Raw genomic sequence first — 69,071 nt, 5'->3', positions numbered from 1 at the left:
TGGGAGCCGTGCCTACTGTCTAACCTCTCCTCCTGGATGGCTTGTCTCCCCTCTGCACATTCCCGCTCCTCTCTCTTCAAAACCTCTCCCCTAGAGAGCTGTCAGCTCCCAGAACGGTGGCCTCTATGCAGATGAGAAGGCAGTCGCTGGCGTTGCCGGAGCAGTGGACAGAGCCTCCGGAGGTTGACAGCATCGCCCTGGAGCTGCCACTCACCCCCGGAACAATTGGGAACATGTCATTTCTTCTTTGTGGGCCTCCGTTTTCTAACCTGTAAAATGATAGACGCGAAATGAGAGGTCCCTCCCAGCTTGAACCTACCATGATTCATTCCACAAACCTGTAATTGAGGGCTTGCTGTTGGACAGGTACCGGGCTAGGTGCTGGGGCAACAAGATGAGTGGGGCCTGTCCCTGTCCCTACAGAAGTCACCTTCTAGAAGACAGGCAGACGGAGAGGCATGGGATGCAACACAGAGGGCTATGGGCTGCAGTTGAAAGAATCAGCGTGTTGTAGCAAACTTGTTAAGAAAAGCGACAGTCTCCTGGCCTCTCGGCCTTCCCTTCCCACTCCCCAGGCATGGCCGCTCTGAATTTTCTAGAGGATTCCTTTGAGTCATCATATCTGTAGAAAAGAGACGTGCATGGCTACTTCTGGGTTTTTCAGTGTTAAGTACCAGTTAAGTTCTTCTCACTCTATAAGGTGTAGATTAAATTCTCTTTCAGCTGCTTTTCCCCAGTGGGAGAGCAGTGCGGAAGCAGGGGCGGCGGGGAGGGACACAGAATCCGAAGCAGGCTCCAGGCTCTGAGCTGTCAGCACGGAGCCCGACACGGGGCTCGAACCCACGAACTGTGAGATCATGACCTGAGCCGAAGTTGGATGCTTAACCAACTGAGCCACCCAGGCGCCCCAGGTTTGCTTAGTTTTCTTTATACATGTGAGTGATTCACCGCTCCCCCAAATCTTTCCCAGTAGCATAGATTTTATCACAATATACTTAAATTTCAGGCATCCTGTGCATTTTATCTTCTTGAAGAAATCTCTGCCTGAGAGAGACCTTTGACTCTTCCTGGCAGACCCGGCTGTCCTCTGCTCCTGGGATGGGTCCCTAACTGCTCTCTGCTGCTGAACTTCTGTTCCTTTTCCTTGCTTTTGGTGGAACACACCCTCTCCCCTCCCGGTAAACCGGGAGTTGCTGTCACCGGTAAACCGGAGTTGCTGCTTTTGGAAAATTTGCATGTCTTGACACATTTTTATCCTACACTTAATTAATAGTCTGGCAGGGTATGGAATTTTAGGTTGGAAATAATTTTCTCTTAGAACTTCAAAGGCAACAGATGCTCCATTGGCTTCTACTGCTGAACAACCAATGCCATTTTGAGTCCTGGTCCTTTAACGTGGCTCGGTTTTCTCTCTAAAAGTTTGTAAGATCTTCCCTTTGTCTCCTGCGTTCTGACATTCCACGGCCATGTGCTTTGGTGAGGGCACATTTTTACGCACTGTTGGGCCTATTCAGCTTGAAACTCACGCCATTCAATCCTGGGAAATGCTCTTCACTTACCTGTTCAGGGATTTTCTCTCCTCTGCTTTCTCAGTTTCTCTCTTTCCAGATTTCCTTTTGGTTAGACGATGGTCCATCTGAACCGGTCTTCTAATTTCATCCTCTTCTCTGTTTTCCTTTGTTGTTTTGTTTGTTGTAGTTTGGAGAGGATATCTTTAACTTCCAGCTTTCCCGTTTGTTTCCATTTCTGTTATATATATATAATTTCTTCCTTCCTTCCTTCCTTCCTTCCTTCCTTCCTTCCTTCCTTCCTTCGTCTTTCTTTCTTTCTTTCTTTCTTTCTTTCTTTCTTTCTTTCTTTCTAGAGATAGCATGAGTGGGGTTGGGGGCAGAGAGAGAGGGGGACAGAGGATCCGAAGCAGGCTCCACGATGACAGCAGCAAGACCAAGGTGGGGCTTGAACTCATGAAACTTGAGATCACGACCTGAGCTGAAGTCAGTCACTCAACCGACTGAGCCACCCAGGTGCCCCTCTGTTATATTTTAATTTCTAAGACCTCATTTTGTTCTCTGAACATTTACTTTTATAGCATTTTTTTAAAAAAAGATTTCATGGGTGTATTATATTTCTCTTAGAATAAATGACTTTAAAATTTTTTCCTTCTCTCTGCATAGCAGAGTCCTCCAAGTTGCTTTTGTCTGTTTTTTTTTTAAATGTATATTTATTTATTTTTGCGAGAGAGAGTGCTTGAGTGCACAAGCAGGGGAGGGACAGAGAGAGAGGGGAAGAGAATTCCAGGCAGGCTCTACACTCTCAGTGCAGAGCCCAACGCAGGGCTCGATCTCACAAATCATGAAATCATGACCTGAGCCAAAATCAAGAGTCTGACACTTAACCGCCTGAGCCACCCACGCACCCCTGTCTGCTTGTTTTGATCTCCCCCACTCCCCCCGTCTCTTTTTCCTATTAGATGCTTTCCTCGTAGGTCTATTGATCCTTGGATTTCTACTGAAGAATGGGACTCTCAAAGCTCTGTGCAGGGGGTGGGGCTCTCCTGCCCTGTTCTTTAGAAATCTTGATGTCAGAGTCTTATACTTAATCCAGCTGTGGTGTCCCTGCCTCAACTACATCAGTGTTCCCGAGTGCAAAGACCCCCCTGCCCCCCAACACATACAACCTCCCCACCATCAACATCTGGGCGCGTCTCAGCTCTCCTGGCTGCTGGTTCAGGACTCAGATTCCTGTGCCACCCTCTCCCCAACCTCCAAAAGTTGTTGCTGTCCTCTTCTGCTTGTTCTATTTGTTTCTACAAGTCCACACCTTAAAAAAAAAAAAAAAAAAAAAAAAAAAAAAAAAAAAAAAGGGCCCCCTACTAGAGTTTAGCCGGGCTTCGGGCTGACTTGAAGGGAAATGCACGAGCCCAATCTACCACCTTTCATTACAAGTTGCTCCCACTGGATTTTCCGTTGTTATGTCAAAGCCAGCGTAACCGGGACCCATCCGCCACCTTCCGCCCCGGATAAACTCCTCTTCCGTCTCTCCTGATTTCCGCCGGTGCCTCTGCTACCCTCTCTCGCCTGAGGGGGACCCCGCAGGGCCGCTTTCACACCTTTGTCTCTGGCTTCCAGCTTGAGGAGCATCCCACCTTCTTCCTACTTCCTTTCTGGCGGAAGAAGCCAGCCACCCCCCAGATCGGCCGTCTCACACCCAGGCCTGAAGGAACAAAACAAAACAAAACAAAACAAAACAAAACAAAACAAAACAACCTGCCATGCCTTGTCACTCTCTGCCCCAACAGATTTTGTCTAGAGCCGAAAGTCCATGCTTCTGAGTTGCGCAGGCAAGTTTCTGCAATATGACTCCAGTCTGCCTCTCTGGGCTTAATACTCCGGCCACTTCTGCTGGGCGTGGTCACTCGGAACACACTGGCCCCGCTTTGACTCTGTTCACTTGGTCTGTGCACCTCTCAAGACCCAGCTTAAACCCTGCCGCCAACACACCGCTCCCCAAGGAAGCGCGCCCACCCTTTCTGGGTCCCCAGACTCAAAACGGAATGTTGTGTTTGCTTACATGTCTGTCTCTCTCGGGGGTTCTTGCAGAGGGGAGGGAATGGGTCTCGTCTTCCAGGGCCCGGCTTGGTGCCTTGTGTGCAATAAGTTCTCAGTAAGCATTGACTGAATGATTTTTATAACTGGACTTCATTAGTTATCCATTCCTGTCTATGCTGCCGGCTTCACGGTCACTGTGTATTTTTAAAATATTTTGTGTTTTATAGTTTTTTTTAAGTGTATTTATTTATTTTGAGAAAGAGAGAAAAAGCAACTTGGGGAGGGCCAGCGAGGGAGAGAAAGAGAGAGAGAGAGAGAGAGAGAGAGAGAGAGAGAGAATACCAAGCACGCTCTGCACCATCAGCACGGAGCCTGACGTGAGGCTCGAACCCACAGACTGTGAGATCATGGCCTGAGCTGAAGTCGGACGCTCGAACGACGGAGCCACCCAGGCGCCCCGCCACCATATTAATAATAATTTTATTAATTTCGATTTTTAGTAATTGAACTCCTTGAAAGTCTCCTAAGAAGGACCGTCTCCATATCAAGGATTGCTGACAGCAAGGGGGAGAAGAGTATGTTCTTTCACACGTTGCCTTATCTCGATTTATTATTTTACTTCTTGATCTATCGGTGTTCTGTCAGCCTCCTGAGGGCAGGGCCTGTGCCTGGCTATTCAGCACCCAGCACTGGGCATAGAGGCACTCAGTAAAGATTTGTAGACTGACTGCGTGTGCTCCGGGTACGGGAAGAGAGAAGTGGGCCAGTTTGGGGTGAGTCTCTGGTATGGAGGCAAAATCAGGTAAGCCCCGCCAGCCCTGGGTCTGGCCCGGGGGTGGTAACGGCCTGTGGGAGAGGACGTCTGGGAACAGCCAGTCACAGCCACGCGTTCTTTGGGAAGCGGGGAGCAAGCGGAGGATGAGGAAGGTGTTAGATGGTGACAGAGAGAAAGGGGGGTGAGTGCCATTTGGGTGAGGGTGGCGAGTGCAATGGCGGGAGGGCTGAAGTAGGTGGGGAGGCCTCCCTCCCATGGCTGCCTGGCCCCAGCCCTCCCTCCCACCGGCCTTCCTCCAGTTCCTCAGGACCTCACACCTTATAGTGTGCATGGGGGAGCCACCCAGTCTGCGTGTCCTCAGTCCGGACCCAGACCTCAGCTCCAGGATGGGATGGGATGGGATTCCCACCCCCACTCCTTCCCCGGGCCGGATGTGAGCGCCATGATGGTTTCCAGACTCCCGTCTTCCTGAGCATCTGGGCCTGAGTTCTGGGAGAGCTAATGAAGATGGACAGTGAGCATCGGCTAGTCTGATGGAGGAGGGAAGGTGCACCCTCACACATACTCATAGGAATATCCAGCTTGATCCTCTCCTGCCCTCTCCCCCACTTAAAAATACAAAACAATTGAGGCGCCTGGGTGGCTCAGTTGGTTAAGCATCTGACTTCAGCTCAGGTCATGATCTCGCGGCTTGTGAGTTTGAGCCCCGCGTCGGGCTCTGTGCTGACAGCTCGGAGCCTTGAGCCTGCTTCCGATTCCGTGTCTCCCTCCCTCTCTGTTCTTCCCCTGCTCGCACTCTGTCTCTCTCTCTCTCTCTCAAAAATAAATAAACATTTTTAAAAATTTTTGAAAATACAAAACAATACAGGGACCCCTGGATGGCTCAGTTGCCTGAGAGTCCAACTCTCGATTTCGGCTCGGGTCATAATCTCACAGCTTGTGAGATCAAGCCCTGTGTCGGGTTCTGCACTCATAGCACAGAGCCTCCTTGGGATTCTCTCTCTCTCAACCTCTCCTCTCTGCACCCCCCAAATAAAAATAAAAAACATTAAAAGATATATAACAATACACGAGATCATTACAGTTGAGAAAATCAATAAGAAAACCTTTTCCTGGCATTCCATGCTGTGTCCCCCTCCCCTCCGCCTCTGGGCGTCCCCTCTCTCCCCTGGCCACCAAACTCATCGAAAGAGAGACCTCACCTCTGCCTTCATCTCACTCCACACACTGACTACTTAGCTCATCCCTGTCCTTGGAAACTGCTGTCCGAGGGGGCCAGAGGCTTCCCGTTGCCAAGTCCATGGTGGTGGTGGGAGGGGATCTCCCAGGCCTTGTAGCCCATGAGTCCCATCATTGCCTCGGGACTGCCCTCCCTCCTGCCTCTTCTTCCTCCTCGGCCCCGACCATCTCTGCCTTCTTTCACAGCCGTGTCTCTTGCCCTAGCACCTCCAGCTCTAGAATGAATTATCAGTATACTCGAAGCCCCCTGAGTGCCCCTTCCCATCGCATTCCCCACCTTCCCCAGAGAGGCAGTGACCTGAACTTGTTATCCATCTGTCCTACAAATTACTTAAATGTTCGCTACATGCACATACACCCTTACATGACATATGGCATTATTATGCCTGTTTTCAAACACTATGTAAATGGCAATACTCTCTCCATATCTTTCTTCCCCTTCCTTTTTTCCCTCTCAAATGTACCCCATGGATACAGGCAGGTCTTACACATTCCCTTTCTCTGCGGTTTAATATTCCACGTGAGAATGTGCCACACTTGGAATAGACCTTTAGGACATACCCAGCTGAGGCCATTCTGGACCTTTCTTTCAGGCAGCAACCCAGTCCCGTCTTCTGTTCCGCTGTTGTTCAAAAAGCCTCCTGCTGGCATTCTCCAGAGCACCCTCCCTATTTGGGACTTTGCCGCCTGCCGTCTGCCACCTGCCAAGACGGGTGGCCACCCGGTTGGCCCCCGAGCCCCAACATTTCGCCCAGCCTATCCTCCCCACACCTACTTTCTCTCCAAACGGGACACGGATCCATCACTACTTTGCTCTAAGCTCCTCCTGGGCACGCTGCCCCACGCCCCTGGCTTGGACCCCCAGCTTGGCCTGTGGGACCCCCTCACCGCCTGGCTCTCCCACCTTTCCAGTGTCATCTTCCAGTACCGCAGCCCCTGGGGTTTTCCAGCCTTTCCCCGAACATCCGAACCGGTCCCACCCCTGCCTTGACTCACGTATTGGCCTGCATGGCAAGCTCTCCCGTTGTCTTTCCTTCCAGGCTCCTTGTAAGCCTAATCTTCTCCAAGAGCCCTTTCCTGAACGCCCTTCGAAGACCAAGCACGTAGTGCTGGAACCACTTGGAAGCCTAGCCCGCTATGTGTTTATTTAAATACGAGACTGTCCCCCTCTGATGGGAGCTCCTCAGTGACGCGGGCCACCCCTTGAAGCTTCTTCGGCAACCTCAGCAGCGTCAGCACTTGCGGGATACGAACAGGTGCAAGCTTGGTGCGCGTGCTTCGTATCCGCTGTTCCTCTTAATCCTCTCCTTAACCTTCTGCGAGGTCAGGGCTCCTCACCACGTTAGAGATAAGGAAATCCGGCTGCAATTCACCTGCCTGCGGCCTCGCCCACTGCCGCAGGATGTGGATGTGCCTCGGCAATGATGGTGGCGGGCTGGGCTGCTGGCGGCCCCCTGGACTCCCTGCCCCTGCCTCTCCTGCCCCCATTGAACCCTTTGTCTCCTGCCACGAGAACCTTCCCCGAGCTCCAGCAAAGCTCCGCCGCAGACCTAAAACGTCGCTCCTCTCCCCTACATTTTGTCTCCCTACATCCCAGCCTCTCTGCCAGGGCCTCCTCCAGGAGCACTCTGGTCCCCCTCACCCCCATGGTGATTGGCATCCCAGACTACATTTTATTAACAGCTATTATGTGTTGTGGGCCTAATATGTGCCACTTTTCCTACACAGGAACAGCAAGCCAGAGATGATTATCCGGCTTCAGTCTTACAGATGAGGAAACGGAAGCCCGGCGAGGTCACGAAGTTTCCCAAAGCCACAGAGCCAGCAAGTAGCGGACGCAGGATTTAGACCCTCGTTGGGCTGACCCCCGCAGGACCTGAGTTTTCTTCCTCGGAGCACCGGGCGCTCAGCCCATCTCCGTCAGGTTCTCAGCCAGAGAACCAGCTCTCTGAGAGCAGAGACCCCTCCTGGAGTTCTCTGGTGTCCACCCACCCTTACCCACCCCACACGCTTGGCCCGTCCTAAAGCCCAGGCAGTGGCCTGAGGTAGACAGTCCGAGCTCCCGGTTCAAGAGCGGGAGGGGCACTGACCCCTAGTGCGGCTACAGGCCTTCTAGTCCGGGCCGGAAGCTCCGGAGTGCCCATCCCACCTCTGCACTACCCGCCCCCACCCCCAACGGCCCCCACCCCCTGGCCCCGGCCCCTCCTGGCTAGGACACAGGGCCTTTCAGCCCTGGCTGCCGCCATGACCACCTTCTCGGGAGGGGCTGTTTTTCTAAACTTTTGATCCCAGGAGGGAGGCAGACTGCAGGTGTGGAGAGGTCCTGGGCCTGTGTGATGGGACGTCTCTGTGACTACCGTGTGGTATGTGTCCCTGCCCTGGGTGTCCACGGGCTTAATTGCAGGCTTTCGGGGTGGAAGGGACCTCTCGGTGTAAACATAGCTCGAGTAGCGAGGGGCACGTGTGTGTGCCCGTGTGCGTCTGCACACGTGCTCAGGTGTATGCTTGTGTGTGGTCGTCGTGAATCCCCCACCTCAGACAAGGGCCTCTTTGTGTTCCCTGCTCAGACTCTCTGCTCCTTCAGAAGGCCCCCGGTTGCTTATTTTTATAGGGCGTTCCAGTCCTTCTCTCTCCCGTTCCCTCTGTCCCACAGTGGCTATTCCAACAAGCCCCAACTTACCTCATTCTGCCGAGAGAAGAACGGCAGCTGAGGGGCTCTTACCTCAGTTTCCCCCTTGGGAGTCTCTAAGAAGGTGGCGGGGGGGGGCGGGGGGGAGAAGGCAAAGCAAATAGTGTCACTAAAACGCTGAGACTAAGCCACCGAGCCTCCCACCACAGTATTCCTCATTCTCAATGCTTTGTCTGTTAATCTCTTTGATTCCTGGGTCTCAATGTCCTCATCTGTAAAATGGGGGTAATCATGGCATGTAACTCAGAGGTGTTGCGGGGGGATTACAGGAAACATAAAGTGTCTAGAATTGTGTCTGGCACACGAAAGCCCATTAAATGTTAGCAATTACCATTAAACATCTTTATTGAGCCTGTCTGCCCGGTATACTAGTCTTTAGAGACGACTTCCTTCTAGATCACTCAGTATTTCTCTTGCCTTCTCCCATTTCTGTTCAGGAGACTGCGTAGGTCACCAAGTTGGAGAGGTCCGCGAAGTCCCCGCTCAACGGACGGAACCCTTTTCTGCCCTGGGCCAGAGGGGTGAAGGGTTGTTGTTCTCACCCTAGACAGAGCCTGTCCTCCCCACCTCCTCAGACCCGCAAGTTTGCCCAAAGGAGGTGCCCAAGGTCGGCTTTGGCTAAAGCGCCCTCTGCTGGCCGCTGGCAAAAGACCTTGAGCAGGGGTGGACACTTCATGGTAGAGGCAGGGAAGAGCTTTCTGAATGCGAGGGGGACTTCTGTCCGGTGCAGAGCCCAGAGCCCTACCTTCTCATCTCCAAAATATCTGGCTTGGGGTAGCCCTTTTTTGTTTGTTTGTTTGTTTGTTTGTTTGCCAGACTGAGAACGGGCTCAGCAGATAGCCTCCCCTCTCCCCACCAGGGCAGAAATGCTAAGACCAGGATAAGCTGCCAGCCAGCTCTGACCACCTGTCCCCATCTCCCCGAACAGGAGGAAGGAGATACAAGACCACACACACAGGGCATCCTGACAGCAAAGCACAATGAAGGGCTGAGGGGGTTGGTTCTTCTTTTGAAGAAGGTAATGGGAGAGGGCCCCACGTGGAACCTGGGAGACTAGAGAGAAAATGGGTTATTGGGTTGTAAGCCCAGTGCACTCAGAAGGTGGTGGCCCACAGCTGTCTCCTGTTGCTCATATTGTAAGCCCCTCTCCTCCTCAAAGCCCGAGATAGATCCTCCCTCCATGTCCAAGTGCACTGGCCAGACATCTGCTGTACCTCTGGGGGGGGGGGGGGGGGGGGGGGGGGGGGGAATTAAAAACAAAAACAAAAACCAAAACTCTAGTTGAAGCAGAAGAACACAAGTTAGACTGCGGGAAGGACTGTCCTGAGAGCGAGGCTGGGTGTAGTCTTGTCGCTTTAGTCTCTGGGGCTAGTTTGGAGGACAGAGACCTTGGTCTCCCAGGGTGGACTAAGGGAGCTGGGAGCTTGGCGCAGACACCCCGGGATTCTCTGGGGCTTTGTAGGGGGTTGGTGGGTCCCCGAGGGGAAGTGGCCACAGTGAAATTGTAGGGGATTGTTTTATTACATTGCAGGGGATGCTGCTGTCCCCAGACTACACACGCAGCCACTTCTCCTGGGCTGGCAGCCTCCACAGAAGGCAGGGAGGGCCACACGACCGCACATCGCACTGCTGCTTCTTGATACGGTGCTGGTGGGCGAGTCTGTGGGTGGAGGGTTCGGGGGCGGGGGAGTGTGGATTCAGACTCCAGGCTGAGCTCCCCTGGCCTGACCCGCCCAGGCCATCTTGAGATGCCGGGAGGAGGTACTGGGAATTCACCCCAGGCTCTATGCAAGTGTCCAGGGGATTAGGGCAGGGGGAGGAGGTGGCCTGGACAGCAGTGAGAGAGAGAAAACAGGGGGAGAAAGAGGCAGAAGGTGACAGACAGTGGTCGAAAGCACTAGGAAAGGACAAGACAGTCCTGAGACAGAGAAGTCAGTGAAGACTCCCATTTCCAGATCCTGTATCCTTTCCCGCTCCACTTGCTCCCCCACCCCCAGCTTCGTTTTTGGAAAGTTCTAGCAGTTTGGTGGCAAGGGCAACAGATTCCAACAGGGTTGCTTTCTCCACACCTACTTCTCTACCTCCCGCCTTCCCCCCCCCCACCCAGGTACACACATTCTGGGGGCTCCTGCCCCAGGACAGAGGTCTGGGGGCCTTGCCCTCAAGAAGGAAGTGTTTGGAAGGTGCTCGAGGTGCTGGAAGAAGGGAACTGGTAGAGGACCCTGGTGGGTGCTGGGCACTGAGAAGGCCAGAGGGGGTCCCCCGTTGGGGAAGGACCAGGAAGTGCTGTGGGATGGAAGGCCGAGGGAGGTGTCAGGACACACGTTCAGGTTCACAGCTTCGATTTCCTTCCCTCCCTCCTCTAACCATCGAGGGCACCCCTACCTGTGGGTCAGGCTAACCCCCTTTCCTAGCAGAGCCAACCAGCACTACGACACGGACAGGGCACACAGCGGCAGGCCTGCACCCACTAACAGCCACCCCCCACCATGCATGTGCACACCCAGGCCCCTATCCAGGCCCCCACGGGGGCCGAGTGATGGGCCCAGAAGGGCACCTGGGCCTGCAAGGACAGGTCTCCAGGGGTGGTGGTCCTGCAGTAAGGATCGTCTCCATCCCCGGAAGAAATCTCCCTGCGGAACCTACCCTTGAAGGAAGGGGTGGGGGCGGGCAGGAAGGAACAGTGACTTTGGGAGAAAAAATGATGGAGAGACCTGGTTTGAAAGAAAATACCAGAGAACACCACCAGGGTGACAGTGGAAGAGGCAGGTGGGAGCTGCTGACAGGTTCCCCGCCCCCCCCCGCATCCCCCCCACCCCCATGTCCTGGTCTGCTCATGCACTTCCAGAAAGCACCCCTAAGGAGCCCCCGCTGTCCACAGGGCCTCCTTCTCCCGGCCCCTCAGAGCAATCTTTCCACTTCAGTGCCTTTCCCCCCTCACCCTGGTGACACACGCAGGGCCCGGTGAATAGAGGACGTTTAATATTTCTGTGCTGGTCAAACAGAACACAGGTGGGGAGTACATAGGGGAGGGGGCGGAGGGCCCCCTGCCTCTCAGGAGGGGTGGCTTGTGAAGGGGTGTATGTGGGGGGTTCTTGGGAAATAGTCCAAGGAGGTCTTCTCAGCAAAGGGGCCTGGCCTGGGGTATCACGAGCATCCAACACACCCAGTCCATGGCCTAAGTTGGGGTCCCCCATAGGGGGTCTGTGGAGTCTCACTTCTTTTCCAGCTCCTTTGCTGGAATCCACACTCCCAGTGTGATGGGGGACTTGGTCCTAGCGAGGGGTCTGGAGAGCCCCCAGGGAGCAGCCCAGGGTTGGGACTGGGGCTCAAGGCCCACTGCCCGAGGAGAGGAGAGCCCCTCGGGATGCTGAGGGCAGCACACCTCCTTCCCTCTGCCCTCGGACCTTCCTCCTGTCTGGCCAAGAGCAGAAGTGGGGGTGAGCAGGGCCCCCAGCCTCTACTGAGTCCCAGGGTCCTCAGGGTGGGGTGGAGGAAGGGTGGAGAGAGGGTCTGGGCCACCAACAGACACTGTAAACTTTGGTTTAAAACAATAACTTAAGTGGAGGGAGGGCTTCCAGCCTGGGGCTAGGGGCGGGGAGCAAGGAGGGTGGGGGTGGGGGTGGGAGGCCACAAAGGAAAAAGCCAACAAAAAGTTTTGGTTTTTGCTTCCGGCATAAGAAAGGTCTTTGGTCATCGGTTTAACTGGGGGTGGGGAGGGGGGCTGAGGAGGGGTGAGGGAGGACTACCATGAGGGGACCTGTAGGCTGGGGGTGACCTGTTGGGTCACGGCAGTCACCTGCCCCTCAAGCCTGGTCTCGGCCTGGCCTCTCCCGTGACAGAGGCAGGATGCTTCCTGGGTGGCACTGGCAGCTTCAGCCTCGAGGGCCTCGCGGCTCCCCCTCCATCGGCCCACCCGGCACAGACCTCTGCGAGGAAGCCAGCACTGGGCCTCTTCCTCTGCTCCCTGGTGTGTGTGGGGCAGCCGAGGGGCACCCAGTGAATGGGGTGGAGGCCCAGTTCGGCCTGGGTTCCTGTTCGGGAGCGAGGCAGCCTTGCTCTCACAGACCCCGCAGGGCAGCAACACCCCAGCTGTGGCTCTTGAGTGGGCACAGCTCAGGGGGCCCGTTTCTTCTGGGGATGGTCTGGAACGTCAGCTCCCCCCTGGGCCCAGGCCGGGGCAGGGGAAGGAGGTGGGGGCTGGGGAGATTTCTTCACAGTACGGAAAAGAAGGTGAAAGGGGGCACAAATTAGGAAAAGTGGGGGGGGGGGCTCTGGCCAGAAAACACTGCCAGAGCCAGGTGCGAGGGGCCCTGGGTTTGAGAGGGGTGGCTTAGCCCCGCCTGCGGGTCTCCATGGCGCTGAGGGGCCCTGTAGGGGAGAGCTGGTGGGGGAGGAGGGCCCTGCTGCTGGTGGTTGGGGGGAGGCTGTATTCAGATGTAGGGGAGGGTCTGAGGAAGGGTCTGGGCCCTCCGATTCCTCTGCCGGTCCCAGACCAGGGGTTCGGTGTCCCCTCGGGGGCAGGACCGTCGCTGCCCCCGAGCGTCTGTCAGTCAGGTCACGTTGGGAGTTGCTGGCCCAGCCTCCCCCACCCCCCCATCTGAGTCCTGGAAGTGCCTTGAGGTTTGGGTGGGGCTGAGGAGTGGGGGTAGGTGGGGCCTGGGTTCCGGAGGGAGGGGTCTCACCCCTGCCCTGCCTGCCCCTACAGGCCCTTAGGACAGTTCCTCTCCTGGCAGCTCCTCCTCCAGGTCCCTGTCTTCTGGAGGCCCCGCGGTGCTGGGGTTGGGGGGGCCCAGGGCGGGGCCTGGCCGCCGGTCTTCCTCTGCCTCGGCCGGCTCCTCTTTCACCTGCACCTGGTGGCTGTGACAGAAGGGATCGTGTGGGCACCCGGCGGGGGGGGGGGGGGGGCTGTTCCCCGGCCTCCACAAACACCCAGAATTTGGGGGTGCAGTGGGGTGCCCGCAGCTCACTCCCCTAGGACCGCATCATCCCTGAGCCACTGGGGCCTGACGTCTTAGGTCTGATCTCCCCCCAGAGCTCTCCTCCCAGGAAGGGGGATGTTGGGCTGGGCAGAGGTCACCTCTGATTGGGGAGAAGACAAAGAACAGGGGGAGAGGAGGAAGGAGAGGAGGAAGAAAGCAGGAAGGAGGGAAATAAAAAGGAAGCGGAGAGAGGAGAATGAGAAGGGAGAGGGGAGGAGAGGCACCATGGGAAGGGAGAAAGAGAAGTCACTCGTCTGGGAAGACAGGTGTGTGTGGGGGGGGTGTAAGAAGATAAAGACCCCACCTGCAGTGGTGTATGAGGGGCCCCGGGGGTGGGGGATCCGTGCTGTGTGCTCACCTGTACTGGGGTGGGGAGAGGCGAGGGGGGCTGCTGCTACCATTGCTGGGCAGCGGCTCCACGGAGGCGCCCACGTCGTCGTGGCTGAGTGGAAGGAGGCTGCTGGCGGAGCCCGGGTTCAGCATGCCGGGGCTGTTGAGGAGGGGGAAGCTGCTCTCGGCCAGGGCGGCCTGGAGGGCACAGGGTTGGCCCCGTCAGCCAGCCCTATCCAGGCAGGTGCTGTCCCTTCCGGGTCCCTAGAAAGCCTCCAGGGCGTCCTGTGCTGGCAGATCTATCTTGGCAAGTCCCTAGCCCAGGCTCGGCCTTTCCCACACATCACCCCTCCCCTCCCAAGGCCAGACTGTGACCCTGACCCACTGCCTCACAACATTCCCGGGAACCTGGGAACGTGGGCCTGACCTATCCCTTCCCAGGAGGCAGAGGGCCCCGAGCCTGACGAGCCAGAGAAGGGGACACGGCTGATTATGCCGACCTCCCTCCCTGCTTTGGTGCCCCGAGTTGGGGTGGGGCAGAGGGCTGGGGTTTGGGCCCCTCAGAGTGGTCTTCCCCCTCCCAAGCCAGATGGGAGCTCTGCAGGGGAGAGTGGACGAAGGGCAGTGTGTGTGGGCAGGACAGCAAGGGGGCAAGAGGGAAAAGGGCTCCCGTCAGGGCGCACTCACCTGGTAGCTGGCGTTAAGTGCTCCGTAACTGAGGCCAGAGATCATGTTCTTCACCAGGGTGGGGCTCCTGGAAGACAGAGAAGGCAGTGCTCCGTTGGTTCCTTCAGGCCTTGACCCTGACTAGGTCCTGCCTTGTGCTCGGCGATATTCCATTCCTGATGCTAGGAGGCTACGGCACGGTCAGCAGCGTCTGCCGAGCCCTGGGTGGGCTCCATCGCCCTCAACCCTCATGCTGACCCAGCATGGCGCATCACGTGCTGACAGCCCCGGGCCCGGGGCTCTGGAACCTGGGCAGTGTCTCAGAGCCGGCAAGTGGGAACGGAGGTCCCTCCCGATGCCTGTCTTCACATCATGCCACCCCAGCAGTTCTTCTCTGCTGTCTCCATTTCCCAGTGCTTGGCGGACCCAAGCTAGAGCCCTGACCTCCCCAGTCTGTAATATCCACGCTATCTTGCCATACGGAATCGTGGGACATCTAATAACCCAGGGGCTTGGCTTGGCCTGTCCCCAGGCGCTCCACGCCAAAGGCTTGTCTGCCCAGGAAGGGGTTCAGGAGTTGGGTCAGGAAAAACCATGGCTCAGGGCTGTCCCTCTTCCATAGCAATTAATCCCCTACCCCTCATTTACAGAGCATCTAAGGGAGGTTAAGGAACTGACCCAAGCTCACCCAGCCAGTGAGACGCAGAGGTGCATCTGAATCCAGGTCTTCTGACCAAGTGGGTAAAGAGACGTAAAGATAATCCCCCCATGTTTGGAGGGGGGCACTCAGAAGGGGATGGCTCTCCTTCCCTTTTCCAGGCCCCAACCCTGCCCAGCCCCCACAGCTGAGTGGGGTGGAGAGGCTCTTTTCCCAGGAGAAAGATCTTCGAGGGCAAAAGGCATTCACACAAATAGATACCCACCTACTTGCCTCACTTCTCTCCCCCTCCCAACAGGCCTCTGGCCCAAGAAGCACGGGCAAAGGGTGGCCCGCGTGAGGGACATCTGGGGTGGGAAGGCCACTGGGTGTTGGAAGGGAAGCCAAGGGGAGGTTTCGACCCGCCCCCAGGTCCCTCAGTTTCCAATGAAAATGCTGCATGCTAGAGCGAACGCAAAAGGTGGGAGTTCCGAGACCCAGCTCTGCTGTGAATCTGCAGTACGGCGTGACCTTCCCCCAGCCCCTTGCCGTCTCTGGGTCTCCTCTCCCTATAAAACACAGAGGTAGGGCCTGGGGTCCTCAGAGGTCAGCTCATCCTGTGATGAGATAGGGGAGTACGACTCTGAGGCTGGCAGCCCCCTCACCAATGGCCACCTAGCTGGCATCTGCCCATGTCCCAGCTCCAGCCATGGCTACTTTGGGTCTCTGTCTCTGGTGCCAGGTCCCCCTAGGCTCCTTCCCCTCAGCCAGAAATAGGGACAGAATAAGACATACATATCCTCTTTCTGATCACCTGTCACTTCCAGATTCTAGGCTCCCCACCCCCAAAGTGGGAAGGACCGGGTTCACATGGGTGTCCTGGAGAAAAATGGGGGGGTGACCCGGTCCACGCCCCAGGCAGATGCCTCTGCTCGGGGCTGGGCCAACATACCCCGTCATCTTTGGCGGCCTCCGTTTCTGATACTCGCGCTCATCCACGGTCCACACGGCGCCCTTGACGTTCTCCACGCGCACGAAGCACTTGTGCAGGCTGAGGTTGTGCCGCACAGCATTCTGGGGGTGCGGAGACAGGGCGGGTGCTCAGAGGCCCCTTCCCCACTCAGGCAAGCACACACAGCAAAGTCCCTGTCCCACCATGTCCCACCTCCCCTGGCCCAAGGACAAGCAGGCTGCCTCAGGGAGGAGTCCCAGCCAGGGGCGAAGGCAGGCCTCTCTCCCGCCCTTGACCCAGGGACTGCCAGGGTCCTCAGAGCCCACAACCCATTTTACGATCTGCTCCCTTCTCCCTGCCATCTTTTGGAAAACCCTGTCTACCAACTAAATGCTATCTAGGTAGTAATAACTTGTGTTCCCGGCAGCATTGATCAGACACACGTAGCTGTTACTTGGGGCTCCTGATCACCAGGAGATCACACTCGGGCCCCGGCACATCAGTGACCTGTTATCTCAGGTGCATGCAGAATTTCCACTAGGCTTTAGAAGTTCTGGACATAAATCAGGAACCCTCGCTGCAACCTTCCTCAATCTCTAGGAGTGTGGGAACCATGACTTTGAGAACAGACAGCTTATTAAGAGCATGAGGTAAACAGCAGGCCTAATGCATACTTGTTGAAATACACGGGGAGAAAGGAGAGCACGGGTTTAGTAGCTGGGAGGCAGGAAGAGGAGAGAGAAAAGAGGAAAAGTCACCTTGTCGCTCCCACCTCCTCCTGGCAGGGTAACTTCAGGAATTGAGGCCATCTGAATTGTAGGACACTTGGGTGAGGGCGGGGGTGCTTGGCCCAATTTCCCCCGGGGGTGGGGGCTAGACGAGGGCCCTAGCCCACCCACTCCCCCCATGGCCCTCAGTCCCGTCTCTGTGCTCTCCTCCCTCGGCTTCGCTCCCCCACCCCTAGCCATCCCTGTCCCTGTTACCTGTCCTCCCTCTGCTTCCCCCGCCTTGTCCCCATCCTTGTCTCCTCTTTACATTTCTAAACGGGGAAGAAAGCCGGCAGGGCGGGCAGCCCGTGCCCCTGGAGATCCCCTCTCCCTCTCTCCCTTCCAACTCTTGCCACTTGCAACTGGCCCGATTTCATTACCAATTTTAATTTGCCTCTAATTAAATCCTGTGTATTTTTCCGACTCGCTTGCTAATCCACGAGGGAGGCGGGCGGCTGGAGTGGAATCTCTTGGAGCGATAATTACAAAGGGCCTAATCACGCCGGGGCTCCTGCCTCGGAATAAATTTGCCCGCATTACGGGGCTCCGATCCTCCGCTTTGCAAATGAGAATGACCCCAATTTCCGAGGATGGCCTCACCGGGGCTTTTTTCCCTCATTTCGAAGCCTGATTCGTGATGAGAGACTAATTCGTTACGCTGAAACATTAACGGCAATTTAAGGGGTCTGGCGGGGGGCTGCGTAAACAAAAGGACGGGCCCACAACACGGGCCCTGAGAGGGGATGGACACAGGGGGCGGGCTGGTGAGGACCATTGGCTTGGCAGATGGCAGCTCTGTCCCCGGATGAACGGCAGCTGGCCTGGCCCACGCTGGTGCCCGACCCTTCTGCCCTGGTCTGAAGTGGACAGCAACTCAGGGTGTGGGCCAGAAAGGGTGAAGAGGGAGGAGGGGACGAGATACAGTTGAGAAGAGGCGGGGCCTCAAGGGGCAGACGAATGGGTGGAAAGTGGAAGGGGAACAGTTGGGTGTAGACAGGGTATGTTTCCTGAGGAACAGGGATGAAGCCTGGCTGCAAAAATCCTGAGGGTGAAAGTGGACCTCGAGCAGGGACAGATTCTACTGTGCCACAGGTAGGGAGGGCACAGGTAGTGCCCTAAGTGGCAGAAACAGCAGCAGGGCACTAACTAGGAAGGTCAACTGCTCCCCCAGCTCCTGGTGTCACACTGGGACCTACACTAGGTGAGGGGGGTGGAGGTGAAGACCTGGGAGTGAGAGACACACGGCTGGGATGACCCTGGCTGGGTGACGACTGAAGGTGGCATGGGAGGCCAAAGGCACTGGGCTAAAAGGGAGGGGCTTCAAGACGGTCATTGAGGGGTTTCAGGAAGTCCCCCAAACCAGCTCCTTCTGATCTCAAGAAAGGACAATGGGGTGATACAGTTAAGAGAACAGGAAAGGAGGGTAGGTGGCTGAGTGACACTCTGCCCCCAGAAGGAGGTTGTCTTATGAAGTGAGGCTCTATAGTCTCACCCCCAAAGACAGAAGATTAATCTGCATCATTAACATAAACGTTAGATAAAAACTGTAGTGATCCTTTATGTTTGCATAGAACTCTTATCATTTATAAGACCAGGCATCCAAACTGGCCTAGAGGTTGGAGACCGGGCTAGGTGGTCCCCACAAGGCCCTGCTGGCTCAGGGAGAGGGCAGGACTGTGGTTGGCAGGAAATGACATCATTCACAGCCAATCAGAGCAGCTGTCCCAGCCCAACAGCCTCTTTCTTTCCCAAGCTTTGGAATTGGGCACAGGGATACGGAAGGTCACAGAGCAGTGTCTCCTGCTGCAGTTAGCACATTTCGGGGCAGAGGAGACCGGGCCTTGTGCAGACCCCACCCAATCCGGCACTGGTGGGGAGGGGGCCTCAATGACACTTGTTGAAACCTAGAGGGGTGGTGGGGAGGTAGCCTGTTTTGCTGCACTTTCCAAGCTGGCCAGCAGGGGGACTCAAGAGCCAGGGATCCAATTAAGGTTCTGAGACCCAGGGACTCTTTCCCAGGTGTCTAACTTTCCCTGCAGGGTGCCAACAATCCCTTCTCCTCTCCCCTCCCCCTTCCCAGTTTAGATATCACCTCCCCACTCTGCTGCACAGACCCTCATACTCTCACCCATCTCTCTCTCTCTCTCTCTCTCTCACACACACACACACACACACACACACACACACACACACACACACACATCCCCTCCTGGCTATGGAAAAACAAATAGCTGAGTGCCCCAGTCCACATCTCAGTGTCCCATTTTTCTAGGGTCCCTCCCTTCCCTGCCTCTGGTCCCCTGAGAACACTCTATGGCTGAAGGTGTTGAAATGACTAATTGGATCGAGACAATTATCTTCCTGCTGCCATGGCAGAGCTGGGGAGAGGGTGTGAGAGCCTGTGTTTGTGCCCCAGCACAGTCTACGGGTCTTGCTTGGTCCATCCACGTGTCCGGGTCTGCACACTGCCCACCCCACCCTACGCTTCAGAACATGTACCTTTAGCCAAGGTACCCAGACCCTTAGGGTCTCTTGAGGGTGTAACCTGGCTCTTCCTAACAGGCTTGGGCATTATGGACTCCTGGAGGCCCTACTTCATGGGGCTGGAGTCTCTGGGGCCTGTCGGGGAGCACTCCAGAGAAAGGAAACTTTCTTCCCAGAAGGAAGGCAGCACAAGGCTGGAAAGGAGGGAGTATTGAGAAGCAGTTTGAGAACATACTATATAGCCCATGCTGAAGTGGGGGTGGAGGGGCCCATGGTGCAGCCTGGGCCCTGCTGGGGCCATTTCTGTAGAACTGCCCCTCCGAGGGGACTAAATGTTATGCACCCTTGGTCTCAAAGGGAGGTGGACATGTCCAAGGGTGACTGGGGCCCTTGGGAAGGAGGAAGGAGCATGCCTCACCTTCCAGGTGGCAGTGTTTCTCCGGAAATAGGCGAACATCCTGGTGAACCAGTTATAGATCTCATTCAGGGTCAGCTGCCTGTCGGGGGTTTCCAGAATGGCCTATGGGCAAGAGAGAAGCAAAGAGACCCTTAGTCTGGGCCTCGAGGGGTCACAGGCCTGTGTTCTCTCCCTTTTGCCTGGCCCAACTCTCACCCTGAGGAGAGAGGACACCCACTACAGAAGCCTGTGGGACAAGAGAACTGGTGGGTGCCTTTCGGTCCCCTGATGGGAGCAGGCTGGTTACAGCCCAGCCAGGGGCCAAAGAAAACACGAGCCTCAAGGGCTACGCACTTGTGCAAGCAGCACATGACTTCCTTCTGGAGGGAAACTGGTTTCAAGCACCCCTGCCCTGGAGTGGGAACGAAGCAGCGTTCTCAAGAAAGAGATGTCCTCGGGGTGGGGGCCATTTGGAATTTATCCTAATTTTGGCAGAGGGCACCCAAAGCATGAGATGGGGTATGTATGCAGCACATATGAGAATAAGCGTGAGGATGTGTGTGCCTGCGTGTGGAGATCAGAGCAAGCGGACGTACGTGTAAACGTCCGTTAAGCATTAAGGACATAAGGGGGGGAACACAGGGGTGTGTGTGTGTAAGAGGGTTGGGGGGGAGGGGGAGAGGGGGCAGGCAGACAAAGGGCAAGCCTATGAGAAAATAATCTCCTAGAAGTGTATGTACATGGGAGTGAGAGAACGATTGACAGTGGGTATGAGCAACAAAAAATGCGTGTGCCCCCAGAGACATGTCTGCACCAGCAGGTGCTGAGGCAAAGCCTGTGCCAGAGGCCGTATGGCTGGGAAGGAAAACCCACGTGCCAGGACAGGACAGGTGTGGGAGGGGAAGTCTCTCCTCTGGCCCTAGGACCCTCCTGGAGGCTGGGGCACTGAGGGTGTGTGTGTGTGTGTGTGTGTGTGTGTGTGTGTGTGTGCAGCCTGTGTGCCCTTCCCACCCCCTGTACCATCCACACTCACCTGGCGGATGAGGGAGGCGTAGGTGAAGGGGGGCCTGACGTCGGCGTTCTTGTAGAACTCGTGATTCTGGGCCAGCTCTGGGGGAGACAGGCAGAGGGTGAGGTAGCCAGCTGGGGAGTCCGGCTTGCGGGGGAAAATGACCCTCCCGGCAGTCCTTACCTGAGGAGATGGGGGAGCAGAACTTGTCGCTGCTCCTCCGCCGGGCAGGGCCCCCGCTGTGCAGGGAGGCAGAGCTGAGGCCGGGGGGCCGTAGGGGGGTGACAGGGGCAGCGGCCGAGGTGGGGGGGTGCACGAGACCATCTGGGAAGGAGTCTGCTGCAGACACGGTCACCTTGGAGAATGAGGAGGAGCCAGGGACCAGGTTCAGCTGTGAGCAATGGGGCGGGTGCTGAGACCAGCGCCAAGGGTGGGGGTCCCGGGAGGGCCGCAGGGAGGGGTGAGTCACTCACCGGCTGGCTGAAGGGCTTGGGCTCAGAGGGCCGCATGTGCAGGTGCGCCATCATGGCCTGCAGCCTCTCACTCTCCTTGGCGAGCTGTGAAGAGGCGGGAGGTGGGCAGGGGCTGAGCCCCAGGGGCCTCCAGTCCTCTTCCCCCTCCACCAGACACCCATGAAAACCCATATTCCCACCACCCCTCTCCTCCACACCTCAGGGGTCCCCTACTGCTGGAAAGCCTCAGCTCCGCCCTGCCCCTTCACACCCTCAAGGCCAGGGCCTGGGGCCGCCACCCACTGCATAAAGCCGCCCCCCTTCTCCCCCACACTGTGTGTCCCAGGCTAAAGCTCAGCAAGCTGCTACAAGTCAGGGGCCTCCTTCCTCATGGCACAGGCCTTTTCTCCCCATCGAAGGCAGAGGCTGTGGTTGAACAACACCCAAGTTCAGTGGCACTTGTGTGTGAGAGGGTCCTCGCGCAATGAATGGAGACGTGGGAATGGATGAATGATTCATTCACCCCCATTCATAAATTCAATAGATCTTTCACAACTGCCCTCTCATGGCAGGGCGCTCTGCTAGGTGCCGGAGGGAAATGGGTTTATGCTGACTGGCTGCCTGACGGACTGCCCTGAACGGGCTTCAGAGTGCACGCTCGGGAGACAGACTGCCTAGGTTCTAATCCCCACTTGGCCACCCACTGGGTGAGTGACCAGAGGCAAGTTTCTTCACCTCTCTGGGCCTTAATTTTCCGTATCCGTAGAGTGGGGATGGTAACAGTACCTGCCACATGAGGTTGTTTAGAAGATTCCTCAAGTTATACAAGTAAAGTATTTAAACCAGCACAAAGGGCGTGCTCAACGTGTTAGCTGTTAATGTTTTTATCGTTTTTATAAGGATGGAACTCTTCTGGCCACCAACCCCCCCCCGCCCCCCACCCTGGATTTGCTCAGAATCAGACTGCGATCACCTCATGACCTTGGCTATCAGGAACTAGAAAGCAGAAGATGACCCTTCCACGAGACCCTCTAAGCCCCTCCTGGAATGTCAGTGCTGTAGGTGGGGCAGGGCCCGGAGGTCCCCAGGTCCCTGCAGCGCACACCTGGATCTCCAGCTGTTGTACCACCTGCATCTGCACCCGGCACTGGGCTGTGCTCCGGTCATCCAGGGCGTGCTCTGTGTTGAGGTGTCTTGGGGGAGGGGGAGGGGGCAGAGAAGGGAAAGTTGGGCCTGGCTTTCCAGCTGCTACTACCCCCGCCTGCCAACCACCCCCCCAGCCCCGCCCCACCATCCCATGCTCTAATCCCACCCACGGCCTGGAAAGTAGACAAACCGAGGGATACAACGGGAAAGAGGTGGGAAAGAAAAAAACACCAAACAAAACAAAACAAAAAACGGGGCAATGGGGCAACGAAGGAAGCCGCCTTCTCGTCAGCCTCCTTTGATGTCTTTGCTAAAATCGCAGCTACAGAGAGATCTAATTGCAAATGAACTAATTAAGTAAACCTCTGACGAAGCGTGAAAACAATTTGTTTGACCCTGATGCTGCAAGGGTCTGGGAGACAGCGGAGTTAATCAGTCAGTGACAGAGCCTGGCACGGCTGTGGCAGCTGGCCGCCTGCTGCCAGCCGCCTGTCCGCCTCCCTCCCTGCCTGTCCACCGGCCTTCCGGCCTGTCACCAGGCCATCAGTCTCCGGGGCTGAGTCTGTGGGGAAGCTGGGGAGGGTGGCGGGGGGCGTCCTCTCCTGCTCCTCACACCCCCACCCTGCTGAGCTCTTGACAGCCTGGGGATGGGGTACACAGAGGCTGCAGGCCCTGCGACATATTGGAGGGGGGAGTGATCAGGGAGCTGGTGGGGGCAGGGAAGGAGCTAGGTACCCCAGGCGTGAGGACAGCAGGACAGCTGGCGGCTGGAGGCCCAAAAAGGGGCAAGCTAGGTGGCCGGCTGGGGAGTCAGGGGCCCCACGGAAAGGCTGCTGGGGGTGACACCTACTTGATAAACTGGCCGAGGTCTTCACACAGGGTCTCGCAGCCTGGCCACTTACACTCTCCGTGTCCGTAGAGGGGGTGGGAGCCTGGCGTCTCCTCATGAGAGGAGCTAGGAGAGCAGGACGGAGGCAGTGGTCAGGGACCCTAAAGACTCCAACAGCCCTGGCTCCCCACCCCCGGCCGTTGATGTTTCTGTCCCTACTATGGGTTTCCCAGAAGCCGGGAATAATTTCGTGTGCCCTGGGAGAGGGGTGAACATCCAGAACCCAGCTCCACCTCCCCCCCAATCCCTGGGGCTCCAGGGGCACCCCGGGGGCAGGGGCAGGTGTGCAGCACCCTCTCCCAACCTGGGCCCCGCACCTGTCTCTCCGAGGTGTGAGCACAGTGGGCTGTCCGTTGGGCAGGGTGTGGTGGGAGAGAGGGGGTGAAACTTTGGGGGGGGCGGCAAACGAGGTAGCGGTGGTGGCCGAGCCAGTGAGGTCCAGCCCCTCCTGCTTGACGCTGTCCTCGGCGGGCTGCCCGGGGGCACCCTCGCCCTTCCACAGCTGGGGCAAGTCCGTCGGGCACACGGCTGCTGCGGGAGAGAGAAAGGCGGGAGGTTGGCAGGGCCCCCGGAGAATCCACGGGGCTTCCCACCTCACCCCAGGGGAGCGGGGGTGGGCCAGGTCAGGCGGGGGGGGGGGGGCGCGCACTCACCTTGCGGGAGGGTCTGGAGGGGCCCTGAGGCTTGGCTGGGCTGCAGGCTGACCAGCCCCTGTCTCTGCAGGTTGAGCAAGTGCTGCTGCTGCAACTGTTGCATTTGCAGGAGCTGCTGCTGGAAGGCCAGCTGCTTGTTCCCCAGTGCCTGGTGGGGGGCCCGAGGGGGCGTGCAGAGAGGGGTGCCATCGGCCGAGGGCGAGCCGTCTGGCCCCCACCCTGCAGCCACCCCCTCCCAGGGCCTGTCAGCCCCCGGAGCTGTGGGAGCGGCGTCCGCGGCTGCCGCCTCTCTGCTCCCGGCCCAGCTTCCATAGGGCTGCATGCCTCCTCGCAGTAAACACACGCACGCACGCACGCACGCACGCGCGCAAACACACACAGCGGACCCAGACACGCAGCACGACGCCCTCCCTGCTCCCGCCCCCCTCCTTCCGCTGCCTCAGCTCCCCGCACCGCAGCTGTGCTCGCCTGGAAAGGGGGGGGGGCTCTCATCACAATGATCGATGAGCCTGTCAGACTCCGGGGGCCACTCCCGCCTGGCGGGCACCCTTCCCACATGCCCGGGTGCCCCCCTTCTGCGCTGAGGAGGGGGCCTACCCCCTCCAGCTCCTCTCCTCTCCTGCTTCTTAGATACAAGGAATCAAAGAGTCTGACGAGACTTTCAAAGATCGGCATCAGCTGGTCATTGGGACCCAGGCCCAGGGAAGAGCCACATCGCTACTGCTCAGTGGCACGCTTGCTCGCTGTACGGGAGCTCGGCTCTCTCCCTCTCTCTCTCTGCCCGCCCCCCGTCCCCCCCCCCCTCAGTTCTTCACACAGGCACTGACAAGTCGGGCCGTCAGCAAGTCTTTTCTGAGTCCCAGGAGCCAAGCAAGTCCTGGGTGCTTGGGAGGCAGGGATGGCTCTGCCTGCCTGCCTGCCCTGGGGGTGGGGTGGGGGGCTGGCTATTCAATAAACCCAGCCTAGAGATAATGCAGAGAATGCAACAATTACAAGACTGTTGAGGGGGAGGCTGCTGGGCTTTGGGAAATGACTAGGCATCACCAGGGCAGCCTTCTGGGAAGAGGCAGCTCAGGACTTGGCTGTGGTTTGGCCAGCTGAAGGGGAGGCTCATGTCTAGGGCATGGAGGGAGAGCCAAGGGGCCTGGTATGGAAGCTCAGGAGACGCGGTGGCCCAGATGAGGCGAGGGGATGCAGGCTAGGGAGTTCTCTGGAGGGGAAGGGCAGGATATGACAAGTGGCCGAGGCTGGGGCAGGGCTGGGGGGGGGGGTGCAAGTGGGTAGGAAAGGGGCCAACAACAAAGCAACTGGTCATGAGCAAGGACTGTCGGACGCTCATGCACACATCTACACGCCTGTGTGCGAGGAACACAGCAGGGCTTAGCCTTCTGCTCTCATTAATCCAACAACACAAGGGCACAGCCAGCCCTGCCCAAGCCCCTTACCTCTTTGGGTTGCTGCTTCCCAGCCTGCTGTTGGGTGAGGAGCTGTAAGTGGAGCTGCTCTTGCTGCTTCTTGTAATATTCCTGCAGCTGGGTGGAGGGTTGGGGTGGGAGCGGGGGGAGGGGAGAAGGGGGTGGCAGGGGTGGGAGTGGGTTACCGCGGGTAGGGGACTGATGACCCTACAGCAACCCCAGCCTGCTGTTAACTGGGCTCCTGGAGCAGAAGGAGGGAGTCTCACCGGGGCGGTGACACAGACACCCCCCCGCAGGGAGATGTCTGCTCTCCCTAGTGGGCTCTGAGGGTCCCCAGCGGGGCCTGGATGGAGAGGCGGTGGAGAAGGGAGAGGGGGCTTCACCCCACAGCTGTGAGCCCTCCCTGCCTCTTGGTGGGTCTCCTGAACAGGTCACAACAAGGTGCCAGGAGGTTCCAGTACTCTGCCCTTCCCTGGGGTTCTGGATATAGAGGTGGCGTCCGTACGAGGAGGAGTCTGGGGGTGCTGCTGTGGGACAGGCCTGACCTCTGACCTGTCCCCAGCGGCCCTGGAGGAATGCAGACCAGTCCAGCCTGAGCAGTCTCTCTGGTTCCTGCCACTGCTTTGGCCAGCAGTGATGTTGGCAGTAAACAGGGTGGGAGATGGGAAGCCAGCACCTACCCTGCCCCCCACTCCTCTCTTAGACTTCCCAGCTGCCCCGGGGCCAGACTCACCTGCTGGAGCATGAGCGCTTGTTGCTGCTGGAGCAAGGCCTGCAGCTGTGGGGGTGACAGGATCTGCTGCATCTGTTGGGGGGTAAGCATCTGCGGCGACATCATGGCCACCGACACGGGCACCTGTGGGATTTGGCCCCATTAGCCTGCTCACCTCGATCCCACCCACAGTATGGCGGCATGGACTGGAGTGAGACTGCCTGGGTTCGAAACCTGGCTCTGCCACCTGCCAGCTGTGTGTCTTGCGACAAGTGACTTACCTCCCTGTTCTCTGTTTTCTGGTGGCTGAACAGGAAGGAGCGGTCAGTAGAACCTATAATGCTTCTTCCCCGGGGGACAGGCCACACCGGGCCCTTCCCAGTTCTTGCTCAGTCTAATCTGACAGCACTGTCTACAAGCTGGGCCTGGCCAGGAGGGCAGTCTGCAGCTATGGGAAGAACTCAGAAAGTGGCCCGCATGGCATGGGGACTCTGGCTCTGATCCCATACACGTCACAGACTCTCACATACCTGTCTAGACGGCACACACAGATGTAGTTAAGTCAAGGGGGGGTGGGGGGCTCGGGTGGAAAGAACACCAGGCAGGGAGTTTGGAGGCACGCTGCTGCTGCTAGCCCTGGAATGAATTTGTGTGACCTCTAGGCAAGTCACTTGCCGTCTCTGGGGCGTCAGTTTCCTCAAACGTGAAACAGGGATTGAACTACAAGAGAGAACTCCCAGTAGGAACGTGCAGGAGTCTCAAAGTAGAGCAGCTTTCTATCCCCTGCCCTGGGTTAGGCCTCTGTGGGAGGCCTGCAGGACCTAGCTACCAGCAAGAGGTTCCTGGAAAAGCAATAACATCATTCTTTTCTCGGCCCCACCTCCCTGAAATCCCCAGGCTGGGGCAGTCATCGCCAGGGAGGCCCAAGTTGCAACGTTGTCTTCTCCCGTTGTTTTGGCAGGGCAGGTGCCCTGATGGGGCTCTATGCCAACCCCACCGCTCTGAGCCCGGCTTGTCTAATCTCCCCTCCCACGGCCAAGCCCTAGAAGCGCCCCCACAACCCCCCCTTTCCCACACACAGCAGGCACTCACTGAGTGTTTGCACCCCTGAGCTGAAATACCTTCCCCAGCAGATCAGAGGCCCCTCTGCCAGCCCAGGGGTGGGGAGGGGTTCGGGCAGCCCAGTCAGGGAGGGGTATCCTGCAGGGACTTGTCCTGGGCAGGATGTGACAGGTTATGTCCTCAGGGGACTTGTGGCCCTGTCACCTCCCCCTCGCCTCATGGGTGGGGCAAGGGAGAGGAGTTGGTTCCCTTCTGGATCCCTGGCAGGGGCAGGACTCAGCCTCAAGCCACCAATTAGGGGCTTCCCTGATAGAGGAGCAGCAGGGGAAGTGTGGTGGATCCAGGGACATCGGGGAAGTCCCAGTGCCCCCGATTCTTCTCCCCCACCCCCCACCCCCCACCAACAACTAGTGGCTGAGCCCCCGCCCTGGGCTTTTCTCCTTTATCCCAGTCATCTCTGTGCCAACAGCCTAGGGTGGGGCACACCCTAGCTCTTTAGCTGTGATGCTCTGTGTGAATGAAGGCTCCCAGGGGCCTCTAACGAGGAGCCTTAAATGGCAGGGTTGGGATTCACACCCAGGTCTGTGAACTCCATGGCTCCTGGTGTTTCTATGTCCCACACTGCCTTCTCCAGCCCAGAGCAGGTCTTGAGGAAGGTCTGGAAGAGTATGTGGAAACTGAACTTATCCAGGGGGCTGAGGGGTCAATGAGGCTGGAGATCCAAAGGCCAGCCTCCCTTTTTACAAGCATATTTGGAGGGGACTCTAGAAAGCCAGGGTGTAGGGGTCTTCTGGTCCTCGCTCTCGGAGGGGCTGGGGCCGAGGGGGCAGACAATGGCACAGACCCATGCCCCTTGCAGGCTGTCCCGAAAGCTGGGAGGTGGCTCAGCTGTCCTTTTTTTCCTCCTTCCATGGGGGTGCCCACCATGGTGGTATTGAGCTCAGTCCTGGATTCCTGAGGCAGGTGACCTAAGTTCCTGTCCCTGACACTGACCATCCTTTATACCCCATCTCATCTCCTATCAGACCTCCAATTGCTAATTACATGCCTTTAGGCACCCAGACCCTAAGTTCTACAAACTTTTGAAGCTGGCTCCTTTGTGCATATTGTCTCACAAATCTTTACAGAACCCCGAGGAAGGAGGGTCTAATCCTCATACTATTTTACAGATGAGGAAACTGAGGCCCAGCGGAGTCAAATCACCTGCCCTTTCCTCAAAGGCACAATGGGAGAAGGGGTAAGTGAAAGTGATTTGTAGGCCATCAAATTCCATACAAATGCAGGGAAAACTACTTTTAAAAACATTCTGGGTTTTCCTCTTCTCTTTTCTCTTCTCCCCCTTTCCCTCTCTCTTCCCCATGACTGCCCCTTAGGTCCGCCTGGAGCCCCGGAGGGTACTGCATGGCGAGGGTCCCCAAGGACCAGAGTTTGGGGCCTGTCATTCCCAGGGAGGACTCAATTTAGAGCCGGACATGGCCCAGGCAGGGAGGCAGACCAGACACCAGGGGATCTTTCCAGCCACTAGGGTTGTGAGTCACCGTGAGTGGCATGCAAGAAAGGATGTGGCATTTCCTTCCTTGGGGCTTTCCTACTTGGACGCAGGGGAATGGAAGAGATGACCTTGGAAGGCCTCCCTGGCCTCTGCCATTCCTGCCAAGTGGCCGAATAGCTGGCCGGAGAGGCGGCTGCAGAGATGTGGACGGATCACCTTGTGTGTACTTGTCCAGTGGGGCCAAGGGGGTCAAGAAAGGTCAGCAAAGTGGCTGCCGCATGCTGAGCTTCTGAACTGCCTGACCCCATCCGCCTCCTCCCATGCCCCTTAGGGTTCTGAGAACTGAGTTAGAGGGGTCCCCACTGACCCCTCACCAGGCTAGGATGTGTCAGGATAGGCACTGTCAGCCTGTCAGCTCAGCAAGGCCCGTGAGTCACTATCTGGAGAGTGGCCAGGACAGCTAAATGCTTACTAAAGCCCTGGCAGTGCGAGCCCTGGGCTAAATGCCGACAGCTGCCTCCAGCCCCTCCCTCAGGGACCCTGCCCAGGCCCCTGAGTCCTCCACCCACCATGACTACAGTGTGCTGGGCTGGGTGGCCTGACATAGAGGCAGCTTATCTGGGACCTGAGGGTTGGGAGGCTGTGCACCCCATGGATGCGATTTGGTGCCAGAATCAAGGACCCAAATTCAACCTCTTAAGTGGGGTCTAAGGTCCTTGGCTCGGTGGAGAGACCAGGCCAGACAGGCCAGACGGGCCAGAGCTTGGTCTAGGTTAAACTCCCTTGCAAATGACCAGAAGGAAGTCCGCAGGCTAGTTCTGGGCTGGAGCTGCAGCAAGGAAGAAGTAAAGAAGTGGTGGGGCACCAAGGTGAACTTCCAGAAATTCTGGAGAAGATGATACAGAGGCTGGACAGAGCTAAGGGGCCTGGCCCTAGCCTACCATCATCCCCTCCACCCCCCAAAACTCCCAGCTACCTTTGCTGCCTTCTATAATTGACCCCTCCCTGCCTGGGGGCCCAGACTGGGGCACAAACTAGGCCATCTCCAGGCTAGGGGTGGAGACTCCAATGGTTCTAGAAACTTCTGAAGCTGGCTGCAGGAGAGGGGTCCTGAACATGGTGGGGAGGTGAGTGGGCAGCCAATCCTGTCTTGAGATGGGGAACAGAGCAGTGTCATGTGGGGGCCACTGTTAAAGGGCCGCCACCTATCTCCTTCTTTGAACCATTTCACTCACAGAAAAGCTATTTCTAGGCCCTGCGACCCAGTCAGACCCATCTCCTTAGAGATGACAAACCTAACGGTAGAGAGAAGAGGCAAGGAAGGTATCCAGGGTTGGGGGAGAAGGAGGACCAGTCAGAGCTCCAGGCTCCTGGAGAAGTACAGACGTGGCCCCATGAACCCCATCTCCCTGAGCCCAGAGAATCATCCCTGGGGACTACTGGTGTTCACTACTGTGCAAAGCACACACAATGTCACAGTGTTGACATTTAAGTTTAAATTCTGGAGCTAAGTTGTTTGGGGTCAAATCCTGGCTCTGTCCCTCATTAGCTGTGTGACTTTGGACACATTACTTAACCTATCTGGGCCAAAGTTTCCTCATCTGCAAGACGGCTAATAATAATAGCATCTATAGACCCCACAGGGTTGTGAGGATAGAGGGAGACAGAGGACACTCGTAAAGCACGTAGCGTCTGCCCCGTGGTAAGCACTCTGTAAATGTTAGTTTCGTCAGCACTGAGTAAGTATTTGATGAATGGATGACTCAGTCAGTGATTAGGAGGAGGAGGCAAGGAGAGAGGAGGCCTGAGAAAAGGATCATTTGATCTGTCCCTCTGACCAAAATGTCTGCCATCCAGGGTCACCCTTATTTGGCGGAAGGGGCCCTTCTCAGGAAGATTCCATGGTCTCCCTTCCCCTCTTAATGATTTCAGATCTCCTACGCCTCACGGCCAACGGTAAAGTCCTTTTTGATGCCTGACCTCGGTCTCTCCAACTACCATCTAGCTCCTTCCTTCTTGCCTTTGGGTCAGCAGGTCTCCTCTAGCTGGGGGAGCATTCCTGCTCCCCAGCCCACCCTTCCCTGTTCTTAGAAGGAGGTGGGAGTCTGGGCCCAGGGTGAGGACAACCCAGAGCAGTAGCCTGAAGACCACTTCAGACCCAGGGAATATGTGGGGGGTGGAGGGATCCCTAATTCAAAGAGACCCAGTCCGGATACCACAGGAGCATGAGAACCTTCTACATCATTGCAGTGTGAGAACTTTCTCCTCTGCCCATTACTGACCTTCCAGATTTTGTTCTCACCTCCCCACCCAGACCACTACCCATCTTGACCCAACTCCTCCCCCTTGAGGGCTGTCTCATTAGGTTCAAGACTTTAAAAGAGGGCCCCTGCTCAGGCCCCACATCTGTCAGTCACCTTGAACTTCTTCAAAGCATTTTCCGGAACATAAGCTTGTTTGACATAAAGCTCAGATACTCCTCAGAGCACCAGAATCTTCCCCCCGCCCCCCACCCCCACAAAGTCTAGTCCTGGGTCCTCCAAGCACGGTGCACCCCACCCCTGCTTACCTCCTCACTTTCCTCCTTCCTTCAGCACCCCCTCCCCAAACTCCAGAGCGATCCGTGCTCACCCTTCCTCCCCTGGATAAACTTCCTTTCAAAGCCCTGCTTAATCCTCTCCCCAATTCCAAGCCTCCCCTGCTGCTGTGGGGAGGGGTGGGGGAGCCGGGAAACAAGGCTGCAGGGCCCGGGGGAGGGGAGCTGGCTGCCCGAATCATGACCCACCCGACTCAGACCGCAATTCTCCCAAGTTCTTTGTGACACAAAAGGTAAACAGAAGGCCCGGCTTCCCTCCCCACCCCCCCACCCCCCCCACCTCCCCACCTCCCACAGATCTCCCCTCCCCCAGCCAGCCAGATGGGCCGGCAAGCTGGGGGAAGGGAGAGGGGGGGAAAAAAGGGCAGATTGTGCAAAGGAAAACAAAAGAGACAGAGAGACACCAAGAGACAGGAAACTGGGGGAGACAGAGTTGGTGGGTGAGAGATGGGGAGCAGCCTCTAAGAGAGAGCTGGGGAGAAAGGGACAGGCTGAGTGATTCACAAGGATGGGGAAGCAGAAAGCTGAGAAGGGATGGGGACCCTGAGGGCAGAGCCAGGGAAGGGAAGCCAGGGGAGAGAGAGCTGCAGCGCGCGGCCACAAACTCTGAGCCACAGACACAAAGAGGCTGAGCTGAGGAAGGCCTGGCTGATCAGGTGAAGCCAGAGAACGAGAAGTTCTTCCACCCCATGCCTGCGCTGGCTGCATTTGCTTCTGGAAAGCTGCGCACTTTGTGGCACTGGGGGCTGGCAAGAGCAATCCTCCTGCTGGCCCTACCCCTCCCTCCGGGCCCAGTCACCCCCTCCGGACCTGCCCGGCCCCAGCCCACACCCTTCTCCTCACCTGCACCGCAGACTGCTTGCTGTCATTGCTGCCCGGGGAGCTCAGGCCCGAGGCCTGCTGCAGCAGGAACTGCCTGGCCACCTGGAGAGCCTGCAAGATAGGGGCCTGTCAGGGCAAGGTTTCCCTGCTCTAACAAAGGCCTGAAGGGCCCAGAGGGGGTGGTCAGGGGTCAGTGCAGGACCTGGGTTTCAGGGAGAGTGGGGGGGGGGGCAGCAAAGGGGATGAGGGCAGGCTAAGGTGGAAGGTCCTGGGGGTGAGTGACCAGGTCCCAGGGCCCACTTAGGCTTGGAGGTAAGGCCCAAAGTAGGAGTCCCCGAGAGAAGCCGCCAGGGCATGGGGATCAGAGCCTTTAGGTCCTGACTCTAGGACCTGAGAGGTTTTACTGGGACTCAGTGGGGGCAGCAAATGGAAGGGACAGCGGCCACGAAAGGACTCCAGGGGAAAGTGCAGCACTTGGACCCCAGGTACTAACAATAGGTACTACTCGCTGAACATCTATTACGAGTCAGGCCCTTCACACACAAGATCTCGTTGAATCCTTCCTGTGAGGCTGGGAGCCAAGGATTGATTATCTGTTCCATTCTACGGCTGAGGAAATGGGAGTCTCCAGGAGGTAAAGGGACGTGCCCAGGATCACACAGCCAGGTGTCAGAGACAGGATCTGAGCCCAGGAAGCCTTGGCTGGGTGGCCGGTCTGGAGGCTATGGGAGGGGCATTTACTCGGAGTCACTCGGGCCATGAGGGCGGAATCTCAGGGTCCGAGCACTGTGTGGCTTTCTGAGTCGGGGGATCTGGGTGCAGGCCCTCGTGGTACGGGGGAATTCGGTCAAATCCTCAAGGGTGTGTCTGAACTACCAGCGAGTAGCTCCGACCTCACTGTGGCAGTCCGGGCTCAGAGGCCCTGGTGGCTTGGACAGGACTGTGGGCCGGCAGGGTGTGGAGGCTGCAGGTGGAGCAGGTCCGGCCCATCCGTGAGCCTGGAAGGTGAGCAGCGAGAGGTCTGGTGGGAGAGTGGGGGGTCAGGGTGGCAGCCGTAGGAAGTTCTCCATCCATAAGGACGGCCAGGCCCTCCACTGCCAGACTCTGAGTCACTATGTGTGTGGGGGGGGGGGGGGGGAGAGGGAGTAGAGGCAGGGGATGTGGGGACCTGTCCTGAATCCACATTCCAGGAGCACAACACCTGTCTCCCCCCACATTCCACAAAGATCTCCTTCGACACCCCAGGCAGTTGTGTCCCGGCCTTTGATAGGGGGCTCTGGCACCAGACAGACCTGGGTTTGAACCCCAGTTGTGCCGCTTCCCAGCAGTATGACCTCGGGCAAATTACTTTCTCCCTGGGCTTCAGTCTCTTCTGCGAAACCAGGACACTACCCATTTCTGAAACACCAGGGGGATGAAAGGACCCCTGCCTGGCATCAGGGTGGCATCACGAAGCGTCTGCCCCCTTCCCTTCTCGGGAATCTCGGTTCTCTTCCTGGGCTCTCTCCCTTGGCTCCTTCGGCCAGTCCCCAGCACAGCCTCCTGCCCAGCGTACTTATGTAACGAAGCATGCTCACCGCAGCTCCCTCACCTCTATCCACACACATACTTGTTTGTCCCCGTGTGGACTTCTGCTCTCTGACCTCACCACCACCAAGGCAAACCTTACGCAGTGCAATATGGACACGCTCATACACACTCCCCACCCAGCGAATGCTCACGGGGGGCCCACTGCATGTATATACCCGTCCTTCGCGGCCCCTTCTTAACTGCCATTGAACAGCTGAGCCACCCCCAGGCTTAAGCCTAGCTCCCCTTGGCACGGTTTCCAAATACTCACTTGTGTACCTCGGGGCACATGCCCCCCAGCAAACCTGGAGTTCAGATGCCTTCCCCAGTCCCCCAGGTCCTAGACCTTCCCCAGCACCCCATCCATTCCCCTAGGGAGGTGGCCTGGGCTTTCTTCTCCCAGATTGACTTCAGAAAGTAGAAATCTGACCTGAGTCAAAAGGCTCTGAGGGGCTTTGAAACGAGGGAGATGGGGTGAGGGAAGGAAGGGAGGTGGCCACGTGGTCATCAGCAAGGAGCCCCTGCCTCTATCTGCCTTAGTGACCTCCTCCAGGTCTACGGGAGTCAGACAGATGCTCTTTGTCCTCCAAAAGTGGAGGTGGGGTAGAGAGGTAGGAGGTCAGAGGTCAGGGGGCAAGCTGGGGGAAGAGGAAGGCTTGGAGAAGCTGGCCAGCCCAGGCAACCCAGAGTGGGGAGAGGGGAGCTGCAGGGGAGGGGCTTCCAGGGGAAGTTGGGGGGAGTTGGATTCACTCCCCACAGACTCTCTTGCTTTGTGGTCCCCTGGAGCACGAAATTACAAGATTTGTAGGAAAAAACGACAGGCCTTATAGTCTCAATCGGTGACAGGCCCTTCACTCGCCTTCGTGCCCTCCTCCCACTCGGGGCCTCCCCTGCAGGCCAGGTGACAGGGAGCCCGGCTACAGCCCCACTCACTTCTTCCTTCACGTTACTGAGCGCCTGCTGTGTGCCAGGTGCTGAGACACACAGAAGCCAACGCTGGCCTGCCCCAGGACCCGTGGCTGTGGGGCTGTGACGACGGCCGCCCCTCAGAGCCTGAGTAGAGGTGAGCACAGGGCACCACAGCCCGGAGAAGGCGGTGGCACTGGCTGCACTGCCTGGATTCCCGAAGGGCGGGCTCCTCAGGAGGACAGGAGGCTGGCATAGCGACCCCCGCCGCACAGAGGAGTGAAATGGCCCAGCAAGTCCCGGGACCTTGAAACCACTCCTGGGCTGGCAGCAGGAAAGGCTGGAGGAGCCCACAGGGGCCCTCAGGTCATTAGGGTCAGAGCGCCTGCAGGCACTCCATTCATTCATTCATTCATTCATTCGTTCATTCAGTCTCTCACATTCGTGGCCACCCACCTTGCACAGGCCCTGTGCTCAGAGGAGACAGGGAGGTGATGGTACACAGGGTTGTCTCGTGCAATTTGCTTACAGAGCTCAGCCCTGACCCAACTGAGAGTGGCATGGGTACCATCTAAAAGTCACGCTGTGCGTACCCAGGGTTAAGGGTGATGGGCAGACCCTGGACTTGGGGCCCAAGCTCCCCTCCCCAGATGGCCTGGACAAGGAAGGCCCTGACTGCTGCGTCCTCCAGTGTTGCTCCACTCCCCACTCCCCGCCACCGTCCACACATCCAGAGCCCCAGCTGGGGACAGCACTCTGGAAACTAGGGGGTCCCTCTGGCCCAGGATTCCCTCCTCCAGGGCAGTCACCCAAGGGATCAGGTAGAGCCTTTGGCTCTAAAGGCTTTCTAAAGCCCCGCCTGACTCCTAGCCACCACTCTGACGTGCCAGGCATCCTCAACACTGGCTGCTGGCCCTGAGGCCTGATGACATCACCACTGCGTGCTGCTGAGAGCCGGGGGCAATGATGGCCCCCAACCCTGGACAGATCCAGCCCCACCTTCTCTGCTGATGCCGACCAGGTCATAGCCCCCCTGAAGACACCGATGTTATGAAATGTACCTGTGAGCCCCTCCCCAGCAGCAGGCACCCCTGCGAAATTCACTTTGGTCTAGGCTGAACAGGGTTGGCAGGGCAGGTGGACAAAGAGCTAGCATCGGTATAGGGCCTTCTAGATCTTGCTGAAGCACGGGTCACTGTCTCCATCTTACAGACAAGGAAACTGAGACCCAAGGTCCCGTGGCCAGGAAATGGAGTCCACACACCTCTGATGCCCCAGCTCCCTTCACCCACTGGAGGGCCTTCACGATGCTGTGCGTGGTCTCTCAGGGCCTGTGAATCTCTCCCCTAAGCCTGTGTGCTTTCCGCTGTCTACGTGTGAAAGGGAGGTAAAACTGGTTCAGGCCGGTAGACACGACCAAGGCAGGACTCTTCAGAAAGCCAGGCTCAATGTCCCTTCCCTGAGGGCCAGAGATATCCGAAGACGGCCTTGGGTGGCAAAAGGCATTCAGAATCCCACACCAAGGAGGAGCCATCATGGCAAACCTAGGAGGGAGGCAAGGAGAGGGAGAGGGGGCTCAGGGGCAGAATAGAAAACTGGGAGTCATCTGGCCTCTTAAATCCCCTCTCTCCACCCCTTGGACCTAAAACCTAATCTTCAGCTCTGGGGGACTTGGGCGGATAAGGTCTAGTTTTCCTCAAAAGGAGGCAGTGGTGGGCCATTCAGTTCATGGACGCTGGTGGACATCTGGATGCACATCCCGGCTCCACCATACACTGGGTGACCTTGGGTAAGTCACCTCACCTCGCTGAGCTTCAGCTTCTGTCTCTGCAAAGTAGGAAGAACCCTGTCCTTAACCCCCAGGGTTGTTGTGAAGCGTACATGAGGCACATGTAGCACTTACCACAGTGCCTGGCGCCCAGCGGGCCCTGAGCGGACGTCAACTTTTGTCGTTACTATCAATCTGCCACCTTCCCAGGCAGCTCCCGGTCACTTGTCCAGTGCCACCCAGCAGGACTTGCTAACCAAACCCTCCTCCGGGCTACACCGCCCCCCTTTCCCCCTCAAGCCTAAGAACGGTCTTGCTAATGAAGGCGAACTCTCCTCCCCCCACCGCCCATTCAGAAGTCATTAGCAGGATCTCCACAATTAGGAACAAATGGCTTATAACGGACAGGCCAGGCATCCAGGGAGGGCGGCTGGGATGGAGGGGAACGAAGCCAGAGCTCTGAGGGCCACGGGGGCCCGCTCTGAAAAGAAAAACAAGTCTCGGAGCAGTAGGGTCTCCGCTCCGCAGGATGAGACCACACCCTCATTTCTGTCTCTGGGAATTCAGCGGGGAGGGACAGGCATCCTCTCCATGGGAGCCAGGTGCAGGGCTGTTCACTGGCCCCTTCCCCAGGCTGAGGATTAGGAGGGCGGGGATGGGGTGCTCAGAGACAAGCCTGAAGGGCTGAACTTTGAGAATGGAGCAGCAGAATCACCCAGACCTGGCAGGCCGGAAGCGTTAGAGCCATCTGGTCTCGTGTTTTCTAAACTGCTGGTCATGAGCTAATGGTGGGTCATAATATCAATGTAGGGGGCCCAAAAAATAGGGACACATACACCCGTATGTAAGAAAGCATCAGAGTTATTAGGGTAAGCAGAAGTATTGTTTCATGGAACGGTGTGTGCTAGGGCTCCACGTAAAATGTATCTCTTACGGTAGCTCTTAAGCTAAATGGTTTGTGAAGCATAGCTGTGGTTCGCTTCATAGAGGTGGCGACGGAGATACAGTGAGGGGCAGCGACATGCCCGAAGCCACACCGGAGCGCAAGCAGAGCCTGAATGGGCTCTGTGCAGGGAAGAGGAACCAGGAGCGGCCAGGCAAGATGGAGGACCTTCTAGCAAATTCTGGTTCCGTTTGGATCGTGGTGAGTGGCGGCCAAAATAAAATCCAAACTTCTTTTGTCTGCAGATAGCTAATTTGGGCAAAACTGAGAGAGAAATTATCTTGATATAGTTACTTTCAACTGGGGCTGGCTAGATTTAGGGGAAGGGGCATAAGGAGGTGATGGGGGGGGCGGGTTAGCCTATCCCAAACCCAAAGAGAGCCCCAGGAAAGTGCATCACCTGTCCCCCCCCGCATGGCCACAGTAGGGCTCTCTATTCACTTATCGATAATTTAGCAAGTATTTGTGAAGCCCCACGGGGCACTCGCACTGTCCTAGACACCGGGGACACGGGGCATTTGCTTTAACGGGGATTACATTCTAATGGGATGAAGCATATACTAAAGCAAAGCCAAGCGGGTGAAGACATGGTGGTTAGCGTCACACAGGGAGGCTGGCTGGCTGGCTACTTAGGTCGTGCGGCCAGGGAAGGCCTGTGAGGGTGGGGAGGGAACCCTCTCAGGAGACAGTCTTCGCGGTGAACAAAAGAGCCCTGACATGGGACTCAGCTGGGAGCATTATAAACTATGAAGGCCAGTTCAGCCGTGCTGAGTGACCTAAGAGGAAGTCCCAGAGGTGAGCAGGAGCCAGATCATGGAGGGACCATGGTTTTCTTTCTCTCTTTGAAAACATTTTTTTTTTTTTTTAACATTTATTTATTTATTTTTGGAGCGAGAGAGAGCACGAGCACAAGCAGTGGAGGGGCAGAGAGAGAGAGAAAGACACAGGATCCAAAGCAGGCTGCAGGTTCTGAGCTATCAGCACAGAGCCTGATGTGGGGCTCAAACCCACGAACCATGAGGTCATGACCTGAGCTGAAGTTGGACGCTCAACTAACTGAGCCACCCAGGTGCCCCATCTTTCTTTCTTCTTTTTTTTAATTAAAAAAAAAAAAATATATATATATATACATATATATATATATATATTTTAGAGAGAGTGTGTGTGAGTGGGGAAGAGGGGCAGAGAGAGAGAGGGAGAGAGAGAGAATCCCAAGCAGGTTCCACGATCAGTGCGGAGCCCTACATGGGGGCTCGATCCCATAACCCTGGGATCATGACCTGAGCCGAAATCAAGGGTCAGATACTCACTGCATCTGGGCAATACTTTATGCTTGAGGAAAAAAATGCCACAGGATTTTAAGGAGGCAGTGATATAATCTCTGAGGGTAGATACATAACCCACTCCTAGTAAACAGTAGGTGCTTAATAAGAAATTGTTGATTTGAATTAAATAGGAAGCATTTTTTGGTCTACTGCTTGAAATGCAAGTCCTCTGAGGCCAGAGAGTGGAGGAAAGGGGCCCAGGGAGAAGGGTCAGAGGTCAGTGGTCCCAACCACTAAAGGTACTGACCTAGAGAGATCCAGGTTCTCTACCAGCCCTGCTTTGTCCTCCAGCAGAGACATAAAAATGAAATGACACAGAGAAGGGGGGCAAGGAGGATGGGGAAGAGGAGACCATAAAACCCCCGAAGTGATTCTACACCTTTTTCCCTTGGAAAAAAAAAAAAAAAAAAAAAAGCTTTTTGGAAAGGCTGTAAATTTTTTTTACACCAACCTCGTAAAAATGACATCGGCGCATTCTCAAATTAGAACCATTAAAATGAAAACCAGCAACGCACTGATACAAGCAGGCCCAGCCCACGTGGGTGGGAGACTCAGAGCCTGGGTGCACAGCCGGGTTTCAGGCCCCCTTTCTCACCAACGCCAGGAATGGCCGGCCTCCCACCTCCGGGAGATGAGAATTAACAAGTGACCCCAACTGCTCTGAAGCAGTTAAGGGGCTCCTCTGTGGCTCCCTCATTCCCTCCTGGCTCTGCGGGGGGGGGGGGGGGGCTTGATCGCTTGGGATGCCTCCCAGACTCACAGCAGCTGTGGGGTCTCCGGAAGTGGGTGTCTCTCCAGGTCTGGGATCAGAGCCACTGTGCGCCCAGCTGCTACCCTCACACTAGTGCTTCTATAGGGAGCTCAAGTGTGGGGCACAGAGCGGGACATGTAGGGGCATGTGAGTCCCTTCCCAAGGACTCTCACCGGGCTTCTCAGAATAAAGGGGTTCCCCTGGTGCAAAACTAGCTGGCCCGCCAAGGGGTGGCCCTGGGATGTGACCCTCTCCACTTTAATCTTTCACACTCAGAAGAGGAAACATTCAGCCACCCCTCCCCCAAATTCTCCCTTCTGTCTCCAAATTCCCAATGAGTAAGGACAAGAACCCTGGCATAAAAGGGGGTTGGCCTGGGAAAGAGGAAGTCTCAGAATTCCATACCAGAAGGGAAGGCTAGCGGTAGAGTGGGCTGGTTCCCTCCCAGTCCCAGCAAAGCAAGGACCTGGGCCCCTTTTCCTGGGCCCGGGGCCTCTCCTCTGCCTTTTCCACCCTTCTTGCCCTAGCACCCTCCTGGGGACTTGGAGGCAGACACATAAAACAGGGTGGCCTTTGGCTTAGTAACCCAGGAAGGATATAAGAAGGGGGTTAAGGCCTTCTCCCTGCACAACCCCAAAGAATGCCTTCCTGCTGGGCCCTACTCACCGGCCCTCTGTTCCAGCAGCGGTGGGAAAGTAGTTTCCACATGCTATGCTACAGCTGTTGGAGAGTCAAGGGCTTCACTGACAAGTTCCTAAGTCTCCTCTCTGGGGCGCTGGGGCTCCAACTCTCCCTTCAGGCCCCCCTACCCCACCCCCCCCCCCGCCTCCTGGGGAAGAGCTCATTCTACCAAAAGAAGAGTCCAAAAGGTGTGGGACCAGAGAGGAAGAGTAAATCTGGGGCATGAGTCCCAGGGAGAAATGGGCCCCAGACCTGAAGACTGAAGACCACTGAGGACTGTGTGAGGTGGGGGGGGTGTCTGTGCTAATTCACCCTAGAAGGCTCCCCTTTCTACCCCATCCCCCTAAGTAGCCTGGGCAGAGGACAGCCAGATGGGGGAAGGAAACAAAAATGTCTTCCATTCTTCTTTTCCTCCTCGCCCTGACGTCCCCCCACCCCGACCATCTCTTAGGAGGGGGTGAGTTAAAAGCCCATTAATGTGCAGAGCCCCCCAACGTCTTTGAATCTCCTCACAGGATGTGAACAGGGTGGGATTTGGCCTCGGTTGCCACAGCAACTGCAGTGGGAGTTCCCAGACGCTAGGCAACCCTCCTGTGACCCTCGCTGACCTGTCACCCCCGAAACCCGAGGACAATGGAAGTGCAGGCTCCGGAGGCCCAGGACGCCTTTCAGCGCAGCCGCCAAGAGCCCTGCCAGCCCCCACCCTGCCTGGCCCAGCCCTCCCGGCCCCAGGTCCAGCTCTCCTGGGCCAGAGCGGCCTGGCCTGTCCCCAAGGCCTCTGTAGGCCCTCCACCTCCCACACTCGTCCCGGCCCTCACTGCCCCCCATCACAGAGCTCAAAGGGTATCCGTGCAGTCCCTGGGGAAAGCCCCCACACACTGGGAACATTTCATACAGGTGAAACCAGAATAGGAGGAAATGCAAGGGCAACCTTCAAAGAAAAAAGCCATCAGAGGGAAATAAGGGAGGAAGGAGCCATGAGGAAGGAGACTCTGCCTTGGTGAAGGAAGGGGACGGCAACGGGAGGTGGCTGGCAGGTCTGCTGGGTCCAGGGTATTCTTTAATAGCTGCTGGGGATCATCACCTCCAGCTGGCTGGCCAGCAGGGTGCTGGTACAAATAAGGTTCGATGCTTGTTTGCTGAATGAATGCACACTCCAAGGCCTTCTTCTCAGGGAACGTTCTCCATAAGGGAGTGAGATTGGAGACCCCACGAAAGCCCCAAGGACAGAGTGGAGGTGGTGTGGCTCTATCACTCATCCATAAGCGGGTTGACAGGAGGGAGCCGGAAGCTGGGGCCTTGATGGCTGAAACGGGGCAGCCAGCCACGGACCCTCTCTCCAGTCAGATGGGGCCTGGCAGCCACGCCATGTCACCCCCTTACTCCCACCCCCCAGCCTCTGTTTAAACAAGCTCCCGGCCTGCTGTTGCATGGAAACGAGTGCCTGATCTTGTTCCAAAGTGATGCGGCCACCGTCTCTAGTACTGTTTGTTTCAGCCTGAAGTCCTGTCACTGGCCTGACTTCTGACTTGCCCTGTTTATCTCTCTCTCCTCTGTCAACTCATTACTCCCAAAGGCTAAGACTGCACTTCCAGGGCTTGTTTACCTAGAGTGGAGGGACAGAGACCAACAGGCAGATGGAAACGGGGAGAGGGGCTTGGCGGCCCAAGGAGGCGGGATGGGACTAATGCAGACTGTACATCCACCCCCAACCTCCCTCTACAGTGGCTCCTTAGGGCCGGCAGTGTTGCTTTTGTTTGTTTATTTTAAGAGCTTTTAGGGTTGGGAATAGAGTCCTCTCATACACTCACCAGCAGACGTTTAGTTTAGCACCTACTATGCTCCAGGCCTTACTCCCTCCACTTCCTACAAGGGACTGTGTGAGGTGGCAGCAGCCAAAAGGAGGCTGTGTTGAGTCCTGAACTAGGAATTGGGAGACCTGAGGTCTAGCTGCAGCTGTTCCTGTGTCACCTGGACCAGCCAGTGTCCCCCTCACCTGTGAAATGGGAATAATAGTAACACCCACTTCCCAGGGCTGGGGAGGCAGTTAAATGACACCATGTAGGAGAAAGACCCAAAGCACCAAACAGAGGCAAGGTATTTGTTGGTTTGTCCCCAAAGGACTTCCTGGATGGGATGGAGGAGAGGGAGGAGGAACCCGTTGGGTCAGGCTTTCTTCCCCACAGTTATTCTACTCCACAAACAATCAGGAACATTTGTTGTTGGGTGTACCAGAGAGTGTTACCCCTGAAGCTTTCCTCAAAGCCTTGCTCGTACGGGGGTAGAAGGACCGTCCACAGACTTTCCCTTTAATTGAAACATTTATAATTGTAATTTTGCAGCGTTCTCTCATAGTTTGAAGCCAATAGAACCTTTTCAAAGTCTCAAATATTTTCCTTGGCCCCAGGCCCCAGGCCCATAGTGAGCCCAAATGGATAAAACAGCCGTCCGCCTGCCTCCAAAGCTCCACCCCAGTTTATTTGTGAAACAGATATAGGATTTTCCAGGACTTTGGGATAGTCCCCAAAACAAACAGGAATAACTAGAACGTGGAATATAGATGGCAAAACATGGCTTGTGTGCAATGCAGAATGAAGAAACCTGATCAGTACAGACAGTTCTGTCTCTCCCTGCCCTACACATCTCCCCAGTTATAGAGATATCTGTGTTTACTCTGCAGTTTTAAGTAATTGTTTTAAAAGACACTTTCCAGTTTCAGTATTCTCCCACAGCCCATCCCCCACCACATTCAAATCTTTCCTAGCTCTGTGTGCATAGAGGTGAGGGAGGGGAAGAGGTGGCTGTATAAAATGGGTGGCCTTGGAGACTTCCGGTGGGGTGTGTTTGTTATTTTCCTAAGGGGTAGGTTTTGCCCTTTGACCTTCTGTCCCCGGTAGGTGGCACAGACTCTGAGGGTCTCTTCCGCAGAGATCCTGCTTAGGAAGTCTTGGGAGATGCCAGCAAACTCCCCAGTGCTATCTCCCCAGGGAAAGGTGACAGGTCCTTCCTGTTCCCCTGTCCATAGTTTCCAAGAGGAAGTGATTTCTAAAGTCCTCAGTTCGGTTAGTATCCACATCAACCACGCACTGTGTGCAGGGATCTCACACTCAAATTGCACCTGATCCTAAAAACCCTGTACTTTAGGGTGTCAAGGAGGCCAAGGCTCAGGGAGGGCCCATGACTAGGTCAAAGTCACACTGCTGTAAGAGGCTGGCTGGGACTTAACCTGGGTTTGTTCAGTTTGTGTTAGTGATAGCTGAGCAACTCAGTGCAGGGTGCTGGGCTTCCAGTCTGACCTTGGGTTCCACAAGTGTGGTGGGAAAGGGCCCCTTAGGGGCTATGCAGTTGAGGGAGGAGCCCCAGCGTGAGCCTGGGAGAGAGCGTGAGGGCAATATGGGTACACACATCTGTGCATGCTTGAGGCATGGGCGGGGACTACATGTAGACCCGACTTTTCCACATTCCCAGCAGAGCCCCCAAGGGGCTGTGCCGCCAGTGTGCCTGGCTGAGCAGTCAAATGAGAGAAGGAGAATCCCAAGGCTGAGGCTGGCTGGGCCGGTTCTCCTGAACTTGTCAAGCATGATTCTCCATTTTTCCAGGGGTGGGGCCATGGGGCCAGGGCCTGGGGCCCCTGCTCTGTCATCATCCAACCAGGCTCCCCACCCCAGAGCCTCTGGAACGTCAGCAGCTGGTCTTGAACTCCTGAACTCTGCAGTTGAGGGTAGGAATAACGAAGGGGGGAAATGGGAAGGGGGACGCAGATAGGGATCCCCAGTCTGAGCCCTAAAAATGGAGGCCTGACTTTGCCTGTTGCTCTTGGCCTTTTCCTAGGGGCTTTGGACTCTGGTGCCTGGAAGTTTAATTTCTTCACAGCTTGGGTCAGGGGCCCAGGCAGACATGGAGGTGGGGAATGTTTTACAATACAAATAAAGTGAAGACGGTGTATACACAGCCCCCTTCCTCCAAGGGGCATGCACCTAAAGCGGGGTCTCCCTCTCCCAACGCTGTTCACTTAGCCAGTGTGCAGGAGGAGAGCCCAGGCGCCCAGCCATCCCAGACGCACACTCTCCAGCCTACTGCCCAGGCATCTGTCTTTGTGGGTCTTTCTGAGACTGCCCTAAGCTCCCTGACCTCGGGGCCTCCTCGGTCCCACTTCTCCTGGGAGCCCCCGCTCTCCCTCTGCCTGCCCAAAGGGGGCCACTAGAATTCGAGGGAGCAGGAGTCCTTGGAGGGCTGGCCCTTTTCAAGAAGGTTGAAAGTGAGGCTGCTGGGCAGGAAGCCTGGGGCCCACGTCGTCGTCAGGAGGGAGAGGGAAGAGGCCAGGCGAGCCCCCTCTCCTCCGGTGGCCGGGAAGGGGCGGCTGCTCCTACCTGTTGCTGCTGGAAGTGCAGCAGCTCCGCGGGGCTCATCTCGCCGTTGCTGTCGGCGCCCGCAGCCGCGTCCCTGCCCGCGCCGCCTCCGCCGGTGCCCGAAGCCCCGGCCCCGCCGCCGCCGCCGCCATCCGCCTGCCCGGAGATGCTGCCCACGCCGTTCTGACCAGACGGAGCCGACCTGATTGTCTCCGAGGCGGATTCCACCATCATGTCGCTCTAGCGGGACCTAGTGGGGGAGGAGAGACGTGGGGGAGGGGCTGAGACTCCAGGCTGGACAGGGTTCTACCCCAGGGGTGGCCACCGAAACCCCTCAACACCAACAAAAAGCCCCTTAACCACCCCCCACCCCCAACATCACACTACCGCCATCCTCCCCAGTCCTAGGGCATCGCCTCCTCCTCAACTTCCTGGAAGCAGCTCCTGGGAACCCTCTTGGGGGGCGGCCCCCCTCCCAATGTCACCCTCTCCCCTCGGCCCCAGGGAGGGGGCAGCTTCAGGCTGAGGCTGCCCCACTGCCCTCCTCCCCCACATTTTCTAGACTTCCAGGAGACCTTGGCAGGGAAGGGGAGGAGGTGATGCCTTCAGCCCTGCCCCTGGGGAGGGTGGTGTCAGAAACCTGTTTTGGCCTCTCCCTCCAGGCCAAGGCCTTGGGGAAGCTAGGGTCCAGCTAGGATAGCAAAGGGATAGGTTGCACCCCAGCCCCACCAACATGAATGACCTCTCTGTATGTTCCCCATAGATAGAGACCAACCAGGGCAGGGCCTCCTTATAGGGTCTCCTTCCCCAGGACCCAGAAAGGCTCTAATCTATGTTTGTTCCATAGTAAAAATGGTTGCCCTTTTGCCCAGCACCTACTGGGAGCCACTCAGGTGGGCCTGGAGGTGTGCAGGGAAGGCAGCCAGTGGTCCCACGTCTCTGACCTTCCATTCTAAAGCCCTCAGCCCAGCACCTGGCCAAAAGTAGACACCCAATAACCTTCACTGTTTCTACAAACACCATGGTTCCTTCTTTTACAGATGGGAAAACTGAGAGTCCAGAGAGTTCGGGGCAAAGAGTCAAGGCCTGAATCCTGTGCCCTCCCTCCCTCCCTTCCCTAGCTGCTTTTCAACGAGTGGTGGAAACATTCCCAGAAAGAGAGGGAATGTTTGGAGCGGTCAAAGGTAGCCAGGCAAAGGAGGAGGCCCGAGCTTCCTTCTACCACTCAAGGAGGTTCCCACATCTTTGGGGCAGGGGCAGGGGGCATGTAGGAGCACAGTGTGACGCAGATAGGGGGCTTTGGCATCCAGGGCTGCTTTCAAAGTCTGCAGTGTCCCCAGTCCCCGGCTATCCCCAAAGCCATAGCCCCTTGAGAGGAACGTGGATTGCAGTTAAAAGGGACCTGGTTGGTATCCATCACTGATCTTTGACTCAGGTCTTAAACTCCCTTAAACCTCGGGCGCCTGGCTGGCTCAGTCGGAAGAGCATGTGACTTCTGATCTCAACGGGCCCCACGGTGGGTATAGAGATTACTTAAAAAAAAAAACAACCAAACAACAAAAAACTCAGCCCTAACCCTCAGTTTGTCTGTAAAAGTTATTAATTTCAGCCTCTTAAGAGTTCTGTGAGGAGGAAATACAACAGCACACGTAAACCACTCAGGGGTGTCCACTCCAATCCACCCCTTCTCCACCTGCCCTATTTGTAAGGCTGAAGACTCTCAGGCTTAGAGAGGCCAAGACCACATAGAGCTTGAGGAGTCTATGGAAGCCAGCCAGTGTTCTTTCTTCCCTTCTTGATCCCTTTTTGGCCTAGGCAGACCCACAACCACATGGGACTCCCCACAGGTAAGTGGATGAGGGCCTTTGCAGGAAGCAGACCAGAAAGCTGCTGGGAGAGACTGGATTATTTCTCTGGATCTCTCTTGGCCCGAAAATTCTCTCCCTTCACTCCAGAAGAACTCTTTTCCCTCGCTCTGCTGGGCCACTTGCTGTTTTTTGTCCCTGCTGGAAGCAGAGTTGGGAGCCGTGTGAGGGTATTGGAGGGATTGGTGGGGGCGGGGGGACTGAGAGGTGCTAAGGGGTCCACGGGGAGCCCACCGGTCACGTGTGCCACATCGCTGCTCTTGTGGCCCCTCTCCATCTGTGACTCTAGGTTTCTTTGTCCTAGTGGATGGATCTGTGTGGCTTCCTGGGTGACCCTGTGCTGTTAGCGTGTCCCATGTTTGTGCATTTCTGTGTGTTTCCAAGGGCTTGTCTCCCCAGCACCCACCCCCAGTGGCCGCTCCCACTCCTGAGTTCCGAGAGGAGGTGGGCCAGGGGCGAGGGTGAGGTTGGGGGCGATGGTTCGGAAGAGATTGAGCACTTGGTCCCAGGCCTTAATGGCCATGTCAGCCCGAGGGCCAGTGGCTGCCAAATGATGGATGGGGTGGGCGCCATCCTCCACCCGTCAGAGCACAGGGCCCCAGCCCCCTCCTCCGAGCCACCCACCCTGATCCCTGCCATCGGCCTACAGAGCACCTTCCCCCACTCAGGCCTGGGCCCCAGCTACACATAAGGGGGATGGGGAGACAGCAGAGGCCCACTCTGCTTCCTCTCCCCCAATCCTGGCCCTGCTCGGGGTGGAGAGCAGCTGCCTGCCTTGATTCCAAGTCTAGCTTCTCTGAGATCTGAGAACTCCTGGGCCCCAGGGGACAAAGACTAGAGCCTCAGGGGTGTGTGTGTGTGTGTGTGTGTGTGCAAAGGAGAAAGGAAAGAGAATCCAGCACTTTCCCTGCGGTAAAGGAGAGTGCCCCCCCTTCCAGCACTCATGCACACACACAGTATAAAGTTGTAGATCAGACAGCAAGTTTGGAAAAAGGGAGAAAAAAGGAAGGAGGCTCCTAACAGAGGTGTCCCTTTCTTTTCCGTCTTTTTATGGGGGGGGGGGGGGGAACAGAGCGACACCCAGTGAACAACATAATTGCTGCAATGTGGCGTGTAATAATAGCTATTCAGGGGCCGATCATTCATATTAAACAGGGTGAAGCAAGCCTCTCATTTGCATGCTTGAGATTATATGCATTTGAAAAGTCATTTCCGCAGGGTGTATGAATGGCATTAATTCCCATGTGGCACGCTCTGCCCTCTCCCGGGGCTTTCACCTCCTTCCATGCTCCCACCCGCCCACCAACATACACCCAAACCTGCACGTGTTCCCTGTATCTCCGCAACCTCACCTCCTCTACCCTGGGACACCCTGCCCTCTGAAGATGAGCACACCAGCAGCCTCATGCCTCCTGCCCATCTCTCCGCTGGGCATTGCAACAGCACTGGGGTGTTCCCTGCATGGTGGGTGAGCAGGCTCAGAGGGCCACACAGCCAGGCACGGGGTGCAGACGCAGGCCTTTACAGCAATGCCCAGAGAGCCCGGACTCTGGCTAAGGCAGGGGCCTGGGCTCAGCCACAACCAGCTGTGAATCCTTTGCCTTCCTCCTCCTTTGGGGCTCAATTTCCCCCTCTCTGCATGGAGAGGTGGTCTTGAAGGTCTTATCTAACTTTGAAGTTCCAGGAGTAAAACTCCCTCTTCCGGCAGGTGCACCTGAAGCCACAGTGTTCTAGGGTCGGTGGGAGCCACCAAGGGTCCATTTGAATTACAGCTGTGGTCCCTCGCCCAAAGAAGGGCTCCACCCAACATCGACCTGTGCTTCCTCCTCTGGTAATGGGGTGGGGGGCCCCCTCCAAGGGCCCCCTCTTTTTTTCACTCTGGCCCTTCCCTCTCTCTCCACACACTCCTCCCCCAGTCACCCGTTTCCTCAGCAAAGAGCAGCAGACACCTGCAGATGGGGAGAGAAGCTCTGAGAAGGAGACCATCTGGTTTCAAGGGCCAGCTCTGTGACCTTGGGCAAGTCACTGCCCCTTGCCCAAGCCACTGGGTTGGTCTTTCTTCCTTCGCACAGCAAGTAAGGGGGAAATTAGATCTTTCTAGGATTCGCTAAACATGGGGCCCTCATCCCCCACCCTCCGCCTTCCCTGACCCCTCTTCTACCACGTGTTGGGGGCAGGGGAAAGCGACTCAGGCCGGGTTGTTTTATGTGGCCTAGGATTTCTCTCTGGTTCTCTAGTCCCGCCCTTAGGCAGCTCCCTGTGTCCTCTCAGGGAACCCCTTGGGGAACCCGGGCATCTCAGCCTGGGGCCAAGCCCCGAAGCTCCCCCAGACATTGTCGGAAGGAAGGAAGGAAGCTGGGTCAAAGCCGCAGCCTTCTCTTCCTCTTTGGGGGAGGCAGCGGGCCCCTGGGGGCTCCCACTTCCCCTGAGGCTCCTGGCCCTTCGAAGAACCCCAGGGGGCACTTAACAAGGGAGGCCTCCTTGTAACTTTCCTGGTCCGCCTTGTCCCCTCCCAGGCCGGAAGTGACGAGTTCTACCCACCTTGCGGCTAAAAGGAGAACCCAAGGACTAGGGTGTTTTGGGGTGAGACGAAGAAGGACGGGGAGCCCCACACGCGGAGAAACCTTTATGCCTTTCCCGCGGGCACATATGGTGAAGGGAGTATTAATTACCGTAGCTTTTTAATTAACAATCGCTTAATCTGAGCGGTAACATTTGCCACGACACCCTGTGCCTCGCCGTGAACCCGCGCCGCCCGCCCTGCCAACTCATCAATTAATTTTTATTGACGTTTTCTTCCCCAAACAGGCACAATACCAGGGTTTTCCAATTAACACCTCCGCGATCTCTAATTAGTGCAATTAACAGACTGATGGATGCCCGGAGTTTACCCGCGAGGGAGGGAGGGAGGGAAGGGGGCGGGGCAGACCCCAGCGCACACGTGCATGCGCGCAGCTGGACAGCCGGAGGAGGCACTCCTAGCTTTAATCCGAGCAAAGCCGGTGGGGGCGTGACCACAGGTAACCTGTACCCATAGCAATGGTGGCGGTTTGAGATGAAATAAGCACACACGGTTTCCAGCGCTCCGCAAACCCATAACCTAGGCGGAGAGACAGCTGAAAGCCTGAGACTGGAAGTTGGGAAACCCGGCATTTTAGCCCCAGGTCTGTATCACTAACTTGCTGTGTGACTTGGGCCAAGTTCATTCCCCTCTTTTCTCCTCTGTATAACGGGGAAAACTAGACTAGATGCAGCTATCTATTTACAATGTGCACCCCTATCAGCTTCCAAGGAAGGTCAGGAAGCAGACTGCAATAAAAGGCGGATGAAGCTTCTTAAAATACAATGTCACTGGGTAGTAGAAAGGGAGAACGAATGGACCAAAACCTTAAGCCAGAGGATCTCAAACTTGAATACATCAGAATTACCTAGGTGGGCTTGTTAGAACACAGATTACTGGGCCACAGGCCCAGAGTTTCTGATTCAGTAGGTTGGGACCCAGCCTGAGAATTTTCATTTCTAAAAAGTTTCCACTTAAATGTTGAGGCCACTCATCCAAGACGACGGGTGTCCCCGATGATGGCCACTGACTTTAGTTTATGAGCTGCCTGGTGGCCAAAATGAGATGATCATCTCCAAGGCCATTTATTCATTCAATAGGGATTTAGTGCCTGCTTAAGACAGACACTGAGGGCAGCACCTGGCTGGCTCAGTTGGTGGAGCATGTGACTCTTGATCTCAGGGTGGTGAGTTCGAGCCCCACAATGGGTAAAGAGCTTACTTTAAAAAAAATAAATAAACAGAAGACAAACAGTGAGGATCTATTTTTCAGGAAGGAACTTGGAATTTGGTCCCTGCCCTTTGCAGATTTAAAAATCTTGAACAAGGGGTGCCTGGGTGGCTCAGTCACCCAACTTCGGCTCAGGTCATGATCTCATGGTTCGTGGGTTCGAGCCCCACGTCAGGCTCTGTGCTGACAGCTCAGAGCCTGGAGCTTGCTTCAGATTCTGTGTCTCCCTCTCTCTCTTCCCCTCCCCTGCTCACGCTCTCTCAAAAATAAATAAATGTTAAAAAACAGTTTTTAAAAAATAAAAAATAAAAATCTTGAACAAGCCGGTACAGTAGTGGCCAGCGTAGTGTCCTAGATGCTCTGAGGGCAACTTGTAATAACGGGGGTCCTACTCCCCGCACCCCTTTTTACTAGGTAAATCTAGCATTTGTCTTTTTTTTTCCAGAATTTCCCCTTGTTTTTTTAATTTTTAAATTTATTTTGAGAGAGAGCATGAGATCATGACCTGAGCCAAAATCAAGAGTCGGACCCTTAACCAACTGGGCCACCCAGGGGCCCCAGGCATTTGTCATTTTGAACATTTAGCCACTAGTAGAGTTTTGGCCATGAACGGAGTTCTTCTCTCTCTTCCGGTGGATGGCCTGGGGCGTATTTCACCAGCAATGACCCTCCATCCGTTCACTGGTTCCACATATAGGTAAACACCTACAGCGTGCGATGCTCTGAGTATGCACACCTTCTATGCTGGGGCTTATGGTTCCCTTGAGGGGAGGCAGATGATAAATAAGGACGCAAATAAATAGATAGGCTCAAATAAAGTAGGTTCTATCGAATGCTGAGTACAGGGAATAAACAGGGGAATCTAATTTAAACGGGGCGGGGGCGGCGCAAGGAAGGCCTTCTTTTTAAGGAAATGGCATTTATGCTCAGAAATGAGAGATGAGTAGGTGTTGGCCAGGCGAAGTGTACACTGAATGCAGGGGAAACAGCATATGCAAAGGCCCTTATTTTATAAGAGAGGTTGCCAGTTTCAGACTTCTCCAGAGCTACAAGTCCTTGAAATGGACATACTGCTAGATTACATAAAAAGACGTGGGTACCACAGGGAACAGAGCATGAAGACAGCTTATATTTCCTTCTTTCTTTTCCTTTTTTTCTAGCTGTCCTACTATCAGATCTTACTTGTGTCAGGGACATAAAGCAGAGGGTTTTCAGAGCAATAAGCACTGACCTTACAAGTAACTGAAGGATGCTTCCCAATTTGTCATCCAAAGGCCCTGGGATCCCCCTCCCTCATTCAGCTCAGGCCCCCAAGGCCTACTGGCTCAGGCTACCGGAAGAGCTGAGGGTTCAGAAGAGCTGAGGGTTCGTTCAGGCAGCAGCTACCTTTGGCCTTGGCCCTCCTTTGCTAGCCACTCATTTGCCATCCTACCTGCTGGCCCTTTTCTGGTCTCTTATTATCTTTGTAATGAGAGCACTGAGCAGTGAGGTCACCAGTCTGAGCCTTGGTTTCCTGATTTGGGGCTAATACCAATAAGCCTTCCTTTCAGGGTTGCTGTGATATCAAATAAAATACACTGCAGGAAGAAGGCATTCAGAGAAGGGTAGTTAGTATAATTACGGGGGCCCAGAAGGACCTGCTACAACTCAACTCTGAGTGGGCTATGGATTATGAGCCCATCCCCTTACCACAGCTCTTGGTTCAGCATTTGAGGAAAGTGAGGTAGGGCCCATGGGTGAGAATGTCTCTATAGTTCCAAAATGGGTCCCCAAACCAGAGAAGGATGATGTGAGTCTCGTCACTACCTGGCTTTCTGACTAAGCCAATTCCCCCCAAGAAGATGGGGGCTCTCCTGGGTTCCAGAAAAAGCTTAATCCCTCTCCAAGCCCATGTCCTGCCTATACTTCGCGACTCTCCCTAAATGACACACTAGCAGCCACCTGCCCCAATGTTAGCAACCATTCAAGACCTCTCAGCACAAAACTTCAGGGCCCAAGGAGCTTCGTGCAGGTGGCAGGGTGAGGACATGCCTCTCTAAAAGGCGGCAACGAGCCTCTGTGATTTGGAAGGTGAGCCGCCGTCCTGAGCTGTTCCAAGTTCTCTGAGTTTCAAATAACTTTATTTCCCAATCGTAAAAGTAACAGACACTTTGGTAGAAAATTTTGAAGAGGTGAAAAAAAAAAAGTACAAAGAAAAAAAAGTCATACCCATAATTCTGCCACCCAGGGAGCTGGCCTGTTGGGATCTACCCCTTCTCTTCGTGTTCACCCTCTTTGGCATATAAACATTTAAAAAGTGAAATTGGGGTCATAATCTGTACATGGTTTGAATTTTCCTATTTTTCCACTCACCACTTACTATCATAACCATTTCCACATGACATCAAATATTTTAAGCAACAGTTTTTAGTGGCCACATAGTTGCTCGAATGGGCTGCGTCTTCCAGAACTTAGTTAGCCAATCGCCGAGAGTTGGATATCTAGACCGTTACCAATTTTTTTTTTTTTTTTTTTACTATGACTCTGCAATAAACACTCTTCTGTGAACGGAATACTCTACATTTCTAACTATTTGTTTACGATACATGTTTAGGTAGAACTGCCTCTTTTTAAGGCTGTTAATGCATTTGTTCCCCACTTGATGTCCAAAAACTTGGTACCAATTTTATCCTCCCTTCAGCAATGCACCCATATCCTGGAGGACTTATAAGCCCCTCACCTTTTCAGCATTTTCCCTCCATTTTCCTCAGGTCTGTCTCCAGAAGACTCTCAGATCCTGTATAAAGTTCTCAAAACGCAACACTGTCAAGTCTGGGTGAGTTGACAGGGTACAGCTGGCTGGTGGCCCTCTGAACACAGGGGGGTCTGGGCATATGGAGGGAAGAAAGCACAGCCCTTGCTTTTGGGGGGCTTACCAGTTGGTGGAGGAGAAAGGGAGACATGCAGGCAAACAGGGTGTTAAAACAACAACAACAAAACAAAAACAGTACCTAGGCTCCACCCTGGATCAATTAAGTTGGACTCTGGGGTGTGGGACCCAGGCGTGGATAATTTTAAAATCTTTTCCAAGTATTCTAAACTTCAACTGCAGCCAGGGTTGAGAACCTCTGCTCTATACAACACACAACTTTACAAATGTTATGTTAAATTGACACGGGGGGGGGGGGGGGGGGGGAGGGGGAGGTGGGCCTGGAGGGAATGCTCCAGGGAAGCCTACTCTGGGAAGGCTCCTCCGGTGGGAGGTGACTTCTAAGCTGAGTCACAAGGAAGTGAAGACTGGGCACACAATTTGTGACTCTATTTTATTTTAATAACAACCATTCCACTCGCAGAGTCCTTGGAAGCCCTTTCCCACACCCGTCATCTCCTGTCTTCATACAATCTGGCATGCATTTGACAGACGAAGGAACCATTCTTTGAAGATGCCTAGTGACTTGAGGAGGTCACCTGGCTGCTAGAAGTCTGAGCCAAACTGAAACCCTACAGCTCTTCTGACTCCCAAACCAGTGCTCTTCTCCTGACTCCCACCTCAGAAGCCGCAAGCCTCGCTTGGGGCAGTCACTCTGCAATCTCCCTGGGATCTGAACCTTTCCTCACCATTGCCACCCACCCACCCCTGCACAGTGGACTTTCTCCCCTGGCTCTGGCCCTAAAATGCTTCCACCAGGCCCTAGCAAGGTGGCCTCCCTCAACACTCCTTTCTACAACCAGACCAAGAGGAAGAATTAACAATGGAAAAAAAAAAAAAAAAAGGAAGAAAGAAAGAAAAAAGAAAGAGAACCAAAGATCCCACTCCATCTCATTAAGAAAGTAAACATAAGAGCCATCTAAGTGTCTAATTAAGCTTCTAATTAGTCCCTGCTTGTTACTAATGCAAATTAGATTACTCCGCTTAACTACAGCATGTCCACAACACCCTTGTTAATTGCGGCCTTTTGAAATTAAATTACTCCCTAATTAGCATATCAAAGCCATTGATTCGGAGCTGGGAAAGATGAGGGCAAGAGAAGCCGAATGCCAAGTTTGGTTAATCAGAGATGGCTAATTAAATAGTGACGTCTTACGTGGGGGGGCCTGCTGGTTAAGGGGTGGGGGCGACTCATCCAGGGCCTGAGTGGCCATCTGGAGCCTGGTTCTGGTAGTGCCCTTGGCACCAGGGGGCTCCCATGAGCAAAGGAGGGGCTCTGGCCAGCCTGGGACAGATCCACTGGTCTGGCCCTTCCTGGGGCCTTGACTGCTTTAGGCCTAACCTGTCCCTGACAGGCCCTGGGCCCTCTCTCTGTCTCCCCTCACGATATTTAGGTGTGGCATTTACAGGGATCTTGGGTACCAACTCAAGGGGCATCTAAAACACAGCCACATCCGAATACATAAGATTCAGCATCCTTCCTCACCTCTTTCCCTGTTCCAAATGAGTTCCAGAAAGGTGACTTGTGCCTAGTTCTTCTCTAGTCCCCACCTGAGATTCCATTCTTGGAAGAGAGTCTCCCCTCTCCCCAACAAAAAGTAAATAAGTTTGGGGGACAGGGAAGAGGGTGATGATGACTTTCACAGACAGGCTCACCTGGGCAGGGATGGGCTGGTTTTAGCTTCAAACAGGCTCCTGGAGACACAAGACCCTATAATTCCCGCCATGGTAGAAAACAGGACAATTGTCCCCCACCATCCGTTTTTAACAGGTGTGTGGGAATTCGATTGGGGTCAGGGTGTCCTTAAAGGTCTTCTCTGAGCTCTAGTAGAGAGCTTGCAGAGTCTCGGAGACCACCCCCCTTCCCCCAGCTCTTCCTCGAAGAATACTGAAGACAGGTGAAACCTCCAAGACAGAGCTACTAACCAAAATGCCCTCAGGGGCAAGGCTGGTCACCTAGGAGGGCAGGTGAGAAGTGCAGGGCACTCAATCCCAGTCTGTCTTTACCACACCCAGAAATGCAGGCTGACTGTTGACAGGGTTCCGGTTTTTCAAAAGAGGCTAAAGTGGGGATATTTACGTGAAACGTGCCGTTGTAATAAACTTTGTGTGGGCCAACAAAAAACTCATAGGGGGTAAAGTTAGTCAATTTGTGACCTCGGCCCTTGTGGCCAGCATTCCAGAGAGGCAGGTTCCAGGTAACTATGTGGCCCCGGGCAAGTTACATTTCCACTCTACCCCCGGGTCCCTCGCTCGCTAATTCAGAGTAACGCGTATCACTGCCTAGAGGATCTCTCAGGGGTGTTACGAGGATCAGAACAAGAAAGTATGTGAAATGGCAAGGCCCGGCTCCTCAGTTAGGGTCTGGTGACCAGTTAGTTGTACCCTGTACCTGCCACAGCCCCCTCCCAGATCAGGATGTCTTCTAGAACCTTCCTCTTTCATCTTCCATTTACCTTCTTGTTCCTTCAGATGCCTGCCTCAGCTCTTGGGCAGCCAGGAGGTAGCACACATCTGTGCCCTCGCCCCCTACAGTGATCGGCTCTAGCAGGGGCAATGGCTCCTAACTGCCTCTTCTAAAAAAAGATGAATGAACAAAATCCTGATGGCTGACATGTCCCTAGCCTGGTCCTCCAGTGTCCCCTCCCCCATCTAGGGTGCGGGTGTCTAGTGGGAGAAGCTCCTTGGAGTCTGTCCCTAGTTCTCCCTCCCCCAGTCCTCCTCTCCAAGTTTCTCACCAGCAGCCCCTGGAGTGCACAGGGTCAGGGTCAGGGTCAGGGTCAGGGCCAAATTCCCAAAGGGTGAGGTTTTGTTGATTTAAGGAGGGGTGGAACAGGGCCCAGGAGAGAGGACCTATCCCCCTCCCCAGCTCAGAAAGGGTGAAGCCCAGGGAGTGTCCAGTCCATGGGTACCATCCAAGCCAAACTGGGCAAAAGGGTTCCCAGCGGTGGTTTTAGAAAATAAGTGGAATAAAAGCAAGGCAGAAACAGAGAAATGGGGGGGGGGGAGGGAGAGGCTGTCCTGATGTGAGGGGGAGGGCAGAACGGCGGCATACAAGGGCCAAGCTGCAGCCTGCCTTGCTGAGCTCTCTCTCCCAACGAGATTCAATTAATTGATAACAAGAGGCATCAAATTAATTTCTGGAGGATGTGAGATTCTGATGAAGGGAAATCTCGTCGATGGAGATCGGGCAGGAGGGGGGGCGGGCAGCACCCCCTTTTAATCAGGCTCCGCTGCCTAATTGGGAAGGAGGAGACCTGACTGGGCCTCGGTCGCCTGCCCCATGTTCCACAGCGCCCCTTTTGGGAAAGAGTGGCAGAGGCAGTAGGCTCCGGGCACGGGAACAAAGGGGGAGTGCACTGAGACCTTCCAGTCTCTTCTCTGCCCGATGCCCAACCCGCAGTTTCGGCCTGCAGAGGCCCGGGAGAGGAGCCCACGGGTGATCCCTCGTCTTCTGTGCAGTTAGGAAAGCCAAGGCCCAGAGAGAAGTTGGCCATGCCTAAGGTCTTAGAGGGAATTAGGAAGCTGGTAGCAGTGTGACGACTGGTGAATCCAGACCTTGTTTACCACCCAGACCTGCGAAGTCATCACCAAGAGAGTAGAGTGCAGCACACGGGCACAGGCGCCCTCCCAGTGGCTAAAAGACAAGCAGCCCCCCTTCCAACGTTCCCTAGACCCCCAGGCCCTGGGCGGAGTGGGCCCCGTGCCCCAGGCTCTTTCTCCGTGCTGCATCCCCGAGCTCAGGTCTAAGAGATTAAGGAGCTTCCTGCAACTTGCACTGATGCGCTCGCAGAAGCTCAGGAAAAGGCTGGGGAGGCAAGCAACCCAAAGCAAGCGTGCTGAGCTGGGGAGGGGAGACCAGTAGCCCTGGCTCTCAGGGGTTGTGGGGGGTGGGGCGGATATCCCGGAGGCTTCCTAAAGGAGGGATTCTCCCAAGAGGACCAACTCTACATCCTTAACAAGACCCGACCTTCCCAAGCGCCTCCTGCTCCGATCCAGTGGTGTGGAAGCCTTGAGAAGATAGGGAGCTTCTCCAGCGCTCCGGCTTTGCTCCCTAAGTGCTTACAGCTGCAGCCACTCCCTGGGTGTCCCACAAATCCTGCCATTCAATCTCTCCCCCAAATCTCTCCCCAGATTTGCGCACGCCCTTCCTTGCAGAGTGCGGATGCACATCTGCCCAGGGCACTTTTGAAGGAAAGGAGGAAGTACACTGCTACCCTTTTTTTGGACCACTTTCTTTCAGCCTCGGTCTCCCAGAAGGGTAGGCTCCAGAGCTGGGGGACCCAATCGGAGGGAGCTCACTGGGTTGAGGAAATAAGAATGGGAGCCCCCCTCTCCCACCCACCCCCACTCCAGTTCCCCTTCACACAGTGCAGCCCTCCTGAGGGCTCTCCCAGGCCAACGCAGGCAGCTGGCCGCCCCTGGGGGGCATCAGGACCAGAGCACAACAGTCCCTATCTGCAAGATCAGCCCTGGGGCACCTGCTCCATTTCTGATTTTCCAAGTTGCCACGGACCGAGTCACCTCTTCCCCTCGACCCTCTTGCTTGCCACTGCACACAGTAAGTGCTCCACAATGTTTGTGGAGTGGAGACCAGGACTCCCTGAGTCACCTGCCTTCTAGTCACCATCATTTGTCCCTCCTTTGCTGTCAGTGAGAATTCTAGGTAACTTCCACCTACCTTGAACAAATGCCAGAGGGTCGCTATTCTACCCACTCCACTCTTACTGTCTGAGGAAAACCCACCGTCTCGCCCCCATTTGCCCGGCAGCCCAGGTCAGGTGCCATCGGAATCAGTTCTGAGTGGGAGAGAAAACATTATTTACCTCTGTCCAGTACCACCAGTGAGCCCAATGGCCCTCAGGTCCCAGCTCTAGAGGCTCCAGCTGGGCAGAGGATGGGCACAGGATGACCGGTGAGGTCAGCAGAGCTACTGAGATTCTGGGCCCAGGCTGCATGGTTCTGGTCAGGGTGGGGAGAAGGTGCTGGGAGGCCCTGGACTGAGGGACAGCCTGGCAAAGGCCCGGAAAGGAGGAGATTTGGGACAAGGATCGAGGGAAGGAAGGCCTCCACGAGACCCAGGCCTGGATGGCCCCCTCAAGGCACAGGACGCTTGGTCTCACAGCCCAACATCCCATGGCCCTGTCTACATGTGCACTTTCTGTGCTGGGAGCTCTAGATTTCTAGCTCAGGCAGGCATGCCCCGAGCTCAGACTCCTGAGGGACCTGCCCAGACCACTGCATCGGCAGCCACAAGGTTTGGAGTCACAGGGTCCCTTCCTGCTGTGATCCTGGCAAGGTGGGACTGGCAATGGGTAAAGAAGGTATGCGTTCCCATGGACAATCCAGTAAGGGAGTGCAAAAAGCCAGAAGCTTTAAGTTGAAGTTTCTTTTTGCTTCTTTGAGATGATCCATCCATAGTAGGTCCCAAATTGATCTCAGATGGGTGGCCAAACTTCCAGAAGACTGTGTAGGCTAGGGTTCCAAGCCCCAGAAGTCTCCCTTTTTGGAGAGAGATGGTGTCAGCCATTTTTTCCTCCTCTACACCCCGGGGGGAATTCTCCCTCCCGTTTCTTATTTGTCTCTATGAGCACCTTAAAAGGGCATGGTGGGGGGTGGGGGGTAATGTATGACTGGACTGTTCCAGGGTTGTGTGTGGGTGGGAAATGCCAGATTCTGAACCTAGACCCTCCCCGCTTAAAGGGAAGGCAGGAGAAGAGAACATAGCCTTGTCACCGGAGGGGAGAGGGGCGGCCCAGGCCTGAGTTTGTAAAGGAGTGAGGGGGGAGTTGACAGGCCCTCCGCATCCCCTCCTTTCTCCCTTCCCCACGGCAGAGCCCCAAGTCGTACTGGCTGCACCAGGAGTTGGGAGCCCCATATTTTATTCGCTGTGGAACATCAGACAAGTTGCTTCTTCTCTCTGGGCTTCATTTTCCCAGCCCATGAGATGGAGGTTAAAACTCAAGCATTTCCAACATGCTGTCCACTGTGCAGGCTGGCGGTGCTGGGAACCTAATGATAAAAGTCACCGTTGGTCAGCGCTACCATGTGCCAGGCACCGTGGTACAGATTTTACATACACTCTCCCGTTCGACTCCCAAAAGGATCCTCTAAGGTGGATATTATTGCCCCACTTTACACATAAGCAAACTGAGGTTCCAAGAGCTTAATTGAGTTCCCCAGAGTCCCGTCACTGCTGGCCAGTTCCAAAGCCTTTTCCACTCTGACCCATGGTCTGCCCTGGGCAGGCCCTGAGTTCCTTGCCCTGGGATCCAGAGTTCTGGAACCAAGTCCAAGGAAACCATTTCAGCCAATGGAATCCTGTCAAAAGTGGCATCTGCCTGGCCTTGGTCTAGGGAAGCTGGGAGAGTTCTAAGATCATGAAGGGACATGGCGTGGAGCTCCTTGGGTAGAAGAAATTAGTATTTTGCACAGTTTAGGCTAGTAGGAAAGTAAAGACGCTGTGCTCAGGATAGGCGTGGAGGGGCCTGGATTTCAGCTGGAGAGACAAGCAAACCACCAAGGCGGTGGGGTGGTGTAGTGAAGGGTTAGGATGTAGGAAAGGCGGGTGCAGCCATTGCCAGACCCTGCTGGCGGAGCAGGGAAGTCTTCTTGAGGAAATGACCCCTCCTTCCCCTCACGTCTCACACCTCTCCTCTGAAACAGACACCCTGCTCCCACTCTCCTCTCCCTGATGTGATACCTTACCTGTCTCTCCTACCCTGACAATATGAGGATCAGAGAGCAGACCTCAGCCTTCACGGCTTGGGCACTCTAGTGCCCAGCCTGGGACCTGCCGGACAGAGTAGGGGGGCTCAGCAAACACTTAGGGTATTACTGCATCGAAGGAAGCCCCCCACCCCCACGTCCTCCGGCTTTCTTCCCCCTAAGGAAGAGGTGTGTTTGGAGTAGGGGCCCAGCAGGATATGCACATTCCTGGCAAGAAGGGACCTACCTGCCGGCAGCCAGAAAGGAAGTTTCTGGCCAAAGGCAGAGGAAAGGGGGCGGGGGTGTTGGTGTGTAGGTGTGAGAAGGGCACCCCCACAAAGGGACAGGGGCTGTCACAAGTTGAGCCCAACCTGCCCCTACCCCTGGCATACCCCAGCACTGGTGTCAGACCTTTCTCTCCCCAGGACTCAGTGGTTCCCCAATTCTATAAGTCCTGGGAAACCTGCCCAGGATTGGAAGAAGGATAGAAAACCCCACCCAGAGACCCAACGGCTTAGTGCCAAAGGAGAAGGTTCCTGTGGTCTCCCCTAACTTAGTGCTCAGGCTGGGACCAGGGTAAGGTAGTGGCCGGAGGGTCTGGGAGGAGATTCAGATCCTATTGGGGTCCTGAGTATGTCTGGGGGACAGGACACCCACAGCATCGCTTCCTCCCCATGCTACCTTGCCCCGTTGACAAGAGTGGCTAACACCCCATAGGGAATCCGCCCCCCCCCCCCCCCGCCAGGGCACATCCCTGCTTTTGAGAGGCTCAGATCTAAGGTAAACAGAGCAAGCAAGCTGTCCAGGTGCCTACAACAGTCTCGGGACCCTCCCTCCAGCCTGCCAGGTGACAAAGAGCCCCAGAACCCCCGGCAAGACAAAGTTTCTTAAGTTTAAAACAAAACAAAGCCAGCTTGCAGACTTCCCCCATCCCCAAAGCAATTTTCTGCGGGGTAGCATGCGAGGCTTGTCTGGGATAGGGGCTGTCTGAAGCCAGTGTCTCTCTCTCTGGGGGGCATTGTAGACACTGCCATCCCTGCCTTCCGGCCCCTGCGATCACCCGCTAGCTCACCAGGAGACTCAGGGGCTTGAAATGCTCAGCATGGAAGCGTTCAGTCCCAGTTCTCTGCTGAAAGTGAGTTTCTGGGTTCAAGCCTGGGTTACCCACTCCGTTTGCCCGGTGGGACTGGTCAAACCCTCTAGCAGCTACACGCCATATAGACGGCCGGCTGCCCCTTCTTCCTGCGTGGGAGATGGCGCACCCTGGCCAGTCTCTGGCTCCAACCCCAAGCTGCCCCTCAAGCTTCACTCCTGGGGCCTTAATCCCAGACCCAACACAGCTCACTCTGGGACAATCCAGGTGGTGCTTTAAGCCGGGGGATAAAGATGTTGAAGTTCAAGTAAAAACCCGCATTGGCCAAAACGCTCCTGGGCTTTCTCAGGAACACCCCCCCGCCCCCCCACTGCGTGACAGCTTCATACTCCGGTTTGCTCTTTCAGGTCCCCACCTGAACCCCTGCTCCAGCCTCCTTGGCCAATCCGCAGGGAGACCCGGTGCTAGGGTGCGAGGCACGCAGTGATCTCCAGACGCCTTAAACCCCAGGCGCCCAGTGAGGGAGGAAATCCACCAGGCGGGGGTTGGCAAGAGAAGCGGGGGTGCAAAAGGGATGAGCCGGTCGCTCTGCAGGCTCAGGGGGGCCGCATGCCCATATCATCTTCCCCCAACCTAGATAGTCTGGGTGAGACGCGGACGTGTTCACGAGGTGTCCCAATTGTAGAGAAGGAATCCGCAGCTGTTAGGGCCTCTGTCTCAGAATCCGCGTCCCGCGAAATCACACCGTTCTTTGCCGGGGAGGCCGGGACCCCGGGTCGCTCAGGGAGCCCCGCATTCTAGCGCCACAGGCTTTGCCCGGGCTCAGCTCCAAGTTAGTTTGTTTGGCGTTGATGGGGAGCGCGAGGCCAGAGCGCCACGGGGTGACCGCCGGTCAAAGAGAGGCGTCCGTGGGGGGGGGGGTCGTCCCGCTTGGGCTTGGTCACTTGGGAACCCTCTTCCCTGGAAAGAACCCTGCTGCCATCCTCCCTTTCTCCCCACCATGGTGAGGTGGAGGGGGGGTGGGGGTGGTTCTCCCTAAATGCGGTGAATAAAGGTATCTGCCGGGTCTGTCCCCCGCCCTCCAGCACAGGCGCACAAAATCACGGGGGCCGTTTCCAGACGTTCTCAAGTCCCCAAGAAGTTTTCCGCTCAATCTCCGAGCTGACCGAGCGATGGAGGAAAGGGGTTGACTGGCCCCGGAGCCTCCAAGGTGCGACCCCAAGAAAAACAAGTCTGCCTCTCACTCGAGGCGACGCGGCGGGTGCCACCGAGGTCCCCCCCCCCCCCATCTGCCTCCGGCGCGTCTCGGGGAGTGCTGGACAGACTGGGGTTGGGGGAGCTGGCGCTACCACTTCCCTCCCCAGCTCTGGAAAGTCCGGGCCGGGAAGTACTCTTTGTTTGACTGGGGCGGGGGACGGGGGGGGGGGGGGCGCGCCCCCTTACACCCCACTCCCAGCGGTCAGGCCGGGAGGGGGCGGGGCCCAGATTCTGGGGGGGAAGGGCGGGCCTCAGTAGCCTTTCCAGCCAGCACCCCCGCCCCAGCCGACCTCCGGCTGCCTCCACCTCCCACCGCCGCGCAGCAGCCCCCACCTGTTCCCAAGGCGGCTCTGGGCCGCGGGGGCCCGGGCCGGGGGCGGGGTGTGGTGGCGGCGCGGGGTCAGGGCGCCGCAGCCGGCCCCGGCTGGAACAAAGTGCGCCGGCCTGGGCCCGGTTCCTCCCGGCGCCCGGCGCGTCTCCGGCGGGCAGTTTGCAAACACAAAGTGAGCCAGTGAGCGGGGAGAGAGTGCGCGAGCTAGGGAGTTGGTCTGGTCGCCGGCCCAGCCCCCACCCGCGTCCCCGGGCTCGGCCCGCCACCTACCTGTCCGGCCCGGCCGCTCCGTGCGGGCTCCGGCCCGTCAGCCCGCGCGGGGCATGGGGCTCGCTCGGGTCGCAGCCCGGGCCCGCCGCCGCCCGCTGGGGCTGCCCCTCCGCGCCGCCCGGCGCCGCGCAGCTCCCGGGCGTCCTCCCTCCGCGCCGCGCCGCGCCGGCCGCCGCGCGCCTTAGCCCCGCCGGGGCATCGCACTTTGTGGGCAGCTCGGCTCGCTCCGGCGGTGCTCCTCCTTCCCGGTCCTCCCGCGACGCTCGTTCGCTCGCTCCGGCTCCGGGGCTCCGGGACCCCGGCGTCCCCGCCCCCGGCCCAGCCCTGGTTCCGGCCCGGGCTCCTCCCCGCCGCGCCGCCGCCGCCTGCGCCGCGCCCTCCTCGCGGGCTGGGGGCTCCGTCCCGGCCGCCGGCCGCGCTGTCCGGTCCGCAGGGGCGGCCGGCTCTGGACTCCGAGGGGCTGCGACTGAGCCCGGGCTGCGAGTGGCTGCGAGCGGGCGGCGCGCGGGCGGGGCGGGAGGGGGCGGGGGACGCGGGGTGGAGGGGGAAGGAGGGAGCGCGCGGAGAGCCGAGGAGGAGGGAGCGAGCGAGCGGCGGAGGGAGGGGAGACCAACTTCTAGCGCTACCATAATTCGCCTAAAGCAGGTGCAGCCGCTTTCACCCGGCCAGGCCGCCGCGGCGGGCGAGAGAACACCACGTGGAGCGAACTTTAGGGGAAGGAAAGTGGGGACTTGGGGAGAAGACACGGGACTGCGGACCTGAGAAAGCCGGGAGGTGGAGAGACCCCAGGGATCCTCTCTGCCCTCGCGAATCCTGTGGCGCGCTTGGCAAACCCCAGCTTTTCCCTGGAGTCTGGAGGTACGGCCGAGCCCTGCTCCCACACGGTTCATTGGTTCCCAGCGGGCTGCTCTCGGCGCGGGGAGTGGCCGGGGGCTCGGAGCCCGGGGCCGGTGTCGGCCCGGGTTCTTCCTGGCCTCCCTCCTGCTCGCCACTGCGTGGGGGCTGGAGGTGAGCTTTCTGACCCGGGGGTGGGGGAGGCGGGGAGGCTCCTTCTGGGTTAGGCCAGCGCTGACTCCCTTTCCGGAAGGGGAATTTCCCAGAAAGTGCTCTGCGAACCGGTGAAGAAGGGGCCCAAAGCCGGATACACGCGGGAGAAGCGAGGTGCAAAGTCGAGGCAGTTATCCGGGCAAATTAGATTACAAACAAAGCTCAGCGCAGAGCCTTTGCCTGGGGGGCTGGAAGGGTGGGGTGGGGGGCTGGAGAGAGAGTGGTGGAGGCGGTGGCGTGTGTTGGGTTTCGGTGGGGGCAGGGATGGGGTGGGGGGAGTCCAGATGGGGAAAGGCCCAAATTCCAACGCAGAAGGGTTTGCTGGTAGCAGCCGCTCTGCTCAGAGACCCGTGGAAATCTGAATAAATCTTCCACCCCCCAAACATCTCCTGTCTGTCTCCGTGTTGCGCGTGGGGAGAGGTGAAGGACGCCCCCAGAGATCTTCAAGGAGTGCCCCTGAGCAAGGGAGGGAGGGCCCTGCTGCGGGAGGAGGGCAGGAAGACGGTGGTTCCTGAAGGCTCTCCTGGTCCAAATCACAGGAGGCAGGTGGAGATAGGGCAGGCACATTGAGGCCCCTGTGGAATGTGAGCTGGGTGTCCTCAGGGTGAGTCAGTCCTGTGGCCTGGGGAGAGAAGGATTTCTCAGAGGAGAAAGTCTTTCCAATGGGGCTTGGAAGAAAAGGATGTCAGGAGAGGAGGCTCCCTTTTGGGTTGTTCATCAATTATTCCATCCCTCTTCTGTTGGGTACAAATAGTCAGAAGTAGTTGTAAGTTAGTGGTGCCTGTCCAGGTCCAGAATCCTATGTATTTGCCTTGCTGTGTGGGCGTGATGGGCATATTTAGGTCCAGCTGGAACCATCCGGGTATCTAGGTGTGAGATTGTTGGAAGGAGTGTTCTAAGGGTCATTCATGTGGGCGCCACAGTGTCCTTCCCAGCGCAGCCATGGCAGTAGCAATAACCACAGCAAATGTTCGAGTCCTGCCACAGGCCAGGCAGAAGACACGTGTCATCTTCTCAATAACCTGATGAGGTGGATAGTGCCGTCATGCCCATTTTACAGAGGAGAAAGCTGAGGCACGGAAAGATGAAGTCATCTGCCCAGGCTTACAGAGCTGGTAAGTGGTGAAGCAGGATTCCAACCGGAGCCGCTTCCAGGAGGACAGGGAAGAACCTCACGGAGGCTTCTAGAGCAGTACTGCTGGGGTCTTACCTGAGGAGGAGTGCGGTTGCGGAGGAAGGAAGCTCTTGATAACGTGATCCAATTTATCTTCCATGGGGAGTCAGCTCTGGTGGGAGTCAGGATGGGTGGACAGGTCTGGGCCAGGCCTGGGGCTGGCAGGCCCTCGTGTAAGCCCAGCTGGGCAGTGGCCGTGCCCCTCAGGCCTCCTTCCCATCATTTTTGCGGAGGCTTGGGGTGGGGTGACATCTCAGGACTTTCAGTGGAAAAGAAGGGATTTTTGCAGAGAGGAGGTGGGGTGGGCTTCTCCACCTCTTTTCTGGCTCTCAGCCCCAACAAGTCCTTTCCACATGGCTTTCTTGCAGCAGCCCTCCGTACCTCCCACACGGGCTCCCTTGCCCCAATAGAGTTCCCTGGGTTGTTTTGGCTTTCATTTCAGGTTACCGGTCATCTCCAGGCCAACTCAGTTTCCAGCACCCTGTGAGTCACATTAGGGACACGAGAGAGGCAAAGATCCTGTCTTATCCTCCCCTAAAGGGCATTTTGGTGAGGAAGGCGAGGCCTCACCAGAAAAAGGTACAGAATTAACACCGTGAAATCAAAGCAGCCAGTTCAAAGCTTTTCCTTCTGGTACAAGAGCTCTGAGAAAAGGTTCAAAAGAGTAGCCCTTGGGGGCGCCTGGGTGGCTCAGTCGGTTAAGCAGCTGACCTCGGCTCAGGTCATGATCTCACGGTTCGGTTCGTGGGTTCAAGCCCTGCGTCGGGCTCTGTGCTCACAGCTCAGAGCCTGGAGCTGGCTTCAGATTGGGCTGGTGTGAGGCGGCCTTGGGTTGAACTTCAGCCTCTGTCTTTGCCAGCAGTGTAACCCGGGCAAGTTACGTGATGTCTGCGCCTTAGTTTCCTCGTCCACAACACTGAGAGAATGGCTCCTTAGATGGTTGGCAGGACAGGGCACGGGCAAATCATCCAGCTTTCCACAAATGCTCCCTTTCCCTTTTGTAAATCCCAGTTTCCTCACCTACAAATGCAGAATTCCGACCTCACAAAAATGCACATCATGCATACAACAGCCGTTGATCCTTACTAGCTGCTGGCTGCATGCCAGCCACTTGACTCACATGCTTTTGAGCTCTATCACCCCAGACATGGTGGCTCTTCTCGTTTTATAAGTGAGGGACTTGAGGTTCAGAGAGGTCAAGCAACTTGCCCCACGCCACACAGCTGGGAGGTATTGCAGCAGGGGTGGGCTCCCAGATCTTCCTGCTCCCAAGCAGAAGCTCCTCCCCCGGGGTCCACTGCCTCCCTGTTGTGGGGATGAAGTGGGCTAGTGGGTGAGCTCATTCCTCATACCAGCCTGACGCTCCTGCGTGGTGGTGGGTGTGTGTCCAAAAATAGTATTCTCGTTAATCCCACAGTCCCAACACATCTAGGCCCAGATACTTTATGTTTCCGTTCATCTGACCGACTGGGTCTTAACTTTTTTTCCCTCAGCCTTATTGCAGAATTAAACTTTCCAGCCTAACACGGCAACTCCAGTCCTAAAATGCAGACATGTTCACCAGAAGACGTACACAAGGAGGTGCCCAGCAGCACTGCAATAAGTAGACGTATCAGGGTATTCTCATACACGGGCGAGTACTTGGCAAGGAGAATGAATAAGCCGTCGCCACGCACAGCACTGTGGAGGAATCTCACGCACAGAATGTTGTGCATAAGAACAAGACAAGCCGTAAGAGAAAGCAGCCAGTGTGAATCCATTTATCTGAAATTCAAAAACTGGTCGGATTGATAACATTAGAACTCAGGAGAGAGGGGACATGACTGGGAGAGGGTACAAAGGGGTTCCGGGGTGGGGGGGGATCTGGGCATGGGCATGTTCTGAGTTTGTTTTTTTTTTTTAATGTTTATTTATTTATTTATTTAGAGAGAGAGAGAGAGAGAGAGCGCGAGTGGGGAGGGGCAGAGAGAGAGGGAGACACAGAATCCGAAGCAGGCTCCAGGCACTGAGCTGTCAGCACAGAGCCCATCGCGGGGCTCAAACCCACACACCGTGAGATCATGACCTGAGCCGAAATCAAGAATCGGAGGCTTCACTGACCGAGCCACCCAGATGCCCCTGTTCGGGGTTTTTTGAATTTGGGAGTTGGTGGCACGGTTCTGCTCACTGTGTGAAAATTACTTGAGCTGATGTGTCCTTCTGATTTGCGTGCCTTTCTTCATGCTTCAACTAAAAAGCTTCAGCGTTGTTGCTGATAGAATTGAGGACCTCTCCGTATCCCTTTTAGTCTTTCTCTATCCTTCCCTTGCCAGAGGTAGCCACTTCCTTGCAGTTGGAGGGAGCCCTCCCAAATTAAGTTTTATACTATTCATCATTTAGTGTCGCTTGGGTATCATGAAATTTTAAATAGAAGGTATCTTTCTGCTCCTTGCTTTTACTTTTTGTTCTTGGTGTTTATTACTGAACTCCATGCTGGGGAGATTAATTTAGGTTTGCTACATGTATCTCTAGGTCAATCATTGAAAAGGCTGGTGGAGAGCATTCCACTCTAGCAGGTGCCCTGGTTTCCTTGCCCAGCCTCCCAGTGATGGACAGTTGAGTTGTTTCCAACCTTTGGCCATTGTGGTCACACTGCAGTGGGCTTCCTTCTGTGTCCACCTCCCCTCCCCCATCCCACCCCCCGGGGGCCTTCTGTTTCTCTCTCCTCCTTTGCCTCCTGCTCAATCAAGTTGTTCCCCTTTCCGCCTGTGGTTCCTCCACTGTGGAATCTTCTCCCCTCCTCATTTCCCAGCTGCTCCTCCCCACCCTGCTTCCCAGTCTTTCTGACTCAGAAAGACCCCGGGTCTGTGCTGGGTGGAGATGGGGGAGGGATGGAAGGGGGCAGCCTTTTCCTTTGCCACAAAGGCCTCCGTTCCGCAAGATAAATGATGATTTAAACAAAGAAATATTTCATTAAGGGTTGATATCTTAATGAACTGTGCCAGGAACCCTCAAGACACTCTCTAGACACACACACACACACCCCTTAAGGGAGGCTCTTAGCCCTGGGGGGGGGGGGAGCTTTATCAGTTTACCATATTGCCCTGAGTAGAGGACCATGCACTGTGTGGGGAACCATCCCAAGGGGCTATAAGGTGGAGGGCACTTAGGACTGGGGGCGGAACCCAGTTGCCCTGCTTGGTGCTAGGCTGGCTGCGTGCCTGGGCCCTGGGAGATATTTGTAGGGCCCCCTGCAGTCACTTTTAGGGACTCAGAGACTTGGGCCTTGTCCATAGGGTGGCGGGCATGGGACTCTAGGCTAATTGGTGGAAAATCAGTCATTAAGGACCAGGAAATGAACAATAACTTGACAAGCAGTGGACAATTTTCCATCAATTAGAACACAGTGTCTTTGGGTCAAATGAGACTTCTCTGTGGAGAGATTTCCCTGGAGGGATAGAGGAGGACACACACCAGGAGCACACCCATTGCCCTTCCCCTCCCCTGTGCATGGCACCCTGCCATTCACGGAAGAAGGGGTGTGCCTGGCGACAAGGCAAGGAGCAGGCTCGGAGGACAGAACCCCTTCTCCCTTCATCCCCTTTGGGAGCTGCCCCATGATTTCCTTCCTTGTGAAGACGCTTGGATTTTAATCCCAATTCTGTCACTTTCTAGCCTGAAATCCCAAAGCGGAGGGGCCCGGTGGGGGGTTACTGGGTTTTTTCAGCTGCTGAATGGAGAGACACATGATCAGGCAGAGAGGTGGGGAGGCATGGTGTAAGTCACGTGGGCTTCTCAGTCTCAGCACTGGGTAGATTGGAGCTGGGTTGTTATTCCTTGATTACCTGTCCGGCTTGCACCTCCTTCCCTCTCCCCTTCCGCGCTCCTGTTACAATGCCTTGTTGGCTAACTTTTATTCAGTAAGCACCTAAGAACTTGTAACACATTCTGTTGTTTGTTAACTGTTTAATCATTTATGCCTCATCTCTCCAACTACATAACAAACTGAGGTCAGTGGCTTACAATTGTAGTCATTTTGGAATTTCCTGTTGCACCCAGCACAGTGTGTTTTGCATAGTACGTGCACAGTAAATGCTTGTTGATTGCATTTTATTATGATTAGATACTTTAGAGCAGAGCTTAAAGAAAAAAAAAAAAAAGCCTGATACACCGCAGAGCAAGTTGGTGCCCTGAAGGCATCGGCTGGGGGTTGGTTGTAGAACTTGGGCAGGAAATGCGTCTTCACTGATGGAGGGACAGGGCTGGGGGGCGTCAAGGGAGCTGGGGTAGGACAAGGTGGCACTCTCACACCCTCAGAGGCACCCCTCCTCCCAGAAGGCTGTGCTTCCATTCTTTTCCACACTTCTTCCTGCTCCCCTTCTGCTGGTCCATAAGGATGCCTTCAGAACTCTGCTGAGCAAGGGAAGCATTCCTTCCCAGGAGAACCTTGAAAGCCTAGGGTTTGAGGTCTCAGCCACTGGCGCTGGAGGGTGAGATGGGATGGGATATAAAGGAGGAAAGTCAAAGCCAAGGTAGCCTCACACTGGGAATAGCTACCACCTATGAAGCATCTATTATATGCTAGGCCTTTTTTTTTTTTTTTAATGTTTATTTATTTTTGAGAGAGAGCGCACGCGACAAGA

At 56.1% G+C, this 69,071-nt stretch overlaps 1 protein-coding gene and 1 long non-coding RNA gene across 7 annotated transcripts in view; both read right to left on the bottom strand.

Moving 5' to 3' along the window:
- Positions 1-11,211: 11,211 nt before the first annotated feature.
- Positions 11,212-62,312, bottom strand: FOXP4 (forkhead box P4). 6 transcript variants are annotated; one of them, XM_030315475.1, is made up of 18 exons: positions 62,229-62,312; positions 44,028-44,256; positions 31,736-31,825; positions 25,764-25,886; positions 25,061-25,147; positions 23,616-23,763; positions 23,280-23,493; positions 22,924-23,028; positions 22,033-22,120; positions 20,949-21,032; positions 20,659-20,866; positions 20,500-20,576; positions 19,488-19,589; positions 15,819-15,940; positions 14,908-14,958; positions 14,251-14,317; positions 13,592-13,761; positions 11,212-13,111 (listed from the first exon to the last, which is right to left on the bottom strand). In XM_030315475.1, the coding sequence occupies exons 2-18, from the start codon at positions 44,238-44,240 to the stop codon at positions 12,964-12,966; spliced, it is 2,097 nt and encodes a 698-aa protein (XP_030171335.1). In that variant the 5' UTR covers positions 44,241-44,256; positions 62,229-62,312; the 3' UTR covers positions 11,212-12,963. The 6 variants fall into 6 exon arrangements, with proteins under 6 accessions (XP_030171335.1, XP_030171337.1, XP_030171336.1 ...); XM_030315477.1 differs by having other exon boundaries at positions 20,659-20,830; XM_030315476.1 differs by having other exon boundaries at positions 23,280-23,490.
- Positions 62,313-68,155: 5,843 nt separating this feature from the next.
- LOC116738073 overlaps positions 68,156-69,071 on the bottom strand; it is a 6,595-nt gene continuing 5,679 nt past the window's right edge. The window contains exon 3 of the long non-coding RNA XR_004343626.1: positions 68,156-68,911. This is a non-coding gene — a long non-coding RNA (uncharacterized LOC116738073). The remainder of the gene's footprint in view (positions 68,912-69,071) is intronic.

The sequence above is a fragment of the Lynx canadensis genome, chromosome B2 (assembly GCF_007474595.2).
Source record: "Lynx canadensis isolate LIC74 chromosome B2, mLynCan4.pri.v2, whole genome shotgun sequence".
Classification (NCBI taxonomy): Eukaryota; Metazoa; Chordata; class Mammalia; order Carnivora; family Felidae; genus Lynx; species Lynx canadensis.
The sequence above is the reverse complement of the archived record's forward strand: the minus strand, read 5'-3'. Positions and strand labels throughout refer to the sequence as shown.

Excerpts from the sequence above, each read along its gene's own strand:
- FOXP4 (XM_030315475.1), bottom strand. The coding sequence starts at position 44,240 with ATGATGGTGGAATCCGCCTCGGAGACAATCAGGTCGGCTCCGTCTGGT. Across the intron at positions 22,121-22,923 it reads GACCTCGGCCAGTTTATCAA|ACACCTCAACACAGAGCACG; the intron begins GTAGGTGTCACC and ends CCCTCCCCCAAG. Across the intron at positions 13,112-13,591 it reads CTCTCCCCACCCCAGTACAG|CCACCAGGTGCAGGTGAAAG; the intron begins GTGAGCACACAG and ends CTTCTGTCACAG.